Source organism: Dasypus novemcinctus, chromosome 9, assembly GCF_030445035.2.
Source record: "Dasypus novemcinctus isolate mDasNov1 chromosome 9, mDasNov1.1.hap2, whole genome shotgun sequence".
NCBI lineage: Eukaryota > Metazoa > Chordata > Mammalia > Cingulata > Dasypodidae > Dasypus > Dasypus novemcinctus.
In genome coordinates, this window is record NC_080681.1 from 44,378,543 (window position 1) to 44,450,631 (window position 72,089).

The following is a 72,089-nucleotide window of genomic DNA, read 5'->3' on the forward strand; positions in this document are numbered from 1 at the left end:
CTTGAGATTCTTATTTAAATAAAAACAGCGAAGATTTCTCATCAAGTTAGTTCCAGGTTACACAGACACACACACACTCACATGCAGAGAGAACTATGATCAGAAAGAGAACATAGAGTAGTGGTCTGCAAACTATGGCCCGTGGACCAAATATGGGCCACTAGTTTTTGGCTGCCAAACCAAGAATGCAACAATTTTTAAATGGTTGGGAAAATATCAAAAAAGGAAAATATTTCATGGACATCTCATGAAGTGTGAAAATTACATATGGAATTCAAATATCAGTATCCATAAATAAAGTTCTTTTGCCACAGTCATGCTCACATGTGTTGTTTACGATTGCTTTTCACACTACAACAACAGAGCTAAACTGTAGTGACAGAACCCACATGACCCACACAGCCTAAATTATTTACTATGTGGTCCTTTACAGAAAGAATTTGATGACCTATGACTTAGATGAATTCTTACATTAAAATTATTTAGAAGCCTGCGCTGGTACTCACAGGTATAAACCTTTTAACTGAAACATTTTTGGAAATCTATGTTGCTTTCGTGTGTATATGCACCTGTGTGTGTGTGTACCTGTATTTGACAATGCACATCATATGGCAAAATTCCTTGACTGAAATGATCTTTCACTGACTTGACTCATCCCTGCTACAGGCCCATTAGACAGTGTGGTTTCCTTGCCTGTAGAACCTGAAGTCTTTCCAGTTTTTCTTTTTTCAGTTTGCATTGTTATAATTTTTGGCCTGAAAATGACTCCCAGACTAAAGCTGATTCTGAGGCTTTACAGTTATTTCATTGACAATGGCAGTTTTCCAATTTTACTTTTCAGATTCTATTTAATTCGTAGAATATAATGACCTGGTATTGTTTCCTTTTAGCTATCCAAAAGAGCTCATAATTTTAATATTCTATTGTTTTAAGTAGTAATTTGACTAGTTTTGAATATTTGGAGCAAGTTCTTCTCTAAATTTTCACTTTAAAAAAATCCAATACTATATAACAAATTGCAGACAATTTTCCTTTCATTTATATTTTTGGAAAACACATGAAAATCATTTTTAAGTAATCTAGCACTTTTATTTTAAAAATTCAAGTAACTGATTAATAGAACCCTCTACCACTAAAAGGGAAAGTTTTTTTTTTTTTTTAATTTAAGTTGGTTAGGAACTTTGGAAAAGGAACAATTTAAAATGTCTGTTTTCTTCTGTTGAATGCAGTCTCTGTCTTGTATTACTTATTTTGGAAAATTCCCTATTCTTTCTGGCACTCACCAATTTCAGTCATAACCCTCACACCAACAGTTACTACATGGCATTTCTATTTTATTTTCCTAATAAATTCCCCCACTCCCTTTTCTTTCTGCCAGTATATTTCTATCATGAAACTTAAAGTGTCATAAGTTGGTTAAAAGAAAATTTTCATGGGTTTCTTCTTGAATAGGTATAATGAAATGCCAAATTTCACAAATCTAAAAAAGTTAGCATAAAATACAGGGGGGATAAAATAAACTAATCAAATATATTGCTATTGACCAGCTTTGCCTGCATTCCAGCATCCTATAGGGCTTCAGAAGCATATGGCAAAACATAATTACATGTGTATGTCCTTTGTTACACAATATGCCCGTATCTGAACATTTTCCTAAAATATAATATTCTAGCATGTGTTTAGTTGCTTCATATGCATTATTGATGTGGGCTATGGGTGGAAGGCTCTTTGTCTCTTCAGAGATAACTAAGTTGTTTAACTAAGTTGTTTGACTTGTGGGTGTGGAACGGTGGGGGGCTGCAGTCCTGCCCTTGGGGACTAGCAGCAGCTCCAGTCCCAGGAAATGTTTAACAATGCGGGGGCTATAAACTTTAAGTATTTACGGGAAATGCAAAAACCAAATATGCTAAAGGCTTATCTAGAATGTCTGGAGTCCATGCTAAAAGCTTACCTAAGATGTGGAAGATATATGCTAATTGAAGCCTATTGAGAACTGAAACAAAGGGACCATTTGGCCTTTCCTCTCTGTATAAAAGACGTTTGAAAATCTTGTTCGGGGCTCGGGATTCAAACTGAAAGCTCCCGAGTCCGGCCGGCCGTCAATAAACCATTTTTCCTTCTCAAAATCATTCCTGAGTCCTGGCCTCTGTATACTCAAATAATTGAACTTCTCTTAAATTCCACAACATTTTTGGCGACTCTGGTGGGACAATAAATGAAGGCCAGAGACGGTAGCATTTTGCTGCCCCTTCCAAATCCCCGAGGAAGCCGGGAGGACTCGGGTGAACCCCAAATCTGGGCACCCCTGGATTAAATTTAATCCAGAAAAGATGTGGGCTCCACCAGAATCTTCCCGACAAAAATCGAGGGCAATGGAAGGTCTGAAGAGAAAGATTCTGGGAACGAAAAAGAACTCTGAACATGGAAGAAGGTAAGACTCCCCGGGTGAGCACAGTCTGGAAGGCCCTAGCTTTAATTGCTAGGAAGGGGAGGCTGATCACCTCCCGAGAGAACCCTAGTAGCCCCAGAAGGCTGGGGGGAAGCCGTTCTCTCTAGGCTTGGGAAAAGGAGGAAAACCGGGGAAAAGCCCTGGTGTTTTGGGTTTGTCTAACTGCATGTTAGAATCTGGTACTGGTCTTATATCCACTAAAGGAGTGGAGTCTCGATTTTAATAGGAAGGGTATTTATAGGTTCAAGTCCTAATATCCTGGAAATTGGTCTAGATTAAGGAAAACAAAACTTGGTTACAGGAAAATGGATCGGCTTTTCTGGTGGAGCTTGGTCTGGATGTAAAGTTTAAACAGTGGAAAAGTCTAGCTGAAATCTTTTGTTATGGTGCTAATTTGTGAATGAATTCGCTTCATACCAAATGTTAAGTGTTCTGAGGTTTGTGATGGCTGTGGGGGCAGCCGTGGTGAAAATAAATATATAAACTTGTGAGTCAGATTAGTGACCTTTGTGCTTCTGTCTGTGTCAGCTCAATGTTAGTGTTGGAGTTGTGTCCTTACATAAAGTAGAATTACAGCTGAGCTGGAGCCCTCCCTTGCCATTGGCAAGGGGGTGAAATGATTCTGGGGCAAAAGCTGAGGAGTCTAGATGTTTGTGCATGTTCTGCTGTCTTGTCTCTGGTCTGGCCCTTTGCCGGGGCTTGGAGGCCATCTGTGTCCGCGCCAAGCACCCAAGTTTGTTGGGAATGTCCCAGTCGGGGCGGCTGGGTTCCTGGGAGAGTTGCCAAATTTGAGTAGGTTCTGTCTGCCCATTTTGGCTGAAAGCTGGAAATCGGGGAGCAGCTTGCCCCTTTCCAGTGAGTCGACCCTTCTATTCATAAGCCGCATTCCTGTTTGTTGTGCGCCTGACTGCCTGGAAGGGGGGGGAAGTGAAGAGGGTGAAAAGCAGAATCAGAATAAATGCAGTAAAGTTCCCTCCTTAGGGTGTCAAAGCCAAAATACGTTTGCATTCTGCTCAGGTTCTTAGAAGGTATTGTAGTAACCTTAAGTAAGAGAATGTGTTCTGTGAAGGTAAAATCTGTCTTAAGGGTATACATAATTATAAAAGTTTTACAAAGCATTGTTTAAGGTATTTAAGTGGCTAATTGCAGAAAGTCATTATTTAACAAAACTGAATTGATAATAATAATAATAAAAGGCAATTTTATAACAAACTTTTTCGGCAGCCAATCTCCCCTGCCAACTTGCTTCCAAAAAAACTGTTTCTGGTATTACATGCTACTAAGTATTTAAAGAGAAGAAAAGTTCATTATTTTAACAAACTTGTTTAGTATTAATGGCAATTATATGTTGTAAGAAGTTTGCCTGGTAACTTAGCATGTGGAATATATGGAGTGTGTTTTTATTGTTAAGGAACAGAAGATGATTTTGTCCTTAGATAAAATGATTGATTATTGGAAAGAGTAGAGTGTGGGACAGAACCTGAATGAATACTGAAAGTGTAGAAGGTTTGTGGAAGGGAAATTTTTATGATTAAATTGAGTAAGATCAATATACAAAGAAAATATTTTATCAATAGCTTCTTGTGCTTTAACCTCATCATATCCTCAATGTTTGAAGAAGAGTCTTACCTCTTTTAAAAGAACATTTTATGTTCTAGAAATCAAATCCTGAAAAGTAGCCTTTTATTTCAAACTAACTGCAAGAGATTTATTCTTTTACTTTAAAGGAAAAATTAAAGTAATGGTTAAGTTCATTTAATATGTTATAAGTTGAATGAAAGGTATTTAAAGGTGTTATAAAATTAATAGGTTTTAAAAAATTAATAAAAACTGTAACTAAGAGTTAAAATCATTTATAAATGCATTTATATTATAAAACAGTGGAAAGACAATAACTGAGATTATAGCTGGGTGAATTTAGCCTGAAACTATTATTTAAGTGTAAATTCTACACTAACCTTTCCTTTGTTTATGGTTACTTCAAGCCTAACCTCACCCTTTGCCTATGGTTATTTCATAATTGAGAAGAGCTGGGACATCACTGTCTCCTCTTCTGGTATTAGTAACCCTTTCTCTCATGAATTCAAGTGTAAACTAAATAAATTGCTGCCTGATAGAATAAGGTTAAATGACCACTGGAGTTTTATTATCTCCAAAACCAAAAGGGGGGTGGAGGGGGAGAAGTCTCCTGCCTTGACGGTCAGTGTTCCTAAGAGTGGCAATTCATGAGAGAAAGCAGTCTGTCTCCCTGAGGCTTCAAATAGCCTCAGTAAATATATATAAAATTAATCTTGTTGCTTATCCAAAATTCTGCTAATTTCAAGGTAAAATATAAAGTTCTAAAACAAAATGGTGCTAAGGCATTGAGAACATTTTGGTTATTACAATCCATTAAGTAAGAAAGAAAATTCTTGTGGTAAACTGCATGGTCATAGTGCAAATTAAGAAGAGTTTCAAAAGTCTTTGAAAAGTTTAAAGTAACTAAAGTCATGTTGTTGTGTCAAACTATTCATGTCTGCCTATTTGCTCAAATTGTTGAGGTTAAATATGCAGTTATATAAGTAATATGTATTTCTGGACCCCTAATTAATTAAGCTAAACAGTATATAAAATAATGCAAATTACAAGTAATATCAATGAGTTGTGTTTGTGTCTAACTCTTTGTGTCTGCCCATTTTTTTTTAAAAAAATGCTCAATGTATGTCTTCATACATCAGGATAATATCAAATTAACAAATAAAAATTCTTAAAAGAGGTCTATTCAAATTGTTAAAAATTAAATATGCAGTTATATTTATAAATATTCTTAAAGCCCAAATTGAACTAAGCAGGATGAAAAAGTCATAGAAATCTGATTATGGAAACAATTGGGAAAGGGCCTCCTCTTTGCAAGAGCTTTTAAGGCAAGACTAGGTGTGGCAGATTAAACCTATCTTACTAGGGTAGGGAATTAAGAATCAGTTTGCCTGGTAATTTCCCAGTTTAAACCTTTGTCAGCCATAAATTGCAAAAAAATAAAAAACACACACACAAAGATTAGGTTAATTTTCACATAAGAAAAATGTTGATGTAACCTGGCGGCCTGCTGCCTCAGTCTCCCACTCCCGGGTTGGACAGCAGTGGAGACCAGTTTAGGCCAGTCCTATGGGCAGTGGAAGGATGCCCAAGAAGGAGCTAACTAAGTCGGTGCCATTTCAGCACTAAATTCTATTCCTTATTTGAAAAAGGCGGGAGCAGGTAAAAACTAAAATGGTTGGAATGTGATAGAGGAAGCAGTTAAATCAAACTTTTGCGTGGGAAAGTTAAATCTCAGATAAGCTGTAACTTCTGAAGTATCCAATCTATGGAAAAACAGAGGAAGAGCTTGCATGCTAGGCTTAGGGGTATAAATTGTGTCATTTTTCTTTGTTCGGGGCACCAGCCATATCTGGCTCTGCGCCCCTTCTTGCAAGATTGAGAATAAATTATTTTCTTCTCCACAATCTGGTGAGCCTTATTTTCTTCCAGAAGATTTCTTTCCAACAAAATAAGGTAATTAGTGGCTCTATTAAAAAATTTCAGTAAGTAAAGGAAAGTCCATAAAAACTATGGAGAGATCTTTCCTGGGTTATGATTTTTAAAAAATTAAGTAATTGTGTAATGTGTTTTAAAACCTGGTAGTCAGTTATGCTTCTAAATTAATAATTTTCATAACTTAAAGAAAAGAAGTTTTTAGCTTCCTGTAAGGGAAAAAGAGAACATTCCTTGCATAAACTATTATGGTTTCAATTTTATTTAACTTGAGTGTAATCTCCCATAGTTAATTTATAAACTAAATTAACATATGTACAAAATCTTTACAGTAATGAAAATTGTAAGTTCACATTGGTGAAATTAGGCTAAAGGAAAAAGATTGTAGATATGCTCTCTTAAATAAAGAGTAAATTTCTTTCATTGGTAATTGTAATTTAGTAAGTTTATTTAAACATGAGGTGTCTAGTCAATGCGGCTATAGTCAATTATAAGGAGTTTGTAAAACATCTTCCAAACTGAAAATGTTTAAATAGTTCTAATTGTAGAAGTCATTGTTAACTAAAGAAACTTAGATTGGTATTGGTAGCAGAAATAACTTCATGATAATAAACCTGTCTGAAGGCCACTGCAAAATACACATTTAAGTAAATGGTAATAAAAAGTTGTCTTGATTCTATTGGAAATATTCTGTTTTCATTCTAACAATGAAAAATAATATTTTTCCTCTATTACTAAAGTAAAGTACCTACTGTTATCTTCATAGTTAAATTGTGTAAGTAAATAGTCATTTGATATATGTATTGCGTTAAGTTGTTTAAAATATATATAAAACAAGGAATAAACTTTAACATTGTCAAACTCTTGTGCATTCGAACCAGGCCTTGTATACATTACAGGTGGCCTCTCCATGTGAGTTATTGGCTAGGCTGGTCACTGACCCCTCAATTAAAAATATGTGCTATATCAGTCTCTGGTTCTGCTCCTGAAGTCGATGGAAACTATATTGCAGTTTCAAGCTCCTGCAGCCAATAATGACTCGGTACAGCCAAGTGTACAATGGATATCGCCTCCAGACTGGCACTGTTCCATGGTGCCAGAGAGCACTATGCACCAGGCTAGTAGAATACTGGAAAATCTCTGGAATACTGGAAGGATGCTGCAACTTGCTCACTGCGTTGAAGAACATGCTAAGTGGAGCCATGATACCAGGATACTGTAAGTAAAACTTAAACACAATTGGCATTATGGCCTGCTCTCATGGAGAGATAACATGTAAAGTATTACAAACCTGAAACTCAAAACTAATAATGGCAACTCTGAATCCTTATGCATTAAGTAATACATTAGTTAATATTAAGTGCTGTACTTTTATCCTGTACTAAATATATGCCTAATAATTGTAATGTTATCTTTTCTATTTTGGATCAAGTGCAGAAGTATATTAGACATGTTAAATTCCTGGTAAAATCATTTTCTAAACAGTTAATAACATGTCTATAGAATAAGGTGGCAGTCTCAGCCAGTCTCAGTTAGCAAAAGTGAGGCTTGCTTGCTGATGGTGAGTCACCTATTGAACAAGTCAAAATTGCTAGAAATTGTACAATGAAAACCAAGGTGTAAAAATCTTTATTCTGTAGTTCTGATCACTCCCACAGGTGAAAACTAAGAGTATTTCCAAATTAGTGTTCTAATCCTGAGTGAAGCCAGTTGCCCAAGGAGTACCAGTTCACCAGGAGCATCTGACAGAGCGAATGAGTGTCAATCATTGAACAGCTTGGAATGTGTCTTCAGACAAAGCTAAGTGTCTGTTGCAATTTCTCTCTAAAGATGGATAACTTAAAAAAGAATATATATGCTGTTCCCACCAGCTTTTAAGGAATGCCATCTTTATAGGCACCTAACCTTGTCTACCTCTGTAATCCAATGTGTCCTCTTTTAAAAACAGGTATTCCAAAATTTTAATTAAGTTTGTTTCTTTCAGAGTGAACATCTTATTAACCATATGAAAACTTCATCCAACTTCGTACAGAATGCCAGATCCATCTTCCTCCAGTTAGAATAAATTAAAGAGTTTTACACCTTATTAGGCAATGACTACAGCCCATGGCCAGCAGGAAGCAGTTACAGAAAAGAGATCGTCTCCCTTCAGCACCCCTTTTAAATTAAAGGTGTAAACTCTTTAAAAGTAAAATAAAAGTAATAGATGGATCTGGAACCTGACTGGAAATCCACGTGAGTGCAAGTGGCAGCAGAATAACTGCGGGAGGCCCCTGCCCAAGATTCTGCTGTCCAGAATGAAAAGTTCTAAACTTCTAAAAACGGTCCTGGATGCTGTACTAAAGACTGATAATCAGTCAAGACAACAAACAGCCATCCACCTCATAGCTCCAACAATAATTATGCCAAAGCTTAGCAAGTAAACTTTGACAAAAGGGGGGAATGATGTGGGCTATGGGTGGAAGGCTCTTTGTCTCTTCAGAGATAACTAAGTTGTTTAACTAAGTTGTTTGACTTGTGGGTGTGGAACGGTGGGGGGCTGCAGTCCTGCCCTTGGGGACTAGCAGCAGCTCCAGTCCCAGGAAATGTTTAACAATGCGGGGGCTATAAACTTTAAGTATTTACGGGAAATGCAAAAACCAAATATGCTAAAGGCTTATCTAGAATGTCTGGAGTCCATGCTAAAAGCTTACCTAAGATGTGGAAGATATATGCTAATTGAAGCCTATTGAGAACTGGAACAAAGGGACCATTTGGCCTTTCCTCTCTGTATAAAAGACGTTTGAAAATCTTGTTCGGGGCTCGGGATTCAAACTGAAAGCTCCCGAGTCCGGCCGGCCGTCAATAAACCATTTTTCCTTCTCAAAATCATTCCTGAGTCCTGGCCTCTCTATACTCAAATAATTGAACTTCTCTTAAATTCCACAACATTATCACATTTGACCTTCTCAACACACACTATTGTTGTAGAATTTGAGAGAAGTTCAATTATTTGAGTATAGAGAGGCCAGGACTCAGGAATGATTTTGAGAAGGAAAAATGGTTTATTGACGGCCGGGCGGACTCGGGAGCTTTCTGTTTGAATCCCGAGCCCCGAACAAGACTTTCAAACGTCTTTTATACAGAGAGGAAAGGCCAAATGGTCCCTTTGTTCCAGTTCTCAATAGGCTTCAATTAGCATATATCTCTTCCACATCTTAGGTAAGCTTTTAGCATGGACTCCAGATATTCTAGATAAGCTTTTAGCATATTTGGTTTTTGCATTTCCCCTAAATACTTAAAGTTTATAGCCCTTGCATTGTTAAACTGTTTCCTGGGACTGGAGCCGTTGCCATTGTCCCTAAGGGCAGGACTGCAACCTCTTACTATTCCACACCCACAAGTCAAACAGCTTAAGTTATCTCTGAAGAGACAAAGAGCCTTCCACCCATAGCCCACATCACTATGACTAACATGTGACACAGGTTTTAGTCTCCATGTGCAGATGATGAGACAGCATTTTGGATATTAGATATCTATTAGAGAGCAATTCCTGTGAAATGAGGAATGGGCAAAGGAATTACTTATATAGTGATACAGACTTGAAAATATCTCAGCCTGAGTTAATGGTTGGCTGACCTAAGGCTGCCATTCTTTTTGTTCAAGTCTTTTAATGGGTTTTAAAAAAAAAACACTCTGCTCTACATCTCAGAATCACATGGAGGACATTGGAAAACAGCGTTCTGGACCCCAACCCCTGAGTGTCTGATTCAATAAGCCTGGGGAGGGACCCAAGAATTTGCAGTTCTAACAAGTTTCCACATGATAAAGTGAAAAACAAAATGATGCTAATTTTGGCAGTTCAGGGACCATTCTTTGAGAATAAGCGTGCTAGAACAATTACAAACCAGCATTTCCCATTGCCTTTTCTTCAACCCAGCCCACCACGCAGAAGAATCAATGTAATTGTGATGTCATCTTTTTCTACTTTATAACATTCCATTTTCAACCAGCAATAGGATCCTTTTTTCCACTTGGTCACTAAGCAACTTATTCCCAGATTCTATCCTGAGAGTCTATTTTCAATTGTCTCTTCTATAACTAACATCTTTCGTTTGGAGTCCCTGAAAAGCAGACCCCAGACAAAGAATTATAGTTTATTTGAGGTGTAGAAGTCTGGGTCCAATCAGGAGACAAAAACCACCCAGAAATTTGAACAGGGCAAGTTTAAAATAAAAAAGTATTAGCTCTAAGAAGAAATGTCAGTAATGGGTATTAGCATTAAGGAGTAAAAAGAATACTAAGAGATATGGAAAATATAAGGCAGATATAAGGAGTAGCCAATACCCCTAAAACTGAAATAGAGTGCCAAAGAAAGATCCTCTGGTAAAGGAGCCCACCAACACCACCACACACCACTTGCCTGGACTGAGAGCCAAACCTTGTAGAAGAGGATGCAGCTACAGCTCAGTGATTCACTGAGGTAGTGAAGATGCCTATGGGAGGATCAAGGGAAGTCATCCAATGGGAGGTATGGTACCAATGCCATTTCATAAGGATGCCATGCCTAGGCTCCTAGGAACTGCCATGGAAAATCACTCATGGGCGGTGCCATGCTGCCACAAAACCACCTGAGGTGTGCCAAGAGAAGTTGTGCATAGGGAGTTGGCTACCAGATGCAACAGGATCCTCATGTGCTGCGATAGTTTGTCTATCAGAGCACACTGGAATCAAGAGGAGAAATCCCTCCCTCTCCAGTTTATTTCCAGTGACCTCTATGGGCAAAATGTAACATTATGTCAATGGTAAAGGAGAAATATATATATAAAGCCCAGCTCCATTATTGCTGAACAGAAAATGAAGGATGGATTTGGAGCTAAGAGGCAATAAATTGAAAACTGGCATAGAAAGCACAATGTGGGAATGTGGAAATTAGAGGAAAGGGAATCTTCCTTAATGAATAAGTTACAATTTTGGGCAAGTGGAAGATTGTCTAGGGTGCAAACTCAGTTGCCCCCAAAAATGAAAGGAAGCTAGGTTTTTTTTAAAACAAATTTCCTTTTCTCATCAGTTGAAAGTCATGCCAAGGGTTGCACTCTGGTTTGTGCTTCTGTTCTGCCCCTGCAAGCGAAGGTCATAGAAACTTTATGAGGTAACACTAGGATAGGACAAGAGAATATAGGTTGGCACAACATCAACAACATTTGCTGTACCATCATAAAATTCTAATTAAACAGGATCTCCTAATTCAGTCCAAACAAGAATAAAAGGAAAATGAAAGAAGCATATACCCATAATTCATGTTAAATAAAATTGTCTAGACATTTCAAATGGTTGGTATGAATTCTACAACTTCTGCCCAAGCACTAAGGCCCTCTTATAATAATAATGGTTAAGTTACTGAATGCCTGCCTTGTTCTAGGCACAGTGCCAAATACTGTGCTTACCTCATCTTTTGCTTGCAGTAAAAGAAAACTGCAAGGTACTATTTTTCTTATCAATTCAGAGATAAAGAAACCTGGGTTTAGAGAGTTTGCATAAGTTGTGTAGATTCCCTTAATAGTGATTTACAAAGCTATTACTCAAATCTGGCCCTCAGGTTCCTGTTCCCACACTCCATACCAATAGACTGTGCTGCATCTGTGTTTTCTTTGTACATTGTATTAACTCACAAAATGTGCATCAATGATGCTGTCTTTTGAAATAAGACCTCTGAAATGCAATCATCTGAGAAACATTAAGTGACATTCTTAGATATTATAGAAACTGCTAGATTTGTCTCCTTGTCTCATATCTCAAATTTAAATCATTCTGTATTCTGCCAACTTCTCCATCTCTCTGAAAAAGTTGCTTCCTTACATCATCTCTCTGGACAAAATCAATGCATTCTGACTCAATTCTGTTCATCTATTCCAATCCAAATTACTTATTTCACCTCCTAATTCCTGTAGTTCTCATTTATTTCCAGCTAGCTTCCTATTCCCTTATATCGTTTTAATTTCATAAGTGAATATATCTCCCTTCTTCTTCCTCCTCTTCTTCTCCCTCTCCCCTCTTCTTCTTTTGCTTCTTCTTCTTTTTCAGGCAAGGGAATAAAGAGTTTATTAAGAAATGAGAAAAAGGAAAACTACACACCTGAGACATGGGTGCAAGCTGGGCTACAGGGTGAGACGCCCATGGGGCCTCAGGGTAGGTCTTTTTAAGGCATTTCCTCCTCCCCCTCTTGCCATATTATGGAGAGATCTCAGCTATTTCCCATCCTAATTCTACCTTCATCTGACAACTTTCAGGGATCCAACAGGAAGGCCTTTTTGTTTGGAATTATCCGGGACTTCTTTTGAGTCAACGAGTTTCAAATGGGACCTCATGACCAGGGACTTGGGCAGGCTTTTCAGCTGTAACAGTTATGGCTTTATTTTCAGTCAGCTGCCTTCCCTCAGGGGGTTTCTGGGTAAGGTATCATGGCTATTGAATGTCTCTTCTGATATACAAGATATTAAACTCATTGAAGTTAGAGATTGTGTATTATGGACCATTCATATCCACTACAGTCGGCACAGGGTTGAGTCTATATTAATTGAATAAGGACTTTTTGAAAAAGGCTATTATTATAGATAGGAATAACAATAACACATAGTGAACTTTTTGGTCTTAAAAAGAAAATTAATGAGGAAATCCTATTATCCAAATCATTGCATTTTTAGAGTGTTCCAGTCAATCAGGGTTCTACTTCCAATGTCCTTTCTCCCTTCTGTGTAATTAAAGCCCTTCCAAGCAGATTAAATAAGTAAAGACATAGCTTTCTTTCATTTTATTTTCCTGCTTAAATTCTACCAGCATTAAATGGAGGAACTTCTCTGATCTCTCAGCCAGAATTAATTTTTTCCTCCTCTGCCACAATCCCTGTAGCTTTTAATTGTAACAACTGAATGCAAGACACACATATGTACTCACCATCTTTCCCACTGTATTGTATGCTCCTGGATTCCAGGAATGCTGTGATTTTAATTTTGAATCTATTATCTTACCTAGCAGAATGATTTGTACATAGTAGTCACTCAATTACTATGTGACTGATCACCTGGAAGTAATTCACAGGATAAAAATAATGCTATATGGCGAGGAAAGTTGTTTTCACATTCTGTTAACTGTTACTTATCAATAATCAATAATGTGATAGAAGTATAAAATTTACTGTTCACAAATGTTGAAACTGAGTCTCACAGAGGGTGAAAGTGAATGTAATAAAATTTTGAAAACTTTAACTATGCTCCAGGTCCTCTACCATATACTTTATATATTCACTCCATTTTATAATCAAAACTATCTTGTAAGGTGAGTATTTTGTTTCTACTGGATGAGTGAAAAGAGGTTTAGGGAGGTTATGGAATTTATCTTAAGTGAGACAGTGCAGACTGGGTTGAAACTCAGGTGGTTTTGACTTACAGAACTACGCTCATTCCAAGGTCACATACATCCCTGTGTAAGATGCAAATAAATAGAAAGCAAGATTCCTGACTTAGAGAAGTTTACAATCTTGTTTCATGAACTAATTCTGAAGGCAAGTGGACTGAGGACAAGGCAGGTTATGTGCTATTTTAGCTTCCTATAAAATACTCTTTCAGCCTAAAAGTTACAATGATTTTACAGAAAAGGTGTCAGATTTTAGGGTGCATCATGTTTACCTGAAGAACATATTAAGGAGGCTGATTCTTAAGTTGTATCTGTAGGGTTTCTCTCACTCTAGTTGTTAACGATGCCAGTGGTCTCTTCAGGATCTTGTGGAGATGCTATTTTTCCAAAGATAATTGAAGTGACCAGTATTGAGCTCTGAACTGAACGCATGACCATACCCAAAGCCTAGTGGAAAAATTGCCTCCCATCTTCCTAGACTCAGCTGAAGAGGCAGAAGGAACAGAGCCCTCAAATAAAGTAAGCCAAACCCGTATACAAACAAAAATGATAAAGACAGAAAGTACACTATTTTCTTTGTTCAGAGTCAAGGCTCTTCTTGACCAAGTCAGCAGAGACTCTACTTTTAATTTCTTAGCAGAAGAGTGAACACTGTGAGGACTTCTCAGAACAACAGAGTGTTGGAAGAATTTGTAAGCACAGAAGCATCTCTTCAGATTGTCACTAAGCTACCAGCCTTAGTTAAAGAAAACAAGAAGGAAGGGAGGGAGGGCATTAGAGAAGTAGAGAAAGAGGGATGGCAGTAGGCTGGAGGAAGAAGGAAGGGAGAGGGAGTAGAGAATAAAATGAGAGGATGAGAATGTAAGAAATTACAGTAACAAAGAAAAACAAGTATAGATTTAGAGAAAAATGGAAAAATAACATGCTCCACTACTGTAATCTGGAGAGCCAGAGAGGGCAATTCTACAGCATGCTTTATTAAACTGACTTCTCCATTTCTCCCCAGGCTGGACCGCACAGTGGAAATTCATTAGCTTCATTTAAATGCACACCCCAGAGCCCACCTTCAGTTTCCAGCAGAGCACAATACATTACACATTGGATAAACCCTGGCTCTGACTCTAGAGAATGATTTTTTTAAAAAAAACTTAAATCAACCTTCATGGAACAGTTTGTATTCTTATGATTTTTTCATTATAGTGAAGAACTTCTCTATGGACATGGACTGGGAAAAGTCATTATACTAAATAATTCATAGCAGAGAATTTTGTTGTAATGAGATCAACAAGGCACTAATGCTCTAGGCCATTGGCCTGGGCTGAGAAATAATTTTTTTTATTGTAAACTTTTTTTTCATATTTGTTCTTGTTATAATGGAATTTAACAGTGCACATAAACTTACACACATTTACAACTCACCAATGTATACCAGTAACCTATACTCAAACTTTAAATTATTTTTAACTGCTCATGTTTTACCACCACATCCAATAAATGACCAAGTTCTTTCCTCTACTGATTTTTTTTTCCTGCCCCTCTTGGATTACTCATCAGGGTCCATTTCCAAGCATCAATCCCTTACTGTCCTTTAAAGGTTGGTGATCTTGTCTGAGACCTACTCTACCACTGATTTCAGGAGTTAAATTGTCCACTCCCATGGCTTTAACTGCCTTTTATATCTTGATGACTTCTAGACTTATATTTCTACACCACCTTTCTCTCCTGAGGTTCATTTTTATATTACTGAACTGCCTACTTGCTACCTTATGTGGATGTAACAGAAACTAATGTCCGAAAGTGAACTTTTTATACCATTCCCAAGGCATACTTCCATCTCCTCCTGTGATTATCAACTCAGAGAATAGTACTGGATTTATCTAACTGTAGAGGCCTGATACCCCCTACTTCCTCATCATTTACTCAATTATCACCTGTTTTAGTTTGCTAGAAGGTGCTGGGAGCAATATACCAGAAATGGGTGGGCTTTTATAATGGGGATATATTAGGATAAAAGCTTATAGTTCTGAAGCCATGAAAAGTGTCCAAATCAAAGTGTCATCAGAAGAACAGCCACTGGCAATCCTGGAGTCCTTACTCACATGGCAAGGCACAGGGAGGCATCTCCTTCTTTTCCAGGTCTGGTTGCTTCAGCTTCTGGCTTTTTGGTCTGTGATTTCCAGTTTCTTGGGTTCCTCTCTCAGCTCCTGGGCCCCTTTTGTCCTCCTCTGTGGCTTTTACTCTGTCTGCTGTTTTTAGTCCTCTGTTTATAAAGGACTCCAGTAAGAGGATAAAGACCTACCTTGGGTCATGCAATCTACTCAAAGTCCTTTATTTAATCAAGAGTTCCCACCTATAGTAGGTGTGCATGCAAAGGAATGGATTACTCTAAGGACATAATCTTTTCTGGGACCCACAAAAAGCTTCAACCTGTCACACCACCATTAGAGAAGCTTTATTAAAGGAGAGAGAAATGCCCCTTTCAAACCAGGGGACCTCAAGACTAGAAAGGTCAACGTAGCAGTAAGGATTGACTTCATGTGTGTGACCTCACCTCCTGCACATGCCATCACAAGCAAAGATGGGAGTGTGTAGGCAGGGGGAGAACTTCAGTATGGAAGATATGAGGAAACTATTCCTGAGCTTTTGTGAGGAATCACTGGGGAATTTTCAGAAAAATCTGAGATGCATTTTAGGAAGAGCAACACCTACCAATAAAGCCTGTAGGAGCTTAAGCCATTATATGCCAATTTTAAAAACTGGACAAATGGATGCCACCATTATTATAAAATACAGGCATCCAACTCTAGGAACAAAGAACACTAGGCTATGGAAATAGAAAAATGCTGTAAATGAAAGCAAATATTACTTAGAGATCTTTTCAAACTGAACTTGACTTGATTTGATAGAGAATACATGCTATTTTGAGAAGTTTGAATATAAGCTGAAGAACTATTAACATAATCATCATATTTTTATCACAGTGATATGGACTTTGGATAAAGGAAACAAGGTCTGAAAAATTAGGATATTTGTCAGAGTAGCTATCAATTTTTTTTTCATTTTATGCACTTTTATAACATAGCCATGCAACCTTAAAAAGTTTTTGATTGTTTTCTGAAGCAGGGATTTCTGGTGTTGGGGGCAGAAACACATGTTGTTGGTAAGTTACCTGTACCAGGTAATCTTTTAGGAGATGTCATAGAGTATGAGGTACGTTCTCTAGTCCTACATGCTACTTCCCTTTCTTTATACAACAATTGTTCATCCATCAGTAATGTCATGACTTGCTGAGACTTTTCCCAGATTGCCTCACTATTTGCCCAGTGGCGTTCTGGAAGTAAAGAAAGGACTGAATCTGGGTAATGGAGAGCTACTGGGAAGCTACAGGAATGAGGAGAAACTATGGCAGGCCCTTGACCTCCAGGAACATGTCAAATATTTAGAGATCAAGTACAGGCTTGGCAGCTCTGGGAAATAAGGCACTCAGGATCCAGGCAGTAAGCCGGCTTCCTAACTAAGTAGCTGACTTAAAAAACAGAGTCCTCACCATCATGCATCCTCTCCTACATCTCCAGGGTCCTGGGGAGTAAGGGAGCAAGAACATGCAGGTACTCTGAAGACCACTGTAGAAGAGAAAAGTTGCTTTCACAAAGGTAGATATTCAGGGAAATTGCTAACTATTACTGTTCCTGAATAAAGTAGGGCTTTATCACTCAAAAAAGAAACATCAATCATTATTTTTGACAGTGTAGATCTGTAGAATGAAAAAATCTTTATACAACTATCAACACCAATTCCAACTGGGAACAAGGAAGCTTGCACAGCGTGAACCACAATGACCTATAATGACCGGTGGCAACAGTGGACATGCTTCAGATGGAAGAGAATTTCTTTAAGGAAGGCAAACTTTTCAATTTATGTTAATATTCATGTTTTGTTTTTTCATTTTATAGTGGAATATATGGGTCATTTGCATGCATCAAATTGAAGCAGGCCAAATCACCATTAATGTTAAAGTCAGGGACTTCTAGAATGAGCACTGCCACTTATTTTCAGCCTGGTGCCTGTCACGGGAGGGAGTGTTCATTTGTTCAGAGTGTTTCCCAAGGAATCAGGGCAGCTCAATTTCTCTGACAGTGTTTGTAACAAGAATTCATCTGACAACCAAAACTTATGAAATAATTAGGAAATATCACTACATACCCGTAATTTAGTGTTATAATTTCTGGCTCCATAAATAATGTCTACAATCATCACTCTCAAATCTTTGCCACCTTCTTATATTGTAAAGGCTTTTCCTTTATCTAATAAACTTACACAGTCTAACAGATATGGGGACGTATTCTACCCAAAGTTTTTTCCTTTTATTATACTATCATCAGCTATCAAACATTTTGAAATACCCAGTATGATTTTTACCTTTACATCCTTTAGATTTTCCAGACTCAAAAACACTTCTGCATGTTTGGCCCTGGAGACTAGAGAACTGGCAGTAGAGCTGATGACAGCATTTCTTGGCTGTAACAACCACATTTGACTGCTTGCATTTCTTTTTTTCCTGGGCTCAATTGGAACTTTGAAGCCATTGCTACAACATAATAAATGCTGGCTCTTAATCTTCCATCCCACCCTATTAATACCTTGCCTGAAAATAAAGATTTTTTTTTTCTATTACTTCTTTTCTGTTTACCTGTTTTCTTTGGTGATGACCCAGAGAATTCTCTTTCCCCATTCCAGAGTAGCAACTGCTGCTATATGAGCTCACTGAATTATATCTTCATGGCAAGGAATCCTATACTGTCACTAAGATACCCTTAGCATCTCCCATCATTGGTAGGCACAGAGGAAAGGAATGAACTAGGATGACATAATTGCATACAGCCTGAATGTTGCCAAACATCAGAGAGACCATATCCCACTAGTGGTCAGCTCAGGCCTTGGTTTCCATCCAAGGACTAGTGGGAGACCTGGAAGGGATTTAAAGCTATTAAAGACTCCAGCCAATATATTTTTTGCAGTGAAATAAAAATAATGATGTTGAGACGATATCAACATTACAATTCAGGGTTTATTTTCTTTCACAGAGCTTTTTGAAAGGCCATCAATCACATAGAAATTTAGCAATTGGCAAGCGACATTATTCCTGGAGATCACCTGAGAATTATTGTGCTTTTGTAAATTCACACAGAAGTAAAGCAAATCATTTGTATAATGTTTTCAAAATTCAACTTTACTTTGCCAATGTAGATTTGATGTAACTCATACCATTTAGTGTAATGCCAGTGTGGTCTCTGCCGTCACTGCCTGTGGTTGGAATCATCAGGCTCAACAATTGTCCTCACATCTCAAGTTTGAATGTTCCATGTGACAGAAAATGCTGTGCCCTTCCATACTGACTCATTTTCAGAATCAGGTTACTACTAGATCAGTCTTGATAATCACCTCATCTCTGATAACAGAATTCTGCCTACCTCCCCAGAACCAGTCTGTTCTGTGTACCTGTTTTGAAAATAGATTCATCCTTTTCTGAGTTCTGGTAAATGACTTAGTAATCACATCATCTTAAACAGGGCTGTAGACATTTTTTATCTTCACATCTAAGATCACTTATACTTCTAGTTTTATTCTAGTAACATATATACAACCTAAAATTTCCCCTTTAAACCACATTCAAATATACAATTCAGTGCTCTTAATTGAGTTCCCAATATTGAGTTAACATCACCATGATCCATTACTAAAACATTTCCATTGTCCCATCTGGAAACTCTGTACATTTTAAACCTTAATTCCCTATTCCTTATCTCCACTCCATCCCCTGGTAAACTATGATTTAGATTTAGGGTCTGTGAGTTTGCTTACTTTAATTATTTCATATCAGTGAGATCATATAATATTCATCCTTTTGTGACTGCCTTATTTCATTCGGCATTTTGTCTTCAAGGTTCATCCACATTGTCACAAGTATCAGAACTTCAGTACTTTTGAATAATATTCAATAAATAAAATTCCATTGGATGAATGTACCACATTTTGTTAATCCATAAGTCAGTTTATAGAAATTTAGGACATTTCCATTTGATAATTGTTAATAATGATACTGTGAACAAATACTAACAGATAACAGTATCTTTTAGAGTCCCTGCTTTCAATTCTTTTGGGTATATAACTAAAGTGGGACTGTCAGATTATACAGTAACTCTGTACTTAACTTTATGAGGAAGCACCGAACGTACTTCCACAGAAGCTGCACAATTTTACATTCCCACCAGCAATGAATTAGTGTTCCAATTTCTAACATACCCTCTACAACACTTGTAATTTTCCTTTTTAAAAAATTATCCATTCCAGTGGGTATGAAATGCATATTATTGTGATTTTGCTAGTAGCTAATGATGTTGAGCATCTTTTCATGTGTTTATTGGCTGTCTGTATATCTTTTTTGTTTTTTGTTTTTGTTTTTGATTTTTTTGTTTTAAAGATTTATTTTTATTTATTTAATACCCCTCCCCTCCCCCGGTTGTCTGTTTTCTGTGTCTTTTTGCTGCGTCTTATTTCTCTGTCCGCTTCTGTTGTCGTCAGCGGCATGGGAAGTGTGGGCGGCGCCATTCCTCGGCAGGCTGCTCCCTCCTTCGCTCTGGGCGGCTCTCCTTACGGGTACACTCCTTGTGCGTGGGGCTCCCCTACACGGGGGACACCCCTGTGGGGCACGGCACTCCTTGCGCGCATCAACACTGCGCATGGGCCAGCTCCACACGGGTCAAGGAGGCCCGGGGCTTGAACCGCGGACCTCCCATGTGGTAGATGGACGCCCTAACCACTGGCGCAAAGTCCGTTTCCCTGTATATCTTTTTCGGAGAAATGTTTATTCAAGTTGTCTGACCATTTTTTAATAGGGCTGTTTTCTTTTTGTTGTTGAATTGAAGTAGTTCTTTATATATTCTGGCTATTAAACTCTTACTATATATGTAATTTCAAAATTGTTATTCTCATTCAGTAGGTAGTCTGGTTTACTTTCATGATAAATTCCCTTCATTCACAAAAGTTTTTTAAATTTTGACGAGGTTATACTTCTCTGTATTTTTCTTTTGCTGCTTGTGCTTTGGGTGTGAAGTCTAAGAAATCGTTGTCTAATGCAAAGTCCAGTAGATATCTCCATACATTTTCTTCTAGGAGTTGTACAGTTCTGGCTCTTATATATAGGTCTTTGATACTTTTTGATTTGATATTTGTATATGGTGTGAAGTAGGGGTCCCCCTTCAATGTTCTCCAAATGGAGATCCAGTTTTCCCACAACAATTGTTGAAGAGAATATTCTTTCCCAGTTGAGTGGTTTCTGCCTCCTTGAAAAAAATTCAGTTATCTGTAAATGTGATGGTTGATTTTTGAGTTCTTAAGATCAGTTCCATTGGTCTATATGTCTGCCCTTGTTCAAGTACCTTGCTCCTTTGATTACTGTAGTTTTTTGATAAATTTTAAGATCAGTAAGAGTGAGTCCCCAAACGTCACTATTCTTTTTCAAGAAAGCATTAGATATCAGGGCCCTTAACCTTTCATATAAATGTAATGATTGCCTTTTCCATTTCTGCAAAGGGAATTGTTGGAATTTTGATCAGGATTGCATTGAATATGTAAATTGCTTTGGATAGAATTGACATCTCAACAATATTTGGTCTTCCAGTCCATGAACATGGACAGCCCTTCCATTTATTTAAGTTTTATTTTATTTCCTTTAGCAATGTTTGGAAGATTTCTCTGTTCAAGTCTTTTACATCCTTTGTTAGCTTTACTCTTAGATATTTGATACTTTTAGTTGCTATTATAAATGGAATTTTTAAATTTCTTTTTCCAATTGTTCATTACTAGTATATAAAACTGATTTCTGTGTATTGAGCTAGTACCCTTCTGCCTTGTTGAAATTATTTGCTCCAGGATCTATGTTGTGGATTTTTCAGGATTTTATGTATATAGGCTCATGTCATCTGCAAATAGGAAAGTTTCCTTTCTTCCTTGCATGATTTTATTTATTTTTCTGGCCTAATTGCCCTGTCTAGAATTTCCAGTAAAATGTTAACTAACATTGGCAACAGTAGGCATCTTAGCCTTCTTTCTTATCTAAGAGCAACAGCTTTCCATCTTTCAACATTAAGTTTGATGTTAGCTGTGGGGTTTTCATGTATGCTGTTTATCATGTTGAGGAAGTTTCCTTCCACTCTTAATTTTCTAAGTGCTTTAATGAAGATGGGGTGCTGGATTCTATCAAGTGCCTTTTCTGCATCATTTTTTTTCCCCTCTTCATTCTGTTAAGTGATGTACTACAATAATTTATTTTCTTATGTTGAGCCACCCTTCCATACCTAGGCTAAATCTCACTTGATCATGGTGTATCTTTCTATTAATGTATCTTTCTGTTGGGTTCAGTTTGCTAGCATTTTGCTGAGGATTTTTGCATCTGTATTCATAAATGATATTGGTCTGTAATTTTATTTTCTTGTGGTATCCTTATCTGGTTCTGGTGTGAGGGGGATGTCAGCCTCATAGAATGAATATGGGAGTGTTCCCTCATCTTCAAGTTTTGAAAGACTTTTAAACAGGATTGGTGTTAATTCTTCTTGGACTGTTTGGTGAAATTCCTCTGTGAAGCCACCAGGTCCAAGGCTTTCCTTTTTTTGGGAGGTTTTTGATTACTGATTCAATTTCTTTAGTGGTCATTGATTGGTTGAGATCACCTGTTTCTTCTTGAGTCTCTGTAGGTAGTTTGTGTGGTTCTACAAATTTGTGCATTTCATCTAGCTTTTCTAATTTGTTGGAGTACAAGTTTTTCATAGTATCTTATTATATTCCTTTAAATTCAGAGGGGTTGGTAGTAATGCTCCCCTTTCCATTTCTGATTGTAATCTGTGCCCCCTCTTTTTTTCTTCATCAGTCTAGCTACAGGTATGACAATTGTAATGATCTTTCAAAGAACTAAATTTTGGTTTTGTTCTTTCTCTCTTTTTTATACTCTATTTCATTTATCTCTGCTCTATTCTTTGCTATTTCCTTCTTTCTGCTCCCTTTGGGTTTATTATCTCTTCTTTTTTACTTCTTCATTTTTTTTTGTTTGTTCTCTGATTTGAAGTTTTTCTTCTTTTATAATATAAACATTTAGAGATATACATTTTCCTCTCAGCACTGCCTATGCTGCAGTCTATATGTTTTGATATGCTGTATTTTCATTTTCACTCACCTCAAAATAATTCCTAATTTCCCTTGTGATTTCCTCTTTAGCTCTTTCATTGTTCAAAAGGATATTATTTAATTTCTATATATTTGTGGATTTTCCATTTCTCCCTCTGTTATTGATTTCTAGCTTCTTTCTGTTGTGGTCCAAAAAGATGCATAGTATGAGTTCAGTAGCTTGATATTTCTTGAGATTGTTTTGTGGACTAACTTATGTTCTTTGCTGGAGAATGATCCATGTGTGCTTGAGAAGAATGTCTACTCGGTTGTTGTTGGGTTAATTATTTCATTAAGTCTGTTAAGTCCAGTTGGTTTAGAGTATCATTTGAGCCTTGTATTTCATTATTGCCCTTCTGTCTAAATGCTCTATCCATTCTTGAAAGTAGTATATTAAAGTCTCCTACTATTAATTTTAGAACTGTCTATTTCTCCCTTCTTTTATCTGTTAGTATTTGCTTCATATATTTTGGGGCTCTGTTATTAAGTGCATGTATATTTGTAATCATTATGTCTTCTTGTTCAATTGACCTATTTATCAGTGTATAATGACTGTCTTTGTCCCTTGCAAATGTTTTCAACTTAAAGTCTTATTTTATCTGATATTAAGTTAGCTACCCCAGCTCTCTTTAGCTACTACTTACTTGGTATATATTTTTTTCTATCCTTTCACTTTCCATCAACTTATGTTTTTGAATTTAAGGTGAGTCTCTTGTGGACAGAATATATTTGGGCCATGCTTTTTTTATCCATTCTGCCAATCTCTGCCTTTGATTAGTGAGATTAACGCATTTACATTTAAAGTCATTAATGATAATACGGGACTTTCTTCTGCCATTTTACTATTTAGTCTTTGTCTTATAAATTTTTGTTCCTGAATTCTTCTGTTAATGTCTTCTTTCATATATATTTGATTTTTTTGTATTATACTATATTGTAACCCTTCTCACTTCTATCTGGTTATATTTTTCATGTTTTTCTTGTGACTACCCTGGGGTTAAAATTTAACATCCTAAATATATAGCAATCATTTTTTATTTGAAACCAACTTGACTTCAATAGCATATAGATATGCTCTTCCTATTCCTTTCCATCCCCTTACCTTCTTGTGTACTTGTTACACGTTATATCTTTGTATATTGTACTTCCATATCCATTGATTTGTCATTACTTTTTATGCATTGTCTTTTAGCATATGTAGGAAATAAGAAGTAAAGTTTCAAAATATAATATAATTATACTGACATTTACAATTTCCAAATGATTACCTTTATCAGAGGTCTATTTCTTTATGCCACTTTGAATCACTGTCTGGTGTCCTTTCTTTGCAGTATGAATAACTCCTTTTAGCATTGCTTCTATGGTAGGTCCAGTGGTTGTGAACCTTCTCACTTTTGTTTTTGTGGGAATGTCTTAATCTCTCCCTCATTTTTGAAAGAGCATATCACTATATATAAAAATCTTGGTTGGAAATTGTTTTCTCTCAGCACTTTAAGTATTTCAATCTACTACTATCTTGTCTTCATTGTTTTTTATTAGAAATTGGCCCTTAATTGAGACTCCCTTGTAAATAATACATTGCTTTTCTCTTGTAGCTTTCAGAACTGTCTCCGTATCTCTTACATTTGACAGTTTGGCCAGTATGTGACAAGACATGTTTTTCTTCAGTTTTATCTTGCTTGTTGCTCTCTGGACTTCTTGGATGTGCATATACATGAGCTTTGCTAAGTTTGGCAAGTTTTCAGTCATTATATTTTTGAATATGCAGTCTGCCCCTTTCTTTGTTCTCCTTCTGGAACTTCCATAATGCAGATGTTGGTACACTTGGTTGTGTCCCAAACATGTTTTAGGCTATTTTCCCTTTTTGAAATTTTTTTTTTCTCTCCTTCAGTCTCATTCTTTTCAATTGTCTTGACCTTGAATTCACTGATTCTTTCTTCTGACAGCTCCAAACTGCTATTGAAACCCTCCTAGGAATTTTTCAATTCAGTTATTATGGTCTTCAATTCCACTAATTCTGTTGGGTTTTTTTCTTTTTCCAATTCATATTTAGTCTAGAGACAGTGCAGTCAATTCTCATAACTCATGGTAGTTGTGTTCTACAAATTCACCACAAACACTGAAATAGTGAATAATGAACCTTTGCTCTAGGGGAAAACAAGGATAGGTTCTTGCAAGTCTGTGGTCATAACATTTTCATGAAAGGATCAATAGAGGAAAGCAGTGTGGCTCAACTGATAGAGCGCCCTCCTACCATATGGAGGGTCCAGGGTTCAATACCCAGGGCCTCCTGACATTTGTGGTGAGCTGGCCCATACACAGTGCTGCCATATGCAAGGAGTACTATGCCACATAGAGGTGGCCCCTGTGTAGAGGTGCCCCATGCACAAGGAGTGTGACCTGCAAGGAAAGCCACCCTGTGCAAGAAAAGCATAGCCAACCCAGGAGTGGTGCCACACACATAGAGTTGACACAGCAAGATGACACAACAAAAAGTGACACAGTTTCCCAGTGCCGCATAACAAGAATGCAAGTGGTACAGAACACACAGCAAATGGACACAGAGAGCAGACAACAGGGGGGAAGAGGAGAGAAATACATAAAAATAAATCTAAAAAAAAAGAATCAATACATAACCATGTTTTATGCATGTGCTTCTGTTTAAAGATACTATATTTAATATAATTGTTGATTTATTGATATTGAACTCATGACCAATAGTACTATAATCAACCCCAAACAGTCTTGCTTGCTTTTTAACTGGGTTCAGTATATGTATATTTTAATATTATTGTTTCTCATGTAATTTTATATGAGTGGAGATATATTTAACATTTTTAAAAATCCAACTTTAAATATTCCATCCAGAATCTTTAGAAAAGACAGCACAGAGCTCAACATGGGAAAGCATCTCAACAGCACCCCCAGACCAGTCCATCAACTTAAATCCCTCCCAGCTCACAATTTTTCTTGGCTTTTATAAGATATCCCATCGATGTCTCAGAAAAAAAAAATTCTGTCTAATATAGGTCTTAAGTCAAAAGAAAAGACCATTATTACTTCACCATTTTTATTTCTAAAAGTTGCAAGAGATTGGGGGGAGGAACTGGGACAATATGTGAATGAAATATTTACCTTATAACTAGGTCTATTTTTGAGGCAATCTTCTAGAAATAATAATGTTTGGTTCCTTTTAAAATTTCAGTCTTTTACTGAGTTTTCATATTGTTCATTCATTGTTTTCTTGATATCCTTTAGTTCTTTCTTTGTATTTTCCTTCACCTCCTTGTGCATATTGAAGATAATTTTTTTTTTTTAAGTCTTTGTTGGGTATGTCCACATTCTGGTCTTCTTCGTTGATGTTTTCCGGAGTTTTATCCTCTTCTTTTAGATAAGCTATCTTTTTCTATTTGTTTGCCTTATAATCTTTTGTTATACACTGTACATTTTAAAATTGGGATTTACTATCTGAGATGTCTTTTCTTGAGTTTTTAGCCAGCTGTGGTATGACAGAGATACTCTTGTATGTCAGCCCAGCAAATGCAGCCCTTCAACTGTCCTCTGCAGCTCTTTTTCTGCCTTCTTATGGGGCAGGTTGGAAAAATAGCTACCCTCAGAGCGAGGCTTCCAGTGATTGATCTGAAACAGCTAATAAAAAATTGTGGTCATTGATTGGCTCATACCCACTGCAGATCTTGAGGAAATGGATTTTATGTTCTTTCTGGCACCAGTAAGCTATTCCAGGAGCTATACTCTACTGCTGATTGCCATATATTGCGAAATGGATGCCAGGGACTATCACAGAAAGAGAGAGAGAGCAATTATTAGTGTTTCCCATCATTTACCAGATTCTTCCTCCCACTTTTCCCCAGATGCTGTACAGTCTTGTCCCAGACTCCTGAGTCTCTAAGTAGTTGACTCAGACAGTTCCTGATTGTTTAATAATTTTTCTGGCAGATGGACTTATTCCTGGAGCTTCCTACTTTATCATCTTCCCATTGTATAATTCTTGATGAAAGGTGGGTCCTTGGAGGAAAGCCAAGTATATAAAAAGGTATTTTCTGTTTCATAAAATAGAGTAACTGAAGGAAACTTGAAAATGTTCTAAGCTTGTCCTATCTGACTCTTTCTGGCAGAATATTTGAAGTAAATATCTAAAGAAGCATGACAATTCAGAATTCATTTAGACAGAACACCTAGCTTCCTTTGTAGAATGATAATGGTAGCAAAAACCTAGTTTCCTTGTTACTCCTCATTTTCTCAGCAAGGTGCTCAAGGATTAGTTTATTTCAGTTTATTACAGCCAAGAAAGCAACCAAAACTATCTTTGCTTTCATAAATCTACAGCTCTGACTTGGAAACCCAGCTGGAAAACCCTCTCTCCCTTTTATCAGTTGCATAGCTGGATGAGTGTGATCCAGCCCAATGGTCTCACCACGTGTCAATACATTCAACTATTTCAATTTGGACTCCCATTGCAAATTTATTTTACCAAACTTTAATGGAACTCAAGGTGTTTTTTTTGTGTTTTTTTTTTTTTTTGGTGTTTTTTTGTCTTTATTTATTTTTTTAATATTACATTGAAAAAATATGAGGTCCCCATATACCCCCCCACCCCCCTTACCCCACTCCTCCCCCCATAACAACAATCTCCTCCATCATCATGAGACATTCATTGCATTTGGTGAATACATCTCTGAGCACCGTTGCACCTCATGGTCAATGGTCCACATCATAGCCCACACTCTCCCACAGTCCACCCAATGGGCCATGGGAGGACATGCAATGTCCGGTAACTGTGCCTGCAGCACCACCCAGGACAAATCCAAGTCCTGAAAATGCCCCCACATATCATCTCTTCCTCCCACTCCCTACCTCCCCAGCAGCCACCATGGCCATTTTCTCCACACCAATGCCACATTTTCTTCAATTGCTAATCACAATAGTTCATGAATAGAATATCAGTAAGTCCACTCTAATCCGTACTCTATTCCTCCATCCTGTGGACCTTGGAATAGTTGTGTCCACTCCACATCTATATATCAAGAGGGGGCTTAGATTCCACATAGATGCTGGATGCAATCCTCCTGCTTTCAGTTGTAGGCACTCTTGACTCCCTGGTATGGTGGTTGACCTTCTTTACCTCCATATTAGCTGAGTGGGGTAAGTCCAGTAAATCAGAGTGTAGGAGCTGAAGTCTGTTGAGGCTCAGGCCTGGCTATCACATGATCAGTCCAGAGATTCAGGTCCCCTGGGTATATGTTAAACCCCAGCACCAACTACAGTTCTGGTAAAAGTAACAGGAGAGGCTTGTGAACAAAGATCACATCTGAGTCCAGCTCCATCACACAGAAACACAAACTCCGAAGTAGGACCAACTGGCATGGCACTGAACTCCATCTGCCATGACCATAGAACTTATGGGTCTCTGTAGCTCTCAGGAGAACCAATACCTGGGGTTGTATCTACTTTAGCTGTCTCTGGGACTCTGCCGAGGTGTGCATAAAGGCAACCCCTCTGATAACCTCCCGGCTCTTTTTGGAGACTCATAGTCATATAAATTCATTTGTCCTTTCCATTTCCCCTTTTTATTCAGGTCAAAAAGCATTTTTAACTCCTGGTATTATATGTAGATTGAGATATTCTGCAGGCCCGAGTTGACCCTTTTATTCAAGGTCATTTTCTAGTTACATCATCAGCTGGTACTTGGTAGTAATCCCTCGGCTCCAGGGAGACTCATCCCCAGGAGTCATGCCCCACACTGGGGAGCAGGCAATGCATTTACGTGCTGAGTTTGGCTTTGAGACTGGCCACATTTGAACAACATAGAGGCTCTCAGGAGGTAACTCTTAGGCACCCTGCAGCTCTAGGCCTTGTTCATATTTCAGGTGCACAGGCTCACAAGCATAGTCATTAGTATCAAGGGCTCATTGTTGGACCTTCATTCTTTTTTGGTCTTTGCTATTGCACTTGGGGGATTGTTGCTGTTCCTTTAGGGACTGTGATAGAGCTCCCCTGGCTAGGAACTCAGCACTCCTTCAGTTGTTGTTTTTAATTGTATCCACTATGAAAATACCCAAACATTTTTATGTATCCTGGATATAACTGTAGAACTTCCTGCCAACCATGTGTCCACTGTCAATAATATCCCTCACCAGTATTCCTCCCCTGCCATTGTTGAACCTCTCTGTGATCCAAAACTTCTTCAAAAGTGACGCCCAATATATTGCCAGGTTCCATTAATAGTAAAATGGAATATAGTGATGAGTTTAAAGGTTAGTTATAGAATACATATTAATTTAGAAAAATTAAGATAAAAATAAATTGGGGTATCAAAAAATTTAAAAATGCAAAAGCTTTGTTTTTGATGTTTTGCCTTCCATCACTGCAATAAGTGTTGCCCTGTATGCAAATTGGCAAGGCAACTACTTCCGTCTTTTCCTCAGTGTCTACACCCTATCTTTTTCTCTTCTTTTTTCTAATTATTAAGCTTATCTTCACAAAAGTTTTAGATCACAGTAATTCATAGATACAATACACAGTACTCCATATATCCAACATAAATCCCTTTTCCCTTCCACAACAATAATCTTTTTACCTATTCATACTATATTTAGTGAAACCGATGTACAAATATTGAGACAATAGCTTTCAAACAAGGTAACATTTGTGTTTACACTGTGGTTTATATTTTAGACTATACAATTTTCTAAATTTTTAGTTATCTTATGTTTTACATTATGATTTACATTTTAGCCTATCAGCCCCTATATATTTTTGGTGTAATTTTGCATGTCTTATATCCATCCTTGCGTACTCTTGTGGAACACTTCTATTGCCCATACATTTATGTTGGTTCCATCTATTCAATACCTCTTTCCCCCTCCCCTTAGGGCCCACAGTGACAATCAATCTTCATTTCTTGAAGGGCCATGTTCAGAGGTACTCGCAACAGTGTTGAGGGCTTGACATGCTCAACTGCCCTAACGCACTGGGAGCCACCATTTCTCTTAAGAGATAAATTCCCTCTATTTGAGAGCATCAGTCCTCCCCAGGATGTGGGTTTACCTTCACTCGCACTATATGGGTCTCTATCCAATGATATAACCCACTATGGCAAAATGAGCATTCACATATTCCCTAGGAGCCTGTCCTGCATCAGATTATCCCCTTTAAGCATTTTAAACAGATAACCTTCCTTATTATATTTTTGAAAAAGTTTTCTCAGCATTATACTCTCAACCAAATACCTGACAATTTCCTATGTTCGTATGTTGCCCCACCCTCTCCCCAATTTCTTGGACAATATTACCCATCCTCCCATCCCTAGCCCCCCTCACGCCTGCAAAGCCCCACCCAAAGGTAACCCTAGGCCCCCATTTTATCCCTTCCTTGTACAAATACTTACCTCCAGCTTATCATAGGGAACTCAAGTTTGATTTAATTTGTGCACCCTGTGCCTGCCTTCCAGGTTCATCCTTTCCTGGAAGCACCTACGAGTGGATCAACTCTTCCAAGACTGGTCCTGTTTTCATAAGCAAGACACAGGGTTAGAGCTAAGCTTCTCTAAGCCTGATCCCATCCTGTGAGACAAGATGAATTTCTGAACCCTAACTTACATCTCCTAGCGCATCATCTTCAGAGAATTGGCTCATGTGGAAAAGTATTGTGCATTACAAAGTATTGTGAGGGGGACTATCTTTCAGGAAACTAAGTAAAACTGAGCTATTTTGGGCCCAGTCAGAGTGGTGTTTCTTTCAAAAACAGACCAATTAACTTTTAAAATTCTTGAAGAATATTTTTATTACATTTTCTTGGAAGGATAATATAAAGATTTACAAAAAATTTGCAAAGTTCTTTCCATAATGAAATGTTCAATGGTTCCTTTTAAAGCCTTTTGCTCACTGCAGCTGCTTCTTTTCATTCCATTGCCTTGTGTACCCTGTGCCTCATCTGCCACCTCCAGTCCCCAACTCCTCCTTCTCACCGTCAGAGACCACAGGCATTACCCCTTCCAAGAGTACCTGGAATCACCTTCTCTATACTGCCCTTCCCAAAACAAATAGCACCTGATTTTTCTTTCCCTTTCCTATATTGACTTTTTTTTTTTTCTGGGAGACATTCCTTCAAAATTCTGAATCATCCAGGTAACATATTTATTGATCACCTATTATATGCAAGCACATGTCTTTTATACATAGAGGTTACGTAGAAATCATAATATTTTGTTTGATTGGCATATTTTAAATGTTTTGCTAGAGTCAAATTATGCATGACTTATTTTACCTTATTTTGCTTCTTCATAGTACTATGGTTAATAAAGGAATTGAAAACATCTAGAAATAGAAAATCTTGGTTTCCTGCATTAGGAGAGTGCTTAATTCTCCCTCTTTGTAATTTAATTGGGAATTTGTGTAGTATATATAATCAAGTAAAATGTACTATGTTATAAATGCAAATTGAGAAGCAGGACCATTTAATATGCTCTTGTTATAAAACAGTTTTAATGGCTGAGGAATCTCTGGCCCTGGGAAATATCTAAACACTACTGAAAGAGGAGTAGGATAAATGACTTTGACATAGCATTTTGGTGGGTCTGTAAAAAAATACTTGTAAAAAGTCTTTTAACCAATATTAATAAAATAGTAACATAATTTTATAATTTATAAATATGGATGTCAAGAACACATGGGAAGGTATATTATCCCAGTGTTACTTTACAGCTTTAGTTTCTCATCTATGGGCACCCCTGGAAACTGTCTGCTAGCAGAGTTCAGTTAGCAGAGACTACAGAGGAAGTCTACTCACTAGTCTAGGTAAAGCTAATTCTGTGATGCCTGATTCATGCTTAGTAGAAGGACTTATGGTTACCAAAACCCAGAAAGAGGTTCTCCTTGTTCCATCCGCAAAATATTTATGATACACAATCCTGTGGCTGCTTCAGTTGTCTATTCTGACTCAATCTTCTGGGTAGGCCTAAAAAAAAAGAAAAATGAAGGAAAAGGCATGGAGATTTTGCTCTAGGAAATAAAGACCTATGCAAGAATCAAAATAGTCTGAGAAAAAGAAAATAGGGAGATATATTTGATTTTAAGGACTCAGTGAAGTACATGGAAAAGATGAATTGGTAAGAGGCTGAAAGAAAAAGTCTAGAGAATCGTACTTTGTTACTCCATCTATGATGAATAAAGGTCAATAAGGCACTGCTGTCTGTATATTAAATGTCCCAGAAAATGTTACTGAAATTCATATAGCAGAAACTGCTTAGGAAAGGATGATAGACTCCAAGAGGACACTTAGGGAAAGAAGGTATGGTTGGGGGAGAATATTTTTTTAAAATTTATAACTACTGAGTCAGGGACCACCACTTACAAAGCATCAAGCATCCCCTGGAATGGGGTGAGTGGAATATCTTTGGTGACTATATTATGCTGAAGAATTTTAGACATGGAAAAAATTTTGACCCATGGGTTTTTAATAACCAAGAGACCCCCTCTGCAGAAATTATTAACCTTACTTTAAGCAAAACCTTAAAGGAATGATATCCAGCTTATAGAGCCATGAGGCTTTTCCTATTCTGAAGACAAAATTATACAGCTGAGAGAATGAGTCCATTCTCCTTTTTAGGATTCTTTCATATACATCTTGCTACAGCCAATTCTTTTCTCCTAAACATCCTCTGTTTCAAGAAAATTCTCTCATGCATTAAACTATTTAGAATTCAGGATCTGTAGGACCAAAATTTTTCCTAATTATCAAAGTCCTAGTCCAAACTTAATACAGTGTGACTTGGAAACATTATTTAACTTCTCTAGGTCTCAATTTTCTTAATTTTAAAATAGGAAAAATATATTATCTGCCCCATAAGGTTGTTGTGAGAATTAAATGACAGAATTCAGGTAAAGAATTTTAAATATATCTGATACCTAGTATGAGCTCAATAAATATTAGCTACCATTGAAACATTTATCAAGATTCTTATCATCACTCTTATTTGACTAGAAAGACCAAATTAAACCATGTAAACATATGTTTCTTATTTTACTTCATTATAGGACATGATCAGTGTGGAGCTTGAAAAGTGAAGCCCACATACTTACCTTTTGTAGAATGTGTGCTATATAGATAAAGGTGATAGTGATAGTGATTTATGATCACCATTACCAAAAATTGCACTGAATTAGTTTCAGTCAGAGAATTTGGGGCAAAAGAAGAAATAAAAGGAAAATATGAAGAAGGGGAGACAGAGAGAGAGGGATTAAGAAGGGAAGAAAAAAGATGAGGGAAGGAAGGAAGGAAGGAAGGAAGGAAGGAAGGAAGGAAGGAAGGAAGGAAGGAAGGAAGGAAGGAAGGAAGGAAGGAAGGAAGGAAGGAAGGAAGGAAGGAAGGAAGGAAGGAAGGAGGAAGGAAGGAAGGAAGTTTCAAGTTACTAAAGGGGAGGGATTTAGGGAGGTAAGACTGATTATACATATGTTGGAACCTGAAGATGGGGTCTACCTAACAGTGATGTAATTGCCATTTCTTTGAAAAGCTGGAGATATGTAGAACTGATAATATTGGTAGTTAATCCACCACAATTTGCTTTGCTGACAATTGAAACAGGCTCTTCTGCTTTCCAAGTATGTTCTTCCCAGATCCCAGGGGCTGGTGTAGGTGAAGAAGTGGATGGAACCAAGGGAACTTCACAGTAGTATTTTTTGGAAAGAGCTGCAGGGTCACATAATTTTATGAGTTTTTCACCTCATAAAATTCAAGAAAAAAGAAAAGGAAAATTTTGAGGAAAAGAAAAAGAGGAGCTATTCAAGTTTGAAGAAAAAAAAACCTAGAGTCAAAGAAAGTCAAGTTTGGGTGGCAATAGAGTAATAATATAACTGGATTTCTCTAGGTTCTTGGCTATGTTTTGCATAAAATAATTTAAGAATATGCCAGTTTAATTAGGCCCATAGTTTATTAAGGAAATAAGAGCAGAGGAGAAAATAACAGATTGCACATTCCCATGCATAATTGCAGGCTGGTCCAGGCAGAGAAAAGGGAAGATTTAGCCTGTGTGCTTGTTTTTAAACCATTAATTACTCCTCCCCTTATTAATGTTTGGCAGAGGGGTCCTAGCTGTTTGTGATTGGTTACTTCACTCATCAATCCCCTCAGGGGGGCCCAATGACAAGGCCCCTTGAAAATATCTGAGGCTTTTCCTTGATTCTGGATGAGATAATGGAGGATTCTCAGAGGTTCTTCTGGCAGCCTTTTGGTGAGGGGTCTTTCTCTCAAGCGAGTTCCAGTCAAGTTCCATGGCCACGTGTTTCAAGGCCATGTTTGTCTGCCAGGTCCCAGATTTGTCTTCTCATTCCCTAAACTAAGCTGCCTCAATAACAGAATCTAGGAAAAAGGAGAGAGAAACAGAGAGATAGAGAGAGTGAGAGAGAGAGAGAGGCAACTTGCGATCCAGAACTTGCCACAGAAGCTTGGTTTGTCTTGTTGGAAGAAAAGGACTAGAATGAATAAATTATGAGCTAAACCAGAGACTCAATAATCCAACCACCATCACTTAAAGTGCATTTTGTGCTCTTAAAAAGAAAATCCAGAAAACTGGTTTTAGTTAAAGGATCTGTAACAACAATTTCTTCGGGAGAAAAACAAAACACAGACCATCTGACCCCAACAGCTGTATCAATAACAAGACAACAAGGTTTTTAAAATTTTTTCTGGAAATAACAAGGTCTTTATTGACACTTTTACCTAGAAACCGTGTATAATTGTCTAATGTTGTCCAGAAGTGGTTGTCTGACAGATCTCAGCAATCAACATGAGGAAGAGTTTGATTTGAAAGCATAGCCAACCTAAGTCACATTTACAGACATATTCTAGAATGTGGAGCTCAGTAAATACTAGCTGAGCATCTAATATATGCTAGGCATGGAACTAAAAGAGAAAAAAACATGATCTCACAATGAATCTACAAATGTAGCAGATAGTACTGAGATAATCTAATATGACCTATGAATTCTAAGGGTCATTGCACCAATTTCCAGGATATTACAGAAGCAAAAGGATTTGTCAGGATCTAAACATTGGTTTTTAGCTGTAGGCAGATACAGACATTGCTAATATTCTCCATAAATATTCAAGACTGCTTGTGAATTTTGACCCAATCCCAGGTGAAAGAACATGTGCTATAACATATAAAATGCCCTTGACTGTAAGATGAAACATAAGTTAATGTTCCACTATAAATGAACAAAGCAAAACAAAACTAAACTAAACACAAAGACTGGGATTCTGATAACTGATTCCTGCATAAACTGCCCTAAACCCTCACTGCAGGTTAAATAAGAATTCAACCAGGCATTCAGAAGCAGACAGTTAAGAAAACTTGTATGTTTCAACATCGACAGGAGGTGGAGGAAGGGGAAACACCTCCCTTGAAAATCTGAACTACAGTTCGCCAGTTTTGCAGGTGTGCAGTCTAAATTCACAGTGCTAGTGTGGTCCAAAAATCCTCAGGAGAGGATTTAATTTGAAGTGGTCTCAGCTTGATAGTGCCCTTAGGTGACTGGCAGGAACAAACACAAAAGCTGCCTAGAAGAAGGAGAAATAAGAGTTCAATCCAGTACAGTAGAAATGGTAGAATGCATTAAATGAGAGCAACATCATGATTTCAGAGATATGCAAACGGGAATAAAGTGCATCTTAACCTGAAAAAATCAGGAATGTAGGAAGCTTGCCTGAGGTTCTGCTTGGTCAAGCACAGCAGTTTTCATGTATGCTCAGTCCTGCAATCTCTTTGGATAATGTTTGATTTTGTTTGGCATTGGTTTTGGGGGGGAATTTCTTTGTTTCTAACTGCCTTTCTGATTTCAGTCATTCTTTTCTTTGACTTACAGTATATCTATTTGCTTTGATCCCATTTTACAATGTGCTCCTTATCTCTGGATTTATAGTACTTTTCTGAGTTTCATTAATCCATTCATTAAGAACAGTTATTAGGTGTTGATTATGTTCTTAGCACTGAGGATTCAGAACTTCATTAAGATAAACAGGTTCTCATCTTCGTGAACCTCAAAGACGACCTACCTTGGGATTTCCAGACTTTAGGAAAAGTCAAATTTATGTATGAAGCCTACTAAGATTAGAGATTCTTCTGCTTCTCTTTTCGGAGATGGTGAATCAGAAGGTCTCGGACTGGTCCTTGTAGGTGTGTTGTTAAAACACAAGAGAATCAGATGCATACCCAGTTTCAGAACTCCAGGATAGCCCACTATTCTGTATGTTCCTATCTTACCTAAAGAAATAGCTGCTTTATTTCTTTATGTCACTGTACTCATAATTCCAAAACTAAAGAAACTACCATAATTAAAACATATCCGTGCCACTTCATTAAGGCTGCTTTGACCTAAGCTGATAATATTAAATTATTTTAAAATTAGCTGAATTTGATCAATGTAATGTGCTCAGCCACATAATTCTATCTTGCTGTTTAAGTTGATAACACCTGATCACCTAGAAATGGCCCCAATCTTATAGTACAAGAAGACAAATCCTCATAATATGAAGTTATAGTTTCTGGGATTCCAGTTATATGGTAAGTTCTTTATAATAATTGCTAAAGTAAGTGACTTGGAATCTTTGGAAAACTCAAGTTGCTTCTGAATGACCAAGGGAAAGTTATATTTCAAAAATGAGGTAATCTGTTAATAACATAGATTTGCAGTTCTCTGTGGTAAATTTTATTCTTATTCCATTGTGACACATGACTAATAACTAGGGTATATAGGAAAATCAGAAGATCACATTTTATAATCATGTCAGACATCAGACATTTGCAAGACATACCATGTTAAACACAGTGATCATTTCTCAGCTTGATTCTTTTTTTTTTTTTCATTTTATTTTTAAAGAAGTTTTAGATTACATAAATGATACATCAAAAATTCACCCCAAGGGGATTCCCATATACCTCATCCCTCCCCCTCCCCCACTTTTTCTCATTAGCAACATCTTTGTTTAGTGTGGTACATTTGTTACAATTGATGAGCACATATTGAAGCATTGCTATTAACCATCAGCAATAGTTTAAATTATAGTTTACACTTTGCACTGCACAGTTTTACAGGTTTTGACAAAATCTATGATGGCCAGTATTTGTCATTGCCATGTCATTCAGAACAATTAAAATATCCCCAAAATGCCCCATGTTACACCTCTTCTTCCCTCTTCTTCCCCTCAGACCCTCTGGTAGCTCCTGTCTTTATATCAATGCTACTGATGTGGGCTATGGGTGGAAGGCTTTTTGTCTCTTCAGAGATAACCTAAGCTGAAGTCTGTGAGTGTGGAACGGTAAGAGGCTGCAGTCCTGCCCTTAGGGACAATGACAACAGGCTCCAGTCCCAGGAAACAGTTTAACAATGCAAGGGCTATAAACTTTAAGTATTTAGGGGAAATGCAAAAACCAAATATGCTAAAAGCTTATCTAGAATATCTGGAGTCCATGCTAAAAGCTTACCTAAGATGTGGAAGAGATATATGCTAATTGAAGCCTATTGAGAACTGAAACAAAGGGACCATTTGGCCTTTCCTCTCTGTATAAAAGACGTTTAAAAATCTTGTTCGGGGCTCGGGATTCAAACAGAAGTTCCCTAGTCCGGCCGGCAGTCAATAAACCATTTTTCCTTCTCAAAATCATTCCTGAGTCCTGGCCTCTCTATACTCAAATAATTGAACTTCTCTCAAATTCTACAACACTACGAGTTCTTCCATTGTTAGAATAATAAGTCTATTTTAGTCCATAGTTTCATTCCCCCCTTATGTTTGTTCATCCCTCAATCTTGAGAATTTTAGGGTGGCAATGCCCAATCTGTTTCTCAAGAGGGGAATTAAATCCCATGGGGCAGATTAATAGAACTGTCTTACTGGCAGTTGTAGATACTCTGTTTTGAGGGGATGGGTGTTGTCCATCATCATCATTTTGTTAGTTGCCCCAGGCAAGTATGATGAACTGGAGTATAGGTGTTGGTTGCAACTCTGCTGAAATTCAGGGCTCAATGGGCATGTGGACAGCCAGAGGATTTAAGTCTCTCATATACATATTTAATGAGTATAATGCTAATTATAGTTTCAAATAAAAGGGGCAGAAGAGCCATGTGTAGGGAAATTATAAATGAGTTTGTTACATTGGGGAACATATATTCCACAGTAAAGCCCACTGACATTTTGCCACATTCCAGAGTTCTATAATGTCTAGATGTCTCTAGAGCTCTTAGAAGCCTGCCTGCTTGATGCACAGTTTTTGGGGGAATTCAATGAGATCCTCCTGAGATATGCATAAGCATAGTCCATGAAATAACTTCCCAGCTCACTTTGAAATCTCTTAGCCATAAAAACTCACTTGTATTTATTATTTTCCCCTTTGGTCAAGGTCTTTTTCTAAATGCATTGCTAGTTGATACCAGGGAGGTTTTTCCGGGGAGTTATGTACCATGCCAGGTGGGAAGGTAGTGGATTTATATGCTGAGTTTGGCTTATAGAGATGCCACATTTTAGCAACACAGAGGCTTTCAGGAGTTAACTCTTAAGCAATAGATAGTACTAAGCTAAGTTTCAATATCACAAGAACAAGGTTCATAAGTACAACCATCAATGTCCAGGGTCTAGCACATTTGTCTGACCTCCTTCACTACACATTGCATGTACTCTAGGGATTCTCACTTCTCTATTAGAGAGTGCAGCAGGACTCCTTTTGATGGGAATTCAATTTTCTTTTGTTTATTTTGTGAGTCTTAACCCAATGTGACAATACTCCATGACCATTTGAACATATTCATATTCTGTAAAGGCATGCCCCAGGTGTACCCCTCCTCACATATTCCCTATCACCAACACCCTGCACCAGTGATCCTCTCCTGCCATAGTTGCAACACTTCTGTAATCCAAAACCTCCTCAAAAGCAAAGCCAAAAAAATGAATAAAAAATAATAATAAAACAAATACAAAAATAAAACAAAAGAATAAAATCAAAAAATTTTTCATTGTGTCATCATCATAAGATATATATATATTTTTTGTACAATGACAATTTCTTCTGCATCTTCCCCCAGTGTCTTATTTTTTTCACTCTATTTTCAAAGAAACTTGAGGTTACAGAAAAGTCACATAGAAAATATAGGAGATTCCCCTATACCCCCCTCCTCTACTCACATTTTCCCCTATTGATAACATCTTACATGAGCATGGTACATTTGTTACAATTAATGAACAAATATTGAGGCATTGCTACTAAGTACTGTCAAGGTTTACATTATGGATTACGTTTCCCATGCCACACTCTTATAGGTTTTGAGAAACATTATAATGGCCTATATCAATAAATGCCAGTTCACACAAAGCAATGCCCTAAAAATGTCCTATGTTTTATCTATTCTATTCTTTCCTCTCTCTTCCCTCAGAATCTATGTTAACCACTAAGTTTCAATTTTTGAAGAATAAGGTTCATAGTCATATGCATTAGTATTGAGGGCTTGACATATTAGTCTGTTATCTTTTATCAGGCACTGCATATGTTCTCGAGAAATTCTTGCCTCTCTAATTGATCATATAGCAGGACTTCCCAGGATGGGAGTTTAATATTTTCTTATTTATTGTTGTGTCTCCACCCACTGAGATAGCACACTATGACAAGATGAATGTTTTCATATTACATAGAAACATGCACCAAGTGCATCATGAAGTAGAAATGGAAGGAGATTGAACACAAGTTCAGAAGTCTACTCTCTGCTCTGTCACTAACATTCTGTGTAACCTGGATTTCAGTGACTATCAGTAAAGTCATGAGATTGATGTTCATGCAGTCTAAATACTGAATATTACTGTAAAATTCAAAAAATATCATGCTATAAACATAAAATGCTTGGTAGAGTTATCATTAATAATAAGGTCATTAGAATGAGGGAACCAGTAACATGGGAACCAGTTACTTTTAATAGAGGTTCAGAACATGATTGGTAACATATTACAAGGAGGTTCTAACCTGATTGCCCACCGAATAAATACATGATCTTTCATTCACTTAACACCTACTGTAGGCTTTCAGTTTAGGATATGAATTTTAAACTTGACATTGTCTCACACCTCTTGCTCAGGATCATCATAGATCAAATTATAGAAAAAGACACACCTATCTTGTCTTCGGATATGAGTCATGCCTGTGGTTGAATTCTGGGAAAAAAAAAGAAGTCCATGTAGTTCCACTTTAAGGGTAGAGCTACTGCCTTTCTGGATCCCACCCCTTGTCTTCTCTGCCCAAACACTGCTTGGTGTTATACATACCTGAAAAGGGTAAGTAGGTCCCCATGGTGGATGCCACAGAAGAGCACTCACATTAATGACCTTATTTTCTATGACAAGATGGAGATGGCATAAATCAGGATTTTTTAATCACTTCCAAAGTTTGAAATTCCATCTCAAAAAAAAAAAAAAACACTTTCCTTTCTACTACTTCAGGCATTAAACACAAACTTTGAAAATTGTCACATGCCATGTTACTTGGCTATCTACTTAAGTGTTGTTATTACTACTCTTGTTACTGCTACTATTACTTTAAATGACTAGCCTCTTCTCCAAGGCAATAAGGAAATACCAAACCTGGGTGTTATACACACTTTATCCACAGGGGCACTGTTGATTGGGAGAAGGGCAAAGCATGTTTCATTGCACTGTATATTGGAGGGTTTACCTGATAATATTAATTTCCTAAAAGATGGACATCCTATTTTGTGCTGGGGAAATTGGACGCCTGGCACCACAATCCCATAGAGATTGAAACGGCCATCCATAAATCTGCACAGTGTGTCTGATTTTGCCCCCATTGAGCAACGGTAATAGGAGTTCTATAGACACGGCAGGAGCTGAATCAAGACTACTGAGCAAAAGAAGGCTGCTGTCAGCGCTATACATGCATTAAAGATGGTGGATGGCTGGGGTTGCATTTTTGAAATTGTACTATTTCACAATAAGTTATTATAGCTTTTTAAATCATTTCTGTTTATTTACCAATACCTTGCTATATTATTTATTGTTTGTCACTAAACTCTGTTTTGCATACACTAGTACTTGCTCATGCATGCCTTATGAATATAGAAATTAGCATCTCATTAACTTGATAATTAGGCCAATGATAAACAGCTGTTTGGTTGCCATGTAGGGCAAGATTTCTACCGAAGTTATTTATCTGCCATACACAATAGCAGTGCTATTATTAAGTGTTACAATATCAATTATAGACAAACAACAATAGGAGATAAACTTTTCTTTTATACATTTGCTTTCATTGTAATTAAGATCCAAATTCATGTTCTGCTTTTGGAAAACAATAATGCAGTGTTGTCTAACAATCTTGATAATGTAAGTACACATTTTCCACATTTCTTGTGCAGTTCAAACATTTCATATTGTGCATTCTACTATAAATGACTACTTCCAAGATGTTTGTTTTTAAACTCCCTTGCTTCCATTTCATTATGTTGAGAAACATGGAGTAAGTTGTACACTGAAAAGTTTTCAAGTTTTTCTGTTTTGTTCTAGTTTCTGTCTATCGCCCACCCCCAAGAACAACTTATATTTTGGCTGTCTCTTGCCTATAATAAGCTCTTGTGCTGAGAAAAAATCATCTAAGTGATATTAGGCATTTAAGGAAAGCTATGAAAGGTTTTCTCAGTTGTTAAGGTGTAGCTCAATCCATATTTATTAAAACACACTCACACAACAATGTGCTTCCTTTCAACCCACATGGATTTAAAATTAGAGATGTAATTAAAAAAATAACACCCAGAAAACTGTCTTTTGAACTAATAAAAAAGGAAGTTTGTTCTGTGCTCACAGCAAAGTCATGGAAGATAATTTGAAGCTTCAGTTAGCTTCCTGTAGAGAAAAATAACAACCACCAAGCTAATGGGCAATCAATGGCCAATTGCTTCAGAAAAGAGGTGCCCCACAGAATTCCCTAAAAATTAATGCGCTACATAGGAAGCATTGGGAAATGTCTTAAGACGATCATGTGAGTCCACCTTTTTTATCTGATAAGAAAGGTCTAGGGGTGCTCTTTTGGCTAATTATGTTTGGGAGATGAAATGCTGTCTTCATTTTCATTTCCCCGTGCTTTTCTCTGAACCAGTATATCAAAAACAATCTTCCTCAGTGATTTTTGGTTCTGTAGTGGAATATAGTTTATGCGAAAGTAAATCTGGAAAGATTACTGTTCAAAACTGCCAGATGCTTCACATTTTCTGGTAGAAATCTGTATTCCAGGTTTGTAATGATATTTCCTGCTGTGCTCAACACTCAATCAGAATGTATGCTTCTTGGTGGGCAATGTAAGGATTCCAAGGCTAACCTGGCAGCTCAGCTTTTATATTTTTCCAATCCAGCTGGGAGGTATAAGTTTAAATTCTGGGCCCCCCAAGCTAAACTTCAGAAGAGGTCTTTGTTAATTTTAGATCTCCTGCAGTTAGAGTTCCCTCCTTTCATAAACTACCCCATGCAATGCAGTTTATGATTATATTTATATCAATGAATAAAACATCCCCTTTTTAAAAGAAAACTAAATTATTCCATTAATGATACAGGGATATATGGGTTCTCATTGCCTCTGGCTCTCCCATGTTTAGATTCAAATTCCTTCCTCCATTTGTTTTAAATTAAATTAATGCCTCCTTCCCTCTCTTCTTTAATCCTTTTTGCATATTATATAATATAGTATGGTGGTTAACAGTCTCTGGAGTCAGCAAGACCAAGGTTGGAACCCTTGTTCTTTCATTTTATAGCTGTCATATCTTGTAATGAGTGACTTAATTTCTCTGATCCTTAGTTTACTCATCTGTAAAATGGAGCTAAAACTAGCACCTACTTTCCAGGGTTGTTGTGAGGATTAAGTAATGCTTATAGAGTACGTCTCACAATGCTACACATTGCACACACAACACTTACTGCTAGCTATTCTCCCTAAACTGAGGAGAGGCAACAAGCTTAATGATTAAAGAGGAATGATTAAGCCTGGCTCCTCGGTAGCATGACCTTACACAGCTACTCAACAACTCTGTACCTCAGTTTGTAAACAGAGGACAGTAGTTCTATTACCTCATGAAATCATTGTATAAAGATTAAACAAATTAATATTTGTAAAGCACTCAAAGCAATGCCTTTTTTATTTTTTTACAAAAAAATAAACATTTTATTTCTGTTCACAAAGTGTATGGTCTGCATTAAGTTTGTTGTTGTTTTTACAGAATTCTGTTAAAAATGTGTATGTATTCCTTTAGTCTCCTTTTTTAGAAAAACAGTGAGTTTTATATCTTTTTTATTAAATAAACCTGGAAAACATTGAATCTGCTGCCTCTTCCCCACCCCAATTTGAGTCAATTCCCGTCCTTACTCCCCACTATTGTCCAAACCATTCCTCACAGTGACCCTCTTAGAATTGTGGGAAACACCCAAGCAGACAGCTTACCAATGGCTTCAGTTGAACCATAGGTCCATTTCAAGGTCAGTGAGCTAGCACGGAGGTGATGTACTCATGGGTTACTGCTTGATACCAGCTACTGAGCTCTGAAGGTTCTTCCTTTCTAACTCTACTTACTCATCCAGGGAGCTTCCATTGTTCTCTAGCCTTTGACCCTAAAAAGTGCAGAGTATTCAGGGTATTATTCACTTATTACTGGGATGATTCTCAGGGTATTAATACACCCAGCATAGCCACACTGGGTTTAAGCAGACCTCTCTATGGAATAAGCCAAGTCCAGGGGGATTATGTGTGCTCTAGTCTCTCTATGCTTATAAATTTCACTCAATAAATCCTAGTATATGTTTGTACCATGGTTCTATTGATTATGTATATTTCTGCCATTTTTATATGATGTTTATTTCAATATTTATTTTTTTAAGGTATATGAATTATTTTCCTAGTTAGCTAGCAAATTCCTTCAGTACTATCTGAAGCTACTATTTTTACCATAAAGCTTGGCACTATATTTAGTCTATCATAGTCAGCCAGTACACATTTGTTTTTGGCTAACACTGATAGAACCAGATAGGGTTGAATTAGGCTGTGAGTATCAGAAAACTCCAAAATAATTTAAGCCTAATCAAGAGAATAATTTATTTCCCACTCACTCTCAGAAAAAGCAGTAATCCAGAGCTGTTGTGATGGTCCCCAGTATTTGAGGACTAGGCTCCTTCTCTCTCATTGCATGACTTCAGATCCCAAAGTCATCTCGTTATTCCAGAAGTTTTCTTGGAAGGCCAGGTTTATTTTAAATGGAAGTGAGATAAACTTGGGAGCTAGGAAATTACCATTTTCTTTCTATCATGAGAAGTGATCAAGATATTTGATCTCTACAGAGACAAAAAGTCAAGCAGACAAATGCTGAGAGGACCAAAGATATGAGTTGGAGAGGTTGAGTGCCCTGGATTTTCCAAGTCTTTTCCTTACCTGGTTCCCTTATTTCCCTTATTTCTTAAGAAAGACAAAGTGGGAGAAGAATTTCTGAAGCAGTTTGCTAATGCTCAGAAATGAGATGGGAAAAGCCAGACGCCCAGAAATGCAAAACAGTCCTGTTGGTCATTATCCTTCCACTTGAACCAATTCGGAATAGAGAACAGTTTTTTTTACTTCTTGGGTCACTCATGACAGTATCTGATCACAAAGGTCTCTTCCAGAAAGGTGATAGAGGATCTTGGCTCTACAAGGTATTTCAAACTGATCTGTACCAGCTTAGTACCAGACTCGCATTACTCACTGTGTAATGAAAACAACAGATTACTCGGTACATCTTGAGACAGGGAAATTAGAAGCTGAAGTTTGAAGCCAAGGATTCTTGGAATATGATGCATGAAGATGATTTTCCTCTTCTTGGCACTCGTCCACCACCTTTCAATCACTCTGTGAGCTAAATTTCTTTCCATATGTTTTTCATTCATTTACATTTAAGATAAAAATTATTGCCTCTGAGAGTCATTTGATGAGTGGTGATTCAGATGATTCTATTCATTGTGATCTCAGCTCAATGATGATGCTTGTTTTCTACTTGTTCCAAAAAAGTGGAATCATTAGGTAATACTAGTCTAAAGTCATCTCTTAGTAATAATAAACTTGAATCTTTTTTTTTCCTCTCCAGCAAAGATGTTTGAAATAGGATCGATATCTGTTTTGTTGCTCTATTTTGAATTCATTTCTTTTGTGTTTAGTTACTGGAAAGCAAATATTCTAACTTTAAGACAAAGACCCATTGTTTAATTTTTGGAAATTAAATGTATATTCTATACTAATTCCTGTTTCTGAGAATGCATTAAGAAACAATTTAAATCTTTCAAAACAAATTTTGGCACCTCTTGCCTCAGTTTATATTCTAATAAAAATGGCTATCTGATTTAGTTTTTGTTGTTAAAGACATTGAAAAGCTTTTTAAAAATGGTCACATTTGTGCAATGCTACACTGTTTGATATGAAATTACTTCATTTCTTGTCCTGGTATTGCCAGTATTTATCACATTAATATTAAAAACATAAACATAAAGCAAACCAATAAAAAAGAAGCAGCCCCTAACATTAAATATTTGAAACTTTCACTTTAATTATCTGCCTGCCCATATCCTCTTTTTGACAGAATATAATTTCTCTCTTGCCTTCTCTGAAGCTGTTTGTCTACTTGGTGTCAAAATACAAGTCATTTTGATGAGTCAATACAAAATCAGGGAAAAACATCCATTAACCGAGTTCTATAATGACATATAGCCTGATGTCTTTTCTTGATTGGGATTCTATATAAGGAAACTGGCCTAGATAAATTAGATAGGGTCTTGAAAAAATTTTCATCATTTAAGAAAAAAATATATACATTCCTAGTCTTCACTGAAAATGTCCCATGTGTATTTTTAGGATTATAAAAGGCATTTTTTTTACCCCACTTGTCTGTGAAGATATGCCTTTTTGAGAGCATGGAAAACCTATATTATTTGAAGTGTAACTTGATAAGTGTTTCATTTTTTATGAACTCCAGGGAAAGAAATTTATTCCATTTTTACAAATAGTAAAGGTTTTTTGAAATTCCTAGAACTATCTCTATTCAACAGAAATCGGTATATCCTGATTATTTCCCACACAGAGAGATTTTCAGAAAAGATAGATTACATTTTTTCTTAAGACAGTTATGAGAGTCAACATTGAGTTTTTATTAAGTGCTAAGTATTTTGCATATATTATCTCATTTAACCTTTTTATAGCTCAAAAAGTCCAGTTATTAACCCCATTTTACAAATGAGAAAATTAAACCAAAACTAGTTTAAATAATACGCCTATAGTCTCATAGTTACTAAGAGGAACGGCTGAGATGCAAATCTAAGTTTCATCAGATTCGTCTGAAGGTATACCCTTATGAATTAAAAAAAAGAAAGGAAAAAAATAAGAACTCTGTTAAGAAGAGATGCCAGGATGCCAGACCTGGCCCTGACACTTACAGGTAAAGTGGGCTTGAAAACGGCATTTGTTTCTTCTGAACTCATTTTTTTTTTCTTTCCTCGACACAGGGATAATAACACCTTTTGTGCCTGAGAGGGTCAAAGTGGATATTTTCTGTGAAAGAATTTTGAATCTACCAAGTGCTCTTCATAGGTAAGATAGAACTATTAAGCTCATCTGCATCTAAAATCTTAGGCTTTGACAGTCTGTTTGCTTTTTAAGGTCACAGATGAGAACCTATGGACTCTGAGTTGCAGGGTTGTGCATTCTTTTTGAGTGAGGAGTGATTGGTACTGATTACTCTAGCTTTTCAAGTCATCTATAGAAATAGAAAATATTGTGTTCTAGCTGAGGAAACAAGATACTGTTTCAGAATATTCACATTCTCATCCATTTCTCTTGAAAAACCTAATTACACAATGGATGTAGCTCAATCTGAGTGTAGAATGAGAGATAGAATTGCAGAAAGCTGTAAGATGTGAGGAGTGTGGTGGAAGATACGTATTTGCATCTATTTCCTTTCCAGAAATGATAGTTTCGTTTTCTAAAAGAGAAATGGTAATGATAGTTTATAAGAAAAAGAGAGTGTTCTCTGAGACATCTTGAGGAATATTTTTGTTCAGAGTAAAAAGTAGTATCTGCTGATCAGAAATTCTAATTCTTTGTCACCTTTAATGTTTATCAATAAAGTTCATCAGATGAACTTATTTTAGTACTGGCATTTGCTCTCTATGTACATATGTATCTGTGTGTGTGTGTGTGTGTGTGTGTGTGTGTGTGTGTGTGTGTGTGTGAATGAAGGAAAAGGCAGCATTAGTATTTACATAGCCACCTCTTAAGGGGCATTTATTATATACCAGACAAGACCTTTCATTTCCATTATCTTATTTAATCCTCCCAACAATGTTGTAGGTTATGAGTTATTGTGAGATATAAGGAGAGGCTTGGAATGGTCAGTGACATCCACTTCTCACCTCTCACAATAACTGTAATTGAGAACCTACAATATGTCCAGAAATATAAATGCATTATGTCTAGTTCTCACAAAACTGCAAAGTAACTTACATTGTTCTTATTTTCTGTTGTAGAGACAAATTCTCTGAAGAATTGAAGAAACACCAAAAGATACAACTGCTAAGTCCAACAACTAAGAATCCATTCCATACTCATACTGGGCCAACCTCCAAGACCAAATAAATGCCAGCATCATGTTGCAGATTATGAATGGTGAATAAATTCACTGGTTGTTGGCAGAAATGAATTCCTTATGGTTGCGGGACTGAGGCTCTCAGCTCCTGAAGGCCACCTGCAGCATTCCCTTGCAGTTTGCTCTTTCAGGTCAGCAGGAGAGCATCTATGTCCAGTGTGCTAAAACAGAGTCTTATACAATGAAATGGAATTAAGGGAGTGACATACTATCACCTTTGCCATATAATATAACCTTACCAAGGGAATGACATCTCATCATCTTTTTCACATTTTTTTTTTTTTTTTGAGAGACGCAAGACACAAGTTCCATTGCACTCAAAGGGAGGGGATTATACAAGGGCATAAATCATGGGAGATCACCTTAGGGTATATCTAAAAAACCAAGTGCACCAAAAATTCTAACCAGATTAGGATCATCATATAATCTAATCTCTATTGTATTCTCCTGTATTATTATGTAAATTTATAAATAGTTGAGGGCTGAAATGAGTGTAAAAGATTTTTTATAAAGTTACATAGCCAAAATACATATCTTTATATTTTCATTGTCATTTTATTTCCCCAAATGTTGAGGTTTTGATAATAATTTTTATGATTTTTTAAAGAAGTATAGGGATACAGAAAAATCATATGGAAAGTACAGAGTTACAATATCTTCCCACCCACACATCTAGTATTTCTTATTAACACTTCATTAGTGTGGTAAGTTTATTATAATTGATGAAACAATATTATCATAATTGTGCTATTAACTACAGTCCACAGTTTACATTAGGGTTCATTGTCTGCAATGAATAATTTTAGGATTTGCTAACATTTTATTCTGGTGACATATTTATAACTTAAGATTTCCCCTTTTCACCCCATTCAAATATATAAATCAGTGATGGTAACTACATTCACTATATTGAAATCTGCCTTCATCATCGTCCATTACCAAAAGTTTCCGACAACCCTGTGATGATTTGAAGCTGTCTGGATTCCAGAAAAATAATGTTCTTGGAGCTGTTCCATTCCTGTGGGTGTTAACCAATTGTGGGTAGGACCTTTTATTAATAATTATATTACCTCAGTTCAGGGGCTTTAGATTAGGTTACTTCAGTAAGGTATGGCCCAGTTTGGGTCTTAATCCTCTTACTCACGTCCTTCATAAGAGAATGAAATTCAGCAGAAAAAAGACAGAAAGCCATAGAGGCAAAAGAGAAACCACGGAAGCAAGATGCTGAAAGCAATGAAAACTAGAAGAGAAGGGAGAGACCAGCAGATGCCACTATGTGCCTTACATGTGACAGAGGAGTCTAGGATTGCTGGCAGCCAGGTTATGGAGAAAAATCATCACCTGATGATGCCTTGATTTGGACGTTTTCACAGCCTCAGCACTGTAAGCTTGTAAGCTAAAAATTCCCATGATAAAAGTCAAACCATTTCATGGCACTGCATTTCAGCAGCTAGCAGACTGAAACAACCCCAACCAGAAATTCTGTACCAACAGAACATTAACTCCAAATTCCATACACACATGCCAGCACCTGGTAACCTGTATTTTAGTTTCTAAATCTATGAATTTCCATATTTAGTTGTTTCATGTAAGTGAGATCATAACATATTGTCCTTTTGTGTCTGGCTTATTTCATGAAATCTGATGTCCTCAATGTTCATCCATGTTGCAGCATATATCAGAACTTCACTCCTTAATATAGATCAATAATATTCTATAGTTTGTATATACCATATTTTGTTAATCCTTAAATCATTGATGGACACTTGGGTTGCCTTCACCTTATGCAATTGTGAATCATGCCACTTTGAATGTTAGTGGATAAGTATCTGTTCAAGTCCCTAGTTTAAACATTTGTGGATACATATCCAGAAGTGGGATTGCTGGGATCATATGGTAATTCTATGCTTTGCTTTCTGAGGAAGTATCAAATTGTTTTCTTTTTTTTTTTTTTTTTTTGTTGATTGTTTTTTTTTTAATTGACTTTGTAATAATATTACATTAAAAATATATATGTGAGGTCCCATTCAACCCCACCCCCCCGTATCAAATTGTTTTCAACAGTAGCTGCACTGTTTTACATTTCCATGAACAATCAATGAGTGTTCCTATTTCTCTACATCCTCTCCAACACTTATTTTCTATTTTGTGTGTGTGTTTTTAACAGTAGACATTCTAGTGGGTATGACGGATCTCATTTTGGTTTTGATTTGTTTTTTCCTAATGATTAATGATATACAGTATCTTTTCATATGCTCTTTGGCTATTTGTATCTTTGGAGAAATGTCTACTCAGGTCTTTTGCCCATTTTTTAAAACTTGTTTTTTTTTATTGTTGAGTTGTAGGAGGTCCTTAAATACTGAGTATTAACAAATCAGATAGATGCTTTACAAATATTTTCTCATTCTGTATGTTGGCTTTTACTTTTCATGGTAGAATCCCTTTGATTTCCCAAATTTTTAATTTTGTAGAAGTCCTGTTTATATTTTCTTTTGTAGCCAATGTTATTGGTGTAAAGTCTAAGCCACTATTATTGCATAATACAGAGTTCTGAATATGCTTCCTTGTTTTCTTCTAGGAGTTTTATAATTTTGATTCCAATACTTAAGTCTATTATCCATTTTGAATTAATTTATCTATATTAATTTATTATATTGAATTAATTTATCTATATATAGGGGCCTATTTTCATTCTTTTGCCTATGAATATCTAGTTTTCCCAGATTATTTGTTGAAAAAACTATTATTTCTCCAATGAGAGACTTCGTAACCTTGTCAAAAATCAAATGACCATAGATGTGAGAGTTGATTTCTGAACTCCCAACTCAATGCTTTTGGTCTATGTGTCTGTCCTTGTGACAGTACAATGCTGTTTTGATTACTGTAGCTTTGTAATAAATTTTTAAATCTGTAAGTACAAGTCCTCCAACTTCATTCTTCATTTTCAAGATGGTTTGAATGTTCAGAACCCCTTACCCTTCCAATAAACTTGATGATCACCTTCTCTTTTTCTGCAAATAAGGCTGTTGGAATTTTGATTGAGATTCTGTTGAACCTCTAAATTGCTTTGGGAAGAAGTGACATGTCTTCCACTCCATAAACAGAGAATGTGCTTCCATTTATTTAGGTGTTCTTTGATTTTTTTCAGCAATGTTTTGTAGATTTCTCTGCATAAGTACTTTACATCCTTGGTTAAATTTATCTAAATATCTTATTCTTTTAGTTGCTACTGTAAATTGATTTTTTCATGATTTCCCTTTTCAGATTGCATAGAAACACTAATGACTTCAGCATGTTTACTTTGTACCCTACTACTTAGTTGAATTTGTATATTAGTTCTAGGTGCTTTGCTGTGGAATTTTCATGATTTTTTGTATTTGGGGTTTTGTTATCTGCCAATAGGGAAAGTTTTACTTCTTCCTTTCCAATTTGGAAGGTTTTTATTTCTTTTTCTTGCCTAATTGTTCTGACAAGCTCTCCCAATACAATGTTGGATATGAGTTGTGACAGTGGGCATCCTTGTCTTGTTCATGACGTCAGGGAGAAACCTCTCAGTCTTTCACTATTGACTAATATGTTTGATGTGAGTTTTTCTTAGGGTGCAAAAGGAATTGCAGTTTCAGACCATGAATTTTAAATCATTATAACTAGGCTCAAACACATCTTTATTAATCAAAATAGGAATCATTACAATCAACACATTTTTGCCAATAATAAATAAGTTTGTTTATTCCTGTAGCAGAAAAATCTACATTTTGGGATTCAATTAACTCTTGGAAAACATTTTGTGCATCCTGCTGGTTGTGGAAGTGCTTCCCTGAAAAAAGTTGTCAAGATGCTTGAAGAAGTGGTAGTTGGCAAGAGCACAGGTGAATATAGTGGATTAGGCAAAACTTCTTATCCCAATTAGTTCAACTTTTGAAGTGTTGGTTGTGCTGCGTGTGATTGGGCATTGTTGTGGAGAAAGAATTGGACCCTTTCTGTTGACCAATGCTGCTGCAGGCATTGCAGTTTTCAGAGATTCTTAATGATACGCAGAGCATACTTTTCAAATGTAATGATTTCACCAGGATTCAGAAAGCTGTAGTGGATCAGACTGGCAGCAGACCATCAAACAGTGATCATGACCTTTTCTTGGTGCAAGTTTAGCTTTGGGAAGTGCTTTGGAGCTTCTTCTTGATTCAGCCACTGAGCTGGTCATCACTGGTTGTTGTATAAAATCCATTTTTCATTGCACATCACAATCCAATCAAGAAATGTTGTGTAGAATAAGATGACTCTTCAAAACAATGATATTTAAAAATTTTTGGTCTGCTCATGAGGCACCCACTGATTGAGCTTTTTTACCTTTCCAATTTACTTCAAATGCTGAATGACCATAGAATTGTCGATGTTGAGTTTTTGGCAACTTTTTTTGTAGTTTTAAGAGGATCAGCTCCGATAACTGCTCTCAGTTGGTCATTGTCAACTTCCGATGACTTGTCACTGTGCTCCTCGTCTTCAAGGCTCTTATTTCCTTTGCAAAACTTCTTGAACCACACTGCATTGTACGTTAGTTAGCAGTTCCTAGCCAAGTGTGTTGTTGATGTTGCAAGTTGTCTCCATGGCTTTACGACCCATTTTGAACTCAAGAAAAGTGCTTGATTTTGCTTTTTGTCTAACATCATTTCCACATTCTAAAATAAACATAAAATAAACAGCAAGTAATAAATCATTAATAAAAAAAATAGTGAGAAATGTACATTAAAATGATGTATAACATAACCACATTTATTTAAGAATGTATGCCAATATCAGATGGCAAATTTCAACAATACAATTACTTTTGCACCTCCTTAATATGCCTTTTATCATGATGCAAAATTTTCCTTCTAGTCCTAGTTTTCTAAGAGTTTATATCCAGAAGGGATCCTGGGCTTTGTCAAAAGGCTTCTCTGTGTCAGTTGAAAAGATCATGTATTTTTTCTGTTCTTTTGTATTAATGTAGTGTAGGACATGAATTGATGTTTTTATGTTGAACCACTCTTGCATACCTGAGATAAATCTCACTTAATCATGGGGTATAATTATTTTAATATGTTGTTGTATTCAGTTTGCTTGTGTTTTGTTGAAGATTTTCACATCCATATTCATGAGGGATATTGGTCTGTAATTTTCTGGTCTTGTAGTATCTTTATTCGGCTTCAGTATTAGGATGAATTTAACCTCATAGAATGAACTAGTGTTTCCTTCTTTACAATTCTTTTAAGAGTTTGACCAGGGTTGGTATTAATTCTTGGAATGTTTGGTAAAATTCATCCATGATGCTGTCTAGGCTTGGGCTTTTCTTTGATGGGAGGTTTTATTTAGTGATTCCATCTTTTTCCTTCTTATTGGTCTATGGAGATGTATTTCCTCTTGGGTCAGTGTAGGTACTTCGTATTTTTCTAGGAATTTTTCCACTTTATATAGGTTATCTAATTTGTTGGTGTACATAGTATTCTACTATAATTATTTTTATTTCTGGGAGGTTGGTAGTCACATACTCCTTTTCATTTATGATAGTGGTTATTTCTTCCTTTCTCTTTTTCTTTTTCACTCTAGCTTTTTGTTGATTTTATTGATCTTTTCAAAGAATAAAATTTAGTATTGTTGCTTTTCTGTATTGTTTTCTTTTTCTTTAATTCTCTCTTCCATTTATCTCTGCTCCAATTTTTGTTATTTCTTTCCTTCTGCTCACTGTGGATTTAATTTGCTCTTGTTTTTCTAGACTCTCCAATTGTAAGGTTAGGTCTCTGATTTAAGATCTTATTTCTTTTTTAATGTAAACACTTAGATCTGTAAATTTTCCACTTAGTACTGCCTTTGTTACATCTCATCAGTTTTTGTATTTGTGTTTTCGTTTTCTTTCATTTGCCTCAAGATATTTCATAACTTCCCTTGTGATTTCTTTTTTGACCAATCTGTTTAATAGTACATTGTTTGATTTCCAAATACATGTAAATTTTCCAGTTTTCCCTTGTTTACTGATTTCTAGATTCATTTCGTTGTTGTTGGAGAACATACAGTATATGGTTTCAATATTTTTTAATTTATTAAGACATTTTGTGACCTAACATATGTTCTCACCTGGAGAATGACCCATGTGAACTAGAGATGAATGTGCATTCTGCTGCTATTGGACATAGTGTTCTATATACATGTTTGTTAGAATATAGTATCATTCGAGTCTTCTGTTTCCTTATTGATCTTCTGGGTAGATGTTCTATCCATTATCAAAAGTGGTGTATTGAAGACTCCTGCTATTAGTGTGAACCATCTATTTCTCCTTTTAAATCTGTCAATATTTGCTTCACATATTTTAGTGCTCTGCATATCAACTTGTAATTGTTATGTCTTCTTGTTGAATGACCTCTTTATTAGTATATAAGTTCTCTTTTGTCCCCTGTCAGTTTTTGACATAGAGACTACTTTAACTGATATTAGTATAGTTACCTCAGCTCACTTTTGGCTATTATTTACAAGGTATAATTTTCCATTTTTTCACTTTCATCCTATTTATGGCTTTTCATTTATGATGACTCTCTTGTAAACTGCATATAGTGGGGTCATTTTTAAAACCATTCTGCCAATCTCCACATTTTAACTGAAGAGTTTAAACCACTTACATTAAAATAACTACTGATAATGTCAAACTCTCTTCTGCTATTTTACTATTTGGCATTTGTAGGTCTTAATCTGTTTAAGTGCCTCAATTCTTCTGTTAATTCCTACTTTCATATTTATTAATTTATTTTGTTTTTATTGTTTTTTCTATAATATATCTTTTATTTTTTAAAAATACTTAGATTAAATAAATATTACATAAAAAATATGGGGATTCCCATATGACCTGCTCCCTATCCCTCCCAACACATTTTTCCACATTAACAGCATCATTTAGTGTGGTACATTTGTTACAATTGACAAGCACATTTTGGAGCATTGCCACTAAGTGTGGATTATAGTTTACATTGTAGTTTATACTCTCTCCCACACAATTTTGTAAGACATGACAAGATTCATAATAGCCTGTATCTGTCATTGCACTGTCATTCAGGACAATTTTCAAGTATCAAAAATGCCTCCATATTATACCTATATTCTCCATCTTGCCCCTAGAACCTCCAGTGGTCACTGCCTTCAAATTAATGATAACAATTCTTCCATTGCTAGAATCACAATAAGGCTGTAGTAGAATAACAATAACTCTACTGTAGTCCATAATTCATTCCTCAGTCCTGAAGCTTCTGGGATGGTGATGCCCACTCTGCCTCTAATTGCATGGGGCTTAGATCCCATGGAGCAGATGGAAGGAACTATCTTGTGGTTGCAGTTGCAGACTCTGTTCCTTGGGTTTGGCGTTGTCCATTATCATCACCTTGTTAGTTGGCCTGGGTGAGTCCAATGAACTGGAGAGTAGGTGTTGCAACTCTTTTGGGATTCAGGACCCAACTGGCAAATGGATGGGCCAAAGGTTTAAGTCTCTTGGGCATATACCTATACACCCCAGTATATAGGTTCAGATAGAAGGGGTAGAAGAGCCATGTGTAGGGAAGCCACAACTGAGTCCAACTCTGTCAACTGGGGAGCATAGAAGGGTGTCAAACTCCTGAGCAGTCTGCCCTGCTTATAGGATCTAGGTGTATCCAGAGTCCTCAGGAGGCCTACTAGTTGAAACAATATTTACTTTGGCAATCAATGAAATCCTGCTGAGACATGCATAAGTGTAAACTCTGGAATGACCTCCCAACTCACTTTGAAGTCTCTTAACCATATAAACTCATTTGCCTTTACCCTTTCCCCCTTTTCATCAAAGTCTTTTTCAAGTTGCATTGGTAGTTGGTGCTTGGAAGTAATCCTTCGGTGTCAGGGAGGCTTATTCCCGGGAGTCATGTCCCATACTGGGTGGAGGTAATGCATTTATATGCTGAGTTTGGCTTAGAAAGAGGCCACATTTGAACAACTAGGAGACTCTCATGTGGTAACTCTTAGGCACCCTGTAATACTAGATTAAGTTTCTATTTCAAACCTAAAGGTTCATAAGTACATTCATCACTATTAAGTCCTCATCAATGGCCCATCCTCCTTCATCAGTCACTGCTCCTATACTAGGAGGATTCTTGCTGTCCCATTAGAAAATGTGGCAGAACTTCTCAGGATAAGAATTTGATATTGTTTTGGGTTATTGTGTGAACCTCCAACCACCACGACAATGCCCCATGAACACTGGAACACATTCAGTTGCCTTTAGGTATGCCCCAGGTGAAACTTCTCCTATGTATTCCCCCATATCTTACATCCCACAGCAATGATCCTTGCCTGCCACAGTTGTTAACCTTCTGTGATCCAAAACTTCCTCAAATTTGAAGCCAACAAAATAATTAAATGTAATTAATAGGGAAATAATTTGATACTGATAATTTTAAATATAACAAGTAAAATACAAAAAAATTAAAATTTAAAATAATAAAAAATAATTAAAATACATAAAATCTTTTAAAAATTGACATTATGTCTTTCATCACTGTAAAGTCTGTTATCTTGTATGTACAGTGTTCCATTTATTGCACCATGTCTTATTTTTTTCATTTTTTCTTCAAAGAAGCTTTAGGTAAAGTCACATACAGAATGTAGGTGATACCCATATACCCAACATCCTCCCTCTTTTCCACCTTCCCCTATTAATAACATTTTACGTGTGAATGATACATTTTTATCATTGTTGCACAAATATTGAAACATTGCTACTAAAATTGTCAATGATTTACATTATGGTTTACATTTTGGACCATACACTTTTATAAATTTGGTGAAATTTAATATGGTCTGTATCAATTATTGCAAGATCATGTACAACAATTCCAATACCCCCAAAATGTCCCATGTTCCATCTATTCTATTTCCCCCTCCCTTTCCCCTCAGAACCCATGGCAACCACGAAGTTTTGGTCCTTGAGGAACAAGATTCAGAGTTACTTGCAACAACATTGAGGGCTTGACATACTTGCCTGTGCTCCCCTATTAAGTACTGCTCTTGAGAAACTTCTGCCCTTCTATTTGAGAACTCAGTAGAACTCCCCAGGATGGGAGTTCAACACTTTCCCACTCAGTGTTTGGGTCTCCACCTACTGATACAACATACTATGACAAGATGAACACTACACACTCCCTAGAAAGCTGTCCCAGGTGCACCTGTATGCCATGTTCCCTACACCCAAAACCTTAAATCATTAATCCTCCCCTACCACATTTGCCAAAAGAACATTCCCAACGTTGTAGTTTAAACCACATACCCACAAATCCCCAAAGCTCACTTGCTGCATCTCCCTACCTTCCCACCAGTTCCATGGACAGTCCAAGCCACCCAATTCACCCTCCCCCTTCACAGTCCAACACCACCCAACCCAATATATCACTGCACCACTGTTACACCCATCCACTGCACAACCACGTCTTTCCACTTTATCATAGATTTTGCTCTTACAGGCATTGACTTACAGGCTTCTTCTCCCTTTCTGACTTCTATAAAACTATCTTCCAGACTAGCTCTGTGAGTCTGTGCAATTTCCTTAATTCATGTCAGTGAGGTAATGTGAAATTTTCCTTCAGTGCCTAGTTTGCGTCATTCAATATAAGGTCTTCAAGTTTCATCTATGCTATACTGTGTGTTAATAAAACATCCCTTCTTACAGCTGAGTAATATTCCACTATGTGTGTGTGTGTGTGTGTACACACAATTTGCTTATCCATTCATCTGTTGATGGATTTTGACCACTGTAGCCTTGTAGCATGTTTTAAAGACAAGTAATACGAATCCTCCAATTTCATCTTTTTTTTTCAGTATGTCTTTGGCTATTTAGGACCCCTTGCCCTTTCAAATAAATTTCATAATTAGCTTTTCCAATTCAGGAAAAAATGTGGCAATTTTTATTGGGAGTGTATTTAGTCTGTAAATCAGTTTAGATAGAAGAGACATCTTAATGATGCTTAGTCTTTCTATCTGTGAGCAGGGAATATTCTTCCATTTATTTAGGTTTTCTTTGATTTCCTTAAACAGTGTTGTGTAGTTTTCTGCATAAAAGTCATTTAATCTATAGTTAAATTCATTCCTAGGTATATGATTCTTTTAGCTGCTATTGTCCGTGGAACATTTTTCTTTATTTCCTCCTCAGTTTGCTCATTATTTGTGTACAGAAATTCTACTGACTTTTGCACATTGAGCTTATAACCTGTCACTTGACTTAACTCATTGATAAGCTCTAGAAGCCTTGTAGAATTGTCAGGACTTTCTCTGTATAGGATCATGGCATATGCAAATAGTGAAATTTTAGTTCTTCCTTTCCAATTTGGATGCCTTTTATGTCTTTTTCTTGCCTAAATCCACAAGCAAGTAGTTCTAACATAATGTTAAATAAGAGTGTGAAAATGGGTATCCTTGTCTTGTCCAGATCTTAGAGGGAAAGCTTTAGGATTTCAACATTGAATATGATTGATGTTAGCTATGGGTTTTTCACATATACCCTTTATCAGCTTGAAGAAGTTTCCTTCCATTCCTAAATTTTGAAATGTTTGCATGAGGAAAGGGTGCTGTATTTTGTTGACTGCTTTTTCTGCATCTATAGAAATGATCATGTGATTTTTTTCTTTCAATCTGTTTATGTGGTGTATTACATTGATTGATTTTCTTATGTCAAATCATCCTTGCATACTAGGGATGAAACTCACTTGGTCATGGTGTATAATTTGTTTGATGTGTTGTTGAATACTTTTTCGAGGATTTTAGCATCTAGGTTCATTATAGAGAGATTGGTCTATAGTTTTCTTTTCTTGTGGCATCTTTGTTTGGCTTTAATATTAAGGTGATGTTGGCATCACAGAATGAGTTGGCAATGTTCTTTCCATTTCTGTTTTTTGGAAGAGTTTAAGCAGGGTTGACATTAATTCTTTCAAGACGTTTGGCAGAAATCACCTGTGAAGATGTCTGGTCCTGGGTTCTTCTTAGTTGGGAGGTTTATGATGATTAATTTTATCTTGTTACTTGTGATTTTTTTGTTGAGTTCATCAGTTTCCTCTTTTGTCAATGTAGGCTGCTTATGTGCTTCTAGGAACTTGTCCATTTCCTCTAATTTATCCACCTTCTTGACATACATAAGTATCCTCTTATGATACTCTTTATTTCTGTGGGGCTAGTGGTGACTTCCCCTTCCTCATTTCATATTTTATATATTTGAGTCTTCTCTATTTTCTCCTTGTTAGTCTAGTGAAGGGTTTGTCAATTTTATGAATCCCCCCGAAGAATCAGGTTTAGGTTTTGTTTTTTTCTAGTGCTTTCTTACTCTCAATTTTATTTAGTTCTGCTCAAATGTTTATTTCCTTCTTTCTACTTGCTTTGGGGTTAGTTTGTTGTTCTTTTTCTAATACTTACAGGTGTGCAGTCAGGTCTTTGATTTTCACTCTTTTTTAGTGTAGGCATTTATTCCTATGAATTTCCCTCTCAACACTGTTTGCTGCATCTATAGGTTTTGATATGATGTGTTGCTATTTTCATTTGTTCCAAGATAGTTACAGATTTCTTTTGATTTTCATACTTGACCCATTGTTTGTCTAAGAGAATATTATTTAACTTCCATAGCTTTGTGCCTAACTTGGTTCTCTGCCCCTTAATGATTTCCAGCTACATTCCATTACGGTCAGAGAAATTATTCTGAATAATTTCAATCATTGTGAATTGATTGAGAGTTGTTCTGTGGCCTATCATGTGGTCTACCCTGGAGAATGATCCATGTACACCCAAGAAGAATGTATATCCTGCCGCATTTAAGTGTAATGTTCTGTATATGTCTATTAGATTCAGATCCTCTAATATATGAATCAAGATCTCTGTTTGTTTAATTGATTCTCATTGAGATGTTCTTCTAATGGTGATAAAGGTGTGCTAAAGTTCCCCACTGTAATTGTAGAGGCATCTATTTCTCCACTTAGTTTTTTCAATATTTGCCTCATGTATTTTGAGGCACCCTGGTTAGATGCATAAATGTTTACGATTGTTCTATCTTCTTGATAGAATATCCCTTTTAAAATATATCTATTAATATATTTAAATATAAATATTATCTCATAATAGTTTCACATTTAAGTCTATTTTGTCCAATATTAGTACAGCTATTCCTGCACTTTTGGGGGTATTATTTGCATGTAAAATTGTTTTCCATTCACTTTCAGCCTCCTTGCATCCCTTGGTCTAAGGTGGATTTCTTGTAGACAACATATAGATGGGTCATATATCCCTATCCCTTCTGCCAATCTGTGTCTCTTGATTGGAGAACTTAATCCTTTAACATTCAATGTTACTATTGTCAAGGATTTACTTCCATTAGAAGTATTTTCCTTTGGTTTATGTATGCCACATTTTGTTTTTATTTCTCCTATTATCTTTTTAGTTGTTCTTATACTCTCTTTCTACTTTTTTTTTTTTTTTTTGCCTTTCAATGCAGAACTCCCTTTAGTATTTCTTGAAGAGCAGTTTATTTCTTGACAAACTCTCTTAATTTCTGATTATCTGTCAATATTTTGAATTCTTCCTCATTTTTTAATGCCAACTTTGCTGGGTAGAGAATTCTTGGCTGAAAGTTTCTTTCTTTTAGCACCTTAATTATGTTATACCTCAGCCTTCTTGCCTCTTTGGTTTCAGATGAGAAATCAGCACTTAATCTTATTAAGCTTCCCTTGTATATGATAGATCTCTTTTCTCTTGCTGCTTTCAGTATTCTCTCTTTGTCTTGAGCACTGGGCAATTTGACAAGTATATGTCTTGGAGAAGGCCTGTTAGGATTTATACATTTTGGGGTGCACTGTGCTTCCTGGACATGTACGTCCTGTCCCTCACTAGGGTTGTAAAATTTTCAGCCGTTATTTACTCCTATACTCCTTCTGTCACCTTTCCCTTCTCTTCTCCCTCTGGGATGTCTGTAATGCATATATTTTTGTGTTTCATATTGTCATTCAAATCCCTGATTTTCCGCTGAATATTTTCTTTTTATCTATCTGTTCTGTTATCTGTCTCATTTCAACTATACTGTATTTCACACTGCTGACTCTTTCCTCTGCCTGTTTAAATTTGCTATTATGTGCTTCCAGTGTATTTTTTATTTCTTGCATTGTGTCATTCATCAACATCATATCTGTTATCTTTTTTGTATGTTTACATTTTCTTCAGTATGTTCTCCAAGTGTCTTCTTAATATCCTTAATCTCTTCCTTCACATCATTAAATTGATTCATGATATCTGTTTGGACACATCTGGTTAGTTATTCCATGTTCTGCATCTCCTTCTGTTTTTTGTTTGTTTATTGGACTGGACCATGTCTTCCTTTTTCTTAGTATGACTTGTCATTTTTTGTGTGTGTGTCTAGGCATCTGTTTATCTTAATGGGTTTATTCAGTTGATTCATTTCTCTTTCTACTCTAGGGTTTTATTTTTGTTGTTGTTGTTGTTGTGTGAGTGTTTGTGTGTGTGTGTGTGGTAAGGTTTAACTTGTACACTTCATTCTTCATATTCTATTTCCTTGCTTTTGCCTGTGTTCCCTTGGGAATAAAAATAGGATCAAAGAAAAGGAAAGAGATAAGAAAAGAAAAAGAAGAATAGTAATAATAGTAGTAAATGTTAGAAAAGGAGGTGTATAAGACATAAGAAAAGGAATAATTAACACAAGTAAGAAGTACAGAGGAAGAGGAATTAAAAAGTGGAATAGAAACAATGAAATGAGAACTAAAATAGAGAAAAATATGTAGAATGAGTTAAAAGGCCAAAATGATGAGAATAGAGGAGAAGAAAAAAGAAAAAAAAGAAAGATCAAAAGTAAAAATAGAAAGAAAACAGTTGAAAAAAGAGAGAAACAACAAGAAAAATTGAAGACCAAACAAAAAGAGGTTGATTTAAAGAACAGGAGAAAACAGAAGATAGAAAAATGAAGTAAAGAAAAGAAATAACATAGGTAGAAAAAATTGGTAGAAGAAAAAAAGGAAAACAAAGGGGAAACATAACAAGAAACAAGATAGCAGCAACTGATTTTTCAAAAGTAGAAAAAAAAGAAAGAAAAAAAAAAACCAAGGAAAACAGCCTTCACCCTTAGGCCCCTAAGCAGCTTCTCAAGATGGTGGTATTCATCAAGCAATGACCCTGCAGCCTGCCCTCTGCAGGTTTTGAACTGGGTTTTAGTAAAATAAGAAAAAATTTTAAGAGGAATCTTGTTTTTAAAAACTAAGAGATCCAAGGAAAGCTAATACAAAAACAATGTCTATATGTTCCCTATCATAAAGTATCAGTTGGATGCCTGATAACTTGGTGGACCACTTCTCTAGGAAGAGCTGGGAATCAAACCAGGGACCTAATATATGCAAAGTGGGAATTCCTCCACTGAGCTGAACTGTCTCCTTAGGTTAGAGAGTCTTTCAGACTGCACCCTTTCCCTCCAGCAGATTAGATACCTAGCAGTTTGACAGAGTCCTACTGATTAGGTGCCAGTCTGTCCCTGCATCCTCTTTAATTGTTTTTTAACCCAGTGGCTGGGCAGCAGGACAGCCTGCCTGAACCCTCCCCTCTCCCAGTGAGTCGAGATCCCTTCTGAGATTCAAAGGGCTTTCAGTTGACCAAACTCACCACAAAGAAACCACTCTCCACCAGCCCAGCCCCCTCTTCTCCAAGGGAACGCCCCTTCACATTCCATTCAGAGCAGCAAGCCAGGGGCTCCACCAGGGCTATTTGCCCTGAAGGCCCAGTATGGTCAGTTTCCAGCCACAGGGGTTTGCAAGCAACTGGTGGTTTTCCTTTGGTTTCTTTATCTTTCCTAGATAACCTAGAGCACCTGGCCATTCTATATATATCCAAAGCAGCTCCTTTAGGTAGGTCTCTGCCTTCTCTTCACATTTTTTTTTTTTTCTTTGTGAGAGGGTCAGACTCTGTCTACCTATTTCGGTGCCATTTTCCCAGAACTCCCCACCTTCATATTTATATGATATTTTGTAGTGTACCATTTTGAGTGCCTTTTCATTTTCTTCTTAATATGCTTTTCAAATATGTTCTTTGTGGTTATTATCAGACTTAAGTTAACATCCTCAATCTGTAACACTAACATTTGATTTCATAAAATCTTAACTTCAATAGCATGCACACACTTCCTATACCCCTGTGTCCTCCCACCTTTTTCTAGTACTTCTTAAAAATTGCCTTTTCCTGTTACTTTCTCAAATAAGATGGCAAAGAGCTCTGAATGATATAAACCTTGCCTAATAAAAGAAAATGGGCAAATAAGCCCCAATTTTAAGGCTTGTATTTAGGAATCTTATTCCAGTAAAAATGAAATTAAGCCTAAGAATAATTATTGTCTACAAATTGCATCATGAAAACCTCCTTGTTGCTCAAATGTGGCCCCTCTCTAAACTAAACTCTGCAAATAAACTCACTACCTTCTCTCACATGACTCCCAGGGAAGGTCATCCCTGACACCAAGAGATTATTAGCATGTATTAATCAATGATGCATTTTGAGAAAGAACTTGATCAAAAGGGGGAAATAATAAATAAAATAGAGTTTTATGGCTAAGAGATTTCAAAGTGAGTTGGGAGGTCGTTCTGGAGGTTATGTTTATGCAGATCTCAGTCAGACTTCACGAACTGCTACAGTAAACAAAGCCTCAAATAAAAGTGTCCCTGAGTGCCCTAGGAATGTCTATACACCAAAGGCAAGCTACATAGCCTCATGAAATTAATACCCTCTTAGTGGGTCTTCTCTGGGAATAAATGTAAATCTATTTCCCAATAATACATAGATATACACTTTTATAAATTCCTTAATCATGATTCTTCTCTCCTTTTATCTGAACTTACAATTTTCAGTTTACCTGTTAAATAAAGTTCTCAGAGACTAAAAGTCTTTGAATTGTTCATATGAGCCCTGAAACCTAGCAGATACATGGTTATCTCCTATGCTCCAGGTCTTTGGGTCTGTGTTGGCCAATCAACTAAATGATGAAGGTGGACCAACCCCACCCCAAAAACAAGGAGTGTCTTCAACTGCAAGCAAAACAATTCCATTTCCTCTGTACCATAATATCGAAATCTTTTCTCAGCCTAAAGCATGAGAACCTGAAACAACGTCAGAGCAGACATTGTCCCAAACCCTCAAGACTGAGGAATGAACAAAAATGGTGTAGGAGTACAATCACTGACCAAAGCGGAGCTGTTATTATCATAGTTGTTAATTGAATAACCCGTAATTGATACAAATAATAATTTTTTAGATGAAAATATAATCTTTTTATATGATATGTCTCAAACCATAGTTATATCATTACTTTTTATGCATTTGCATTTTAGAACATGTAGGAAGTAAAAAGTGGAATTACATGCCAAAAAATACAATGCAATAGTACTGGCATTTATAATTACCCACATGGTTACCTTTAACAGAAGTCCGTATTTCTTTGTGCCACTATCTATGGTCATTTCCTTTCAATCTGAAGTACTCCCTTTAATATTGTTTCTAAAGCAATTGTAGTGGTGACAAACTTTCTCAGCTTTGTTTAGCTGGGAGTATCTTAAACTTTCATTCCTTTTTAAAAGTCAATATCATTGGATCTAAACTTCTTGCTTGACGATCGTTTTTTTTTTTTTCAGCACTTTAAATATTTCATCCCATGCCTTCTTGCCTACATGGTTTCTGATGAGAAATGGGCACTTAATCTTATTGGGGCTCTCTTGTACATAACACATTGCTTTTCTTTAGCAACCTTCAGAGACTTCTCTCTGTCCTTTGCATTTGACTATTTGGCTACTATGTATCTGGGCATGGTTGTCTTCAAGTTTATCCTGTTTGGAGTTTATCGGCTTCTTGAATGTGCATAATTCATGTCTTTCATTAAACTTGGGAAGTTTTCTGTCATTATTTCGTTAAATATTCCTTCTGCCCCTTTCTCTCTTTCCTTTCTTTTTGGGAATTACATAATGTGTATATTAGTATGGTTCATGGTGCCCCTGGGTCTCTTAGGCTTTATTCACTTTAAAATTTTTTTACTTTCTGCTTCTCAGTCAGAATCGTTTCAGTTATCTTGTCTCTGAGTTTACATATTCCTTCTTCAGCAAGCTCCAATCTGCTGTAGAAACCTCTAGTGAATTTTTCATTTCCATTATTGTGATCTTCAACTTCAGTAGCTGTTTCCTTTTTAAAAGTTCTTTCTTTTTATAGGAACTTTCATATTGTTAATTCATTGTTTTCTGAAATCCTTTAGCTCTTCATCTTTTCCTTTATCTCTTTAGGTATATTGAAGATCATTTTTTTAAGTCTTTGGTATGTTCAAAGTTTATGCTTCTTCACTGATATTTTCTGAATTTTTATCTTGTTCCTCTGGATGTACAAACATTTCCTGTTCCATTGTCTCATAATCTTCTCTTTTAATATTTTATAATTTTTATGTGTACATTTTAATATTTTCATGTGTTACTCCAGGTTTTAGTCTCTGTGCTGTCTGTTCCTTAAGTTTATTTCTAAATATGTAGAACTAGAAAAACCCAGTACAGCTTAATTATAAGGCACTTTACTATACCTTATAATGTTAGAAAAATTCAATATAACTTTCTTCACCTATCAGGAGGCACACAGAGCTACAGGTTTAAATTAACCAAATTTAGCTCTACCAAAAATGTGTAACTATGCACTTCTTAATCTTACACTGCCAATATCTGTACATTCATATTTGTATCATTCCCCTTCCTTATCACCCCAAGATTACCAGACCCCAGTAACCACTTGTATTTTAAAATTAAAACAAAAACTAATTTTTCTGGATCCTCTTTAGCAATGACACTTTGATAATTAACTTTCTTTCTTTCAACTGGTGTAATATCTGTGAGAGAACCCTTAACAGAGAGCCTGATTTGAGATTTTACATTTCCAGTCTCCCTCTCATAAATAAACCCTCTTTTCCTTCCTAGTCTAGTTTGCTGTGCCTGTCTATTCTGCCATGCTGAGTGAATGTAGGTACATTCTGCCTACATTAGGTACTGGCAGAGTGAATGAACCCAGCCTAGGATGACCTTGGTCCCTCTTGAGCAAGTGATATGGCAAAGATTTCCTTGAGTTCCAGGAGCCAACAAGAACAAACTAAAGCAAATAAAACACTTTTCACAGTCCTCATAAATTGGCTGTGCGAACTGATGATCTCCTTCAGCGTTTAGTTCTCTTATCAAGAAGATAAGCCTGAGGTAAAAGTGTGAGGTCCTCTTAGCCTCTTCTGAGTTTGTGACTTGCCAGGAATTGTGCTGGTGGCCTTAAGAATTCCTCTCATGTACAAGAATTCAAATGTCCCTTCAATTCCCTATAAAAGGCAGCAGACTTGGCCCAGTGGTTAAGGTGTCCGTCTACCACATGGGAAGTCTGCAGTTCAAACCTCAGGCCTCCTTGATCTGTGTGGAGCTGGACCATGTGCAGTGCTGATGCACGCAAGGAGTGCTGTGCCACGCAGGGGTGTCCCCGTGTAGGGGAGCCCCACATGCAAAGAGTGCACCCCTTAAGGAGAGCCACCCAGCGCAGAAGAAAGTGCAGCCTGCCTAAGAATGGCACCACCCACACGGAGAGCTGACACACAAGATGACACAACAAAAAGAGAGACACAGATTCCCATGCTGCTGACAACAACAGAAGTGGACAAAGAAGATGCAGCAAATAGACACAGAGAACAGACAACCGAGGTGGGGGAGAAGGGGAGAGAATAAATAAATAAATAAATCTTAAAAAAACAAAACAAAACAAAAATTCCTTATGAAATAGATTCCTCCCCACCCCTGGTGCTCTTCTGTATGTCTTAAATCAGGTAATCTTTCACCTCAGGATACTTTGATTTAATTGTCCTTTACATTGCACTAGCTGTCTTATAGGTATTGCTGCTTGCAGGGCAAGTGCTGGGAGGGCGAGTCAGAGACAAGTTTCCCCTTTTAGTATTTCAAGATGCCACTGGATAGATTGGTACCAACATACAGGCACTGATACATGTGCACTGGGTTTAGTCTGCTCCTACCAGATTTGGCCCAGCGACCCACTGCATGCTGGCTCCACACAGCACCAGTGAGGGGCTGGCAGGAGGGAGGGGGGAGGGGTTCTAAGAAAAGCACTGCAAGTTTCTCCTAGCAATTTTTTAAGTTTCATTTTCTTGATTCTGCACCTACATAGTTACTGTAACACTTTAACTCTTTTCCAGAGTTTTGAGGAAAGTGACTCGGCCAGTTTTTCTAGTTGTCCATAGATTTTGCAGGGTAATGGATTCCTGGAGCTTCTTAACCACTATTTTATTGACCAGAAGTCTCTTGACAATCATTTGTATATAAAACTAAAATTCTGACACCATTAATTATGATGGTATTTTATTTTTTCAATTATAAACATTTATACTTCATCGATAGATGTATTTTATAGAGAAAATACATGAGGAAATGTTCTTTCAAATAATAACTAAAATATTTGGATACATTTGAAAGTAACTATTTAAATAGTAGCAGTAAATTCAAAAGCTATGCCTTGCTCCTATTAACAGAATTCCAATGATTATTTATGATGGGAAACTAAGTAATTTCATAAACATAGGTAACGAAGAATTCCATGGACGTTGAGAAATAATGTTGAAATTAGCATTGGGCTATTCAACTTCGAAAATGCTGAGTTTGAAGCTGGATGTAATTCCAAAGGTAGTACCATTCTTTCTTCAGTGTTGTTTTGGCTAATTCTCCTTCATAGCAGCTTTAGAATTGCTATTATTTTTGTAGTTCTGACACATTTTCTTTTCTATTTTCATTTACTTGTGCTTTCTACCATTTTCTCTTGATGGATTTCACCAAATGGTTGTCTATTATATCAGTTTTGCTAAAGAATTAACTTTGGCCTTTGATATTAACCTTTCCATATTTCAGTTTTTTCCTTGTAAAAATTGAGATAATAATATTATATTATCTCATAGGCTTTTTTTAAGGCTAAATAAAGTAATATACTTAAAGTACTTAAATTAATACCTGGTACATTATATAGCAAGCATTCTGTAAGTGTCAGTGACATCACCATTAATTCTGTTTATTTAAAATTATTTTCTATTTGAATTAACTTCTGATATTTTATTTCTTCTACTATAATTGGATTTATTCTGCTCTCCCTTTTCTACATTATTAAGTTCAATTTGTTACTCTTAATTTTCAGTCTTTCTTTTTTTTAGATATGAGCATTTAAAACTATACATTTTCCTCTATTTTCTACTTTAGCTACACTACACAAGATTTGATGCATTATAATATTCTCTTTCATACCTCAGTGTTTTAAATTTTCAACAATAATTATTGTCTGATGCAAAAGTTATCTATAAGTCTGCTTTCTTATATAACAAATGCATTGCTTTAATTTACCATTTTATTACTATCCCATTTAATTGCACTTTGGTGAGAAAAAATTATCTTTAGTCAGAGAAATTACCCCTTCTTTGAAATTTATTGAAGTTTCCTTTATGGAATAGAATATGGGCAATTTTGTAAATTGTGTGAACATTTTAAGAGTATTGGATATTCCTTAATTGTCTTTACTTGATAAACTTTACACAAATCTCAGTGAACTAACTAGAACACTTCACCCAACAACAACAGAATGCACATGCTTAGTGCACACAGATAATTCTCCAATTTAGATCACATCTTACGTCACAAAACAAGTCTTAATTAATTAAAAAATACTAAAATCATGCAATGTATTTTCTCCAACCACAATGGAATTCACAATAAGTGAAAATTCACAAATAAGTGAAAATTAAACAATGCATTGTTGAGCAGATAATGGGCTAAAGAGGAAACCACAAAAGAAATTAGGAAATAATCTGGAGCCAATGAAAATGAAAGCACAACATACAAAAACATGGGATGCAGCAAAAGTAAATTTACAAGAGGTAAATCTATAGCATTAAATGCTTACATTTAAATAAAGAGAAAGATTTCAAATCAGAGAGCTAACCTCAAAACTGGAAGAACTATGAAAAGAAGAACAAAGCTAGACTGACAAAGAAAAAAAGAGAGAGGATGCAAATAATGAAAATTAGAAATGAAAAGGGTGACTTTACTACCAATCTCATCAAAATTAAAAAAACCTAAAAGAGGATACTACCAAAAACTGTACAACAATAAAATAAGTAGACAACCTCTGTGAAATGGAACACATAGACTACCTACACTGACTCAAGAAGAAATAGAAGATCTCAACAAACAAATAAATAGTAGAGAGAATGAAGCAGTAATCCAAAGCTTCCCAACAAAGAAAAGCCCAGTACCTTTCTTCTTCACAGGGGAATTTTGGAGGAAGGAACACTCCCTAATTCATTTTATAAAGTCAATATCACCCTCATACCAGAGTCAGATAATGATACCACAAGAAAAGAAATTTACAGACTAATATCACTTATGAATATAGATGCAAAAATTCTCAACATAATGCTAGTAAACTGAATCCAACTGTAGCAGTTTGATATAATTGATGAATTCTAAACAGAAATATTGGATTATGCTTGTAATCTGATCTGAACCTGGGCATGATTGAGTTATGATTAGGGCATTGCATCCCCACCCCTTGGTGGGTAGTGACTCATAGATAAAAGGCATGGTGAAGAACAGAGTGGAGAATTTCTGATGTTAGAGTTTGATTTTGAAGACCCGGGAAGTCAGCACCAGGAGGAAAGAGAAGCCAGCACCAGGAAGGAAGGAAACTTGAACCCAGAGAAAAGCAAGCCCCAGGAACGTAGGAACCCAAAAAGCCTGAACCTTCACAGACACTGGCAGCCATCTTGCTCCAAATAGACATTGGTGAGGGAAGTAACTTATGCTTTATGGCCTGGTATCTGTAAGCTCCTACCTCACATAAATACCCTTTATGAAAACCATCTGATTTCTGGTATTTTGCATCAGCACTCTTTTGACTGACTAATACACCAGCTGATTGCTGATTATATACCATGATCAAGTGGATTTATCCCTGGTATCCGAGTCTGTTTCAACATAAGAAAATCAATTTATATAATAAAGGGCATTAACACAATGAAGGGAAAAAACAAGTGAGCATCTCAACTGATGCATAAAACATATTTCACAAAATCCAGCATTCCTTCTTGATAGAAACACTTAGAAAACAAGGAACAGAAGTAAACTTCTTTAATGTGGTAAAGGGCATACATGACAAACCCTCAACTAACATACTCAGTGTTAAAAGACTTAAAGTTTTCCCTCTAAGATTAGGAACTAGACAAGGTTGCCTACTATCACCACTGTTTTCAACATTGTACAAGGAATTCTAACAAGATAAATTATACAAAAATAAATAAATAAAAGACATCAAAATTAGAAAGGGGGAACAAATGTGGCTCAAGCAGCTGAGCACCCATTTTCCACATGGGAGGTCCTGGGTTTTGTTCTCAGTGCTTTCTAAAAAAAAATACATATGAGCAGACATCAAGCAAAAACAATGAACAGGCAATAAGCAAAAACAAACGAGCAGGGTGTGGGTGTGGCTGAAGCAATTTGAGCGCCTGCCTCCCACATTGGAGGTCCCAGGTTCAGTTCCTGCTGCTTCCTAAAGAAAAAATAAACAATGAGCAAAACAATGAACAGACAATGTGCAGAAACAACAAGCAAATAATGAGTAAAAACAACAAGCAAACAGAGGAGGAAGCCATCTCAGGTGGAAGGAAGGATTAGAAAGGAAGAAGTAAAACTTCTATTTGTGGTTGATATGATCTTACATACAGAAAAACCTGAAAAATGCACAAAAAAGCTTCTAGAGCTAATAAATGAATTCAGCAAAGTGGCACAATACAAGTTCAATACCCAGAAATCATATACTAGTAACAAATAATCAGAAGAAGAAATCAAGAAATAAATCCATTTACAATAGCAACAAAAAATCAACTATCTAGGAATAAACCTAATCAAAGATGTAAAGGACTTGTACACATAAAACTATGAAACATTGATAAAGAAATCAAAGACCTAAATAAATGGAAGGACATTTGTATTCATGGATTGGGAGATTAAATATTGGCAATTCTACTGAGAGGGACTTTCAGATTCAGTGCAAACCCAATAAAAATTCCTTCTTTGCAGAAATAGAAAAGACAATCATCAAATTTATATGGAAGGATAAGGGGCCCTGAATAGGCAAAGTCACCTCAAAAAGAAGGATGAAGGTGGAGGACTCACACTTCCCAATCTTAAAACTTATTACAAAGCTACAGCAATCAAAACAGCATGCACTGGCACAAAGACAGACATAGACCAATGGAATTGAGAGCTCAGAAATCAACCCTCACATTTATTTCCAAATAATTTTTGACAAGGGGGAAAGACCACTTAATTGGGAGACAATAGTGTCTTTGAAAATGGTGTTGGGAAAATTGGATCTATACATGCAAAAGAATGAATACAACTCCTCATCTGACATCATAAACAAAAATCAAGTCAAAATGGATCAAGGATCTAAATATGAGATCCAAAACTATAAAACTCCTAGAAGAAAACATAGAGAAGTATATTCAGGAACTTGTGTTTGGCAATCGTTTCTTAGTCTTTACATTTAAAACATAAGCAACAAAAGAAAAAAATAGATAAATGGGACTTCATCCAAATTAAAACTTTGGAGCATCAAAGAAATTTATCATGAAAGTTAAAAGCCAAACTACACAATGAGAGAAAATATTTGGAAACCCCATATTCAGAAAAGGTTTGCTATCCAGACTATGTAATAAAATCGTTCATCTCAACAACAAAAAGTCAAATAACAGAATTAAAAGTGAGCAAAAGGCTTGAATATACATTTCTCAGAAGAGATAGACAAATGACCGAAAAGCACATAAGAAGATTTTGAACTTCAATAGCCATCAGGGAGAAGTAAATCAAAACCACAGCTTGATACCATTTCACAGCTACTAGAATGGCTATTATGAGAAAAGTGATAAATTACAACTGTTAGGGAGGATGTAGAGAAATAGGATCTCTTATTCATTGTTGGTGGGAACTTAAAATGGCACAGTTGATATGGAAGATAATTTGGCATTTCCTCAGAAAGTTAAGTATCAAATTACCATATGACCCAGTAATTCCATTTCTTGGTATGAACCCAAAAGAATCGAAAGCAGGGACTTGAACAGATAGTTGCACACTGATGTTCATAGCAGCATTATTCACAACTTCCAAAAGATGGAAGTAGCTGAAGTGTCCATCAATTGATGAATGGATTGAAAAAATGTATGTTATTTGCAGGCAATGGAATATTATTCAGCCCTAAAAAGGAATGAAATTCTGATACATCAACAATATGGATGAACCCTAAACTCACTATGTTGAGTGAAATAAGCTGACACAAAAGGAAAATATTGTGTGATCTTGCTGATATGAAATATTTAGAATAAACAAACTCATAGACTATACTAGGGGTAAGGTAGAGGTAGGGCATAGGGAGTTAAGATTTAAACTGCACAAAGTTTCCACTTGGTAAGATGAAAAAGTTTTGGTTATGGCTGGTGGTTATGGTAGAACAACATTTTGAATATCATTAATAGCATCGAATTATATATTTGAATGTAGTTAAAAGGAAAAATTTTAGGATGCACATAGGTTATTAGAATAACAATTTTTTTAAAATCCCATGCAACCATGTAACCCAAACAGTCACCCTAAAGTTAAACTGTGGACTCTTGTTAATAGCACAATTTAAAAAATATGCTTGCA